Here is a 72089-nt window from a genome sequence, read left to right on the forward strand (position 1 = left end):
AGGAGCTTCCTTCGGCCTCATCCTAGTTGCCGGATTATACCACCACACTCGACTAACCTTGAACTAGCCTTCTAGCCTCCTCCATCAGCCTTGCGTCCCTCGGATATCTCTCATCCATCACGTCTTGCCTTCAAGAGCTTCCTTCAGCCTCATCCTAGTTATCGAGTTCTCCTTGCCAAGTCACACTAGGACTTATCTTGCCAAGACCACATGCTTGGACTTACAACCTTTGCCAAGATCACACTTGGACTTTCCAATTGCCTGGCTCCTCACCAGGACTTTCTCCTTTGCTAAGATCACATTTGGACTTACCTTGTCAAGACCACATGCTTAGACTTACAACCTGTGCCAAGATCACACTTGGACTTCCCAATTGCCTGGCTCCTCACCAAGACTTTCCCCCTTACCAAGATCACACTTGGACTTTCCAAATGCCCGGCTCCTCACCAGGACTTTCTCCTTTGCCTAACCTCCAGTTAGGACTTCCACCACTGCCTAAACTCTAGTTAGGACTTCACCACTGCCTAACCTCCAGTTAGGACTTCCAGACGCCTAACCTCTAGTTAGGACTTACATACGCCTAACCTCCAGTTAGGACTTACCCAGTCAAGTCACATGTCATCCCTGACCTACTTGACTTGTATTCTCATCAACCTGGTCAACCCTTTGACCATCTCCATAACTGGACGATTGCTTCAGCAATCTCCTTATATTGTCAATCTCCTTCTATTGTCAAACATCAAACTCAAATCCTGACTCGACTCAAACTTGACTCAACTCAAGCTTAGTCAAACTGGTCAAACTTGACCAAAGGAAATTGCCCCAATAATTATCTGTTCTGGTATATTAGTAGGCAATTTGTATACTCTAAATCCAATAACTCCCATAAAGCAACAAATGGAAATTAATAGCACATTTTCTAATTCTAATAAGAGAAAGGAACCTTCGGAAATGAATTAAACATATCTTTGGCATCTAAGGCTTAGTCATATTAACTTGAGTATGATTCAAAGGCTTATAGCCGATGGACTCTTGGGTTCATTAGTGTTGAAAAACTTTCCAACTTGTGAATCTTGCTTGGAAGGTAAAATGACCAAGAGACATTTTAAGGCCACGGGGTATAGAGCCAAAGATGTGTTAGAACTGGTTCATTCTGATTTGTGTGATCCTATATCTATCTAGGCAAGAGGTGGTTTCGAATATTTTATCTCTTTTATAGATGACTATTCGAGATATGGGTACATTTACTTGATGCACCGCAAGTCCGAATGCTTTGATAAGTTCAAAGAGTACAAGGCTGATATGGAGAAACGTTATGGTAAAAGTATCAAGACACTATGGTCTGATCGTGGTGGTGAATACCTCTTTGGAGAGTTTAGGAATTACTTATTAGAGGCTGAGATTCAATCCCAATTGTCTACACCTGGTACACCCCAACAGAATGGTGTGGCAGAATGAAGAAATAGAACTCTTATGGAAATGGTTAGGTTGATGATGAGTTATTCTGAATTACCAAATTCATTTTGGGGATATGCTCTAGAAACTAGAAACAGCAGTGTACATTCTGAATATGATACCTTCTAAATCAGTATCGTTTACTCCCATGGAATTATGGAATGAGCATAAGCCTAGTCTGAGTCATATTCGGATATGGGGTAGTCCAGCACATGTGCTGAAGGGAGATACTAACAAATTCGAATCACGTACAGAAGTTTGTCTGTTTGTAGGATATCCTAAGCGAACGAAAGGTGGTTTGTTTTATAATCCTAAAAATTAGAAGATCATTATTAGCACCAATGCTCGATTTTTAGAGGAAGATTATGTAATAAATCATAAGCCCATGAGTGAGATTATTCTAGAAGAAATGTGAGAGGACACGCCTACTTTAGTACCAACAGTGCAAGATGAAATATCACAAGAAACTGCAACACGTATCACAAATGATACACAACAACAGACAGTGTCTTGTCGTAGTGGGAGGGTTGTTAGGTAACCTGAAAGATTCATGCTTTTGGGAGAGTCGTCGGATTTGGTCCCAGGTAAACATGAACCTGATCCCAGAACATATGACGAAGCACTCCAAGATATAGATGCAGCATCTTGGAAAAGAGCGATGAATTCTGAAATAAATCTATGTATTCTAATAAGGTCTGGGAGCTTGTAGAACCACTAAATGGTGTAAAAACCGTTGGATATAAGTGGATCTATAAAAGAAAAAGAGGGACAGATGGGAAGGTGGAAACCTTCAAAGCAAGGCTTGTTGCGAAAGGGTACACTCAGAAAGAGGGAATTGATTATGAGAAAACTTTTTCGCCGATGGCCATGTTTAAGTCTATCTGGATACTCTTATCCATTGCCGCTCATATGGATTATGAGGTTTGGCAAATGGATGTTAAGATAGCTTTCCTTAACTGAAGTCTTGAAGAAAACATCTATATGAAGCAACCAGAGGGGTTCATTGAAAAAGGTAAAGAGCATCTAGTGTGTAAGCTCAATCGGTATATTTATAGACTAAAGCAAGCTTCAAGATCTTGGAACATCCGGTTTAATGAAGTAATTCAATCATATGGATTTATTCAGTGTCCGGATGAGTCTTGTATATACAAGAAGTGTGATAGAAACGTGGTGATATTTCTTGTACTATATGTAGATGACATTTTATTAGTTGGAAATAATATCAAAGTGTTGTCAGAAGTAAGGATATGGTTGTCTAAATAATTCGATGTGAAGGACTTAAGAGAATGTGCATATATTCTTGGGATCAAAGTAATAAGGGATCGCAAGAAAAGGATGTTGTGCTTGTCCCAAGCTTCATATATCGATACAATCCTTGCTCATTTTAGCATGCAAGACTCCAAGAAAGGTTCTCTACCTTTTAGACATGGAGTAGATTATCTAAAGAGATGTCTTCGAAGACATCAAAGGAGATAGAGGGCATGAAGACAGTTCCTTATGCTTCGGCTGTCAGAAGCCTAATGTATGTTATGTTGTGCACGAAACCAGATATCTGTTTTACCATGGGCATGGTTATCAGATATCAAAGTAACCCTGGACAATGACATTGGACTGTTGTAAAGCATATATTAAAGTACCTGAGAAAGACTAGAGATTATATGCTAATTTACCAAGCAGATGATTTGCTCCCTGTGGGATACATGGATTTTGACTTCTAATCAGATAGGGACAATAGTAAATCTACATCAGGCTATGTGTTTACTTTAGGAGGTGGAGTCATTGCATGGAGGAGTGTTAAGCAGAAATGCGTTTCAAACTCAACCATGGAAGCTGAGTATGTGGCAGCCTTTGAGGCAGCCAAAGAAGCTGTATAGCTTAGGAATTTCCTAATGGACTTAGATGTGATTTTTGATTTACCCAAAATCATCACAATTTATTGTGATAATAGTGGTGCAGTAGCAAACTCGAAGGAACCATGAGCCCATAAGGTGAGTAAACACATAGAACGCAAGTACCACCTGATACAAGACATCGTAAAGCGAGGAGAAGTTGTTATTGCCAAGATTGCATCAGCAGATAACCTGGCATATCCTTTCACTAAGGTCCTTCCGGCAAAAGCTTTTGATTGACATGTTGAAGGAATGGGAATCAGATGTATGGCAGCATTTATGACAGCATAGTCTTTTAGTATAAGTGGGAGATTATTAGAGTGTATACTAAAAGTCTAGCTTTTTGTAAATATTTATTTTGAAATAAAGAATCACATTGGTCAAATGTCTACATTTATATGCTAAGTGTAGTTGTTCAATTAATTTATATTGTAGATAACATGCTGTGTGGTATCACATACAGAAGATCATGTTATCAATTCTTTATAAATTATAAACAGTAGTTCACGACTAAGACGAAAAAGAACAAACCATTGGAATAGTCGTAGTGTAATTTGGTATTAGTTTATCTTAACTATAAAATTACACTAGTATACTCTGAGTGTATTGAGTAGGACCATTTAAGGTAAGTTCTTTTTATACTGACTACATAAAAGAACAAGACTTTGTTATTATGGAGATGTGTGCTCTTAATCATGATATGATAACAAACACATATACTCAATATTTATTTCTTTAATTTATCAAAGGGTGTGATTTAGTTCGATAAATCAATAGGTCCCATAAGTTGAGAAATGATATTATTTGTATAGTGTGTTGTTGATTATAGAATGAAACTGTATCCTAGTAATCTAGGTTGATGATGTCCCCAAGAGGAGCTCATAAGGATTGTCATGTAAACCCTGTAGGTGGACTTAGTCCGACATGACGATGAAGTTGAGTGGTACTACTCTTGGAGCTAGATATTAATTAAGTGAGTTATCAGTAACTCATTTAATTAGTGGGCATTCTATATATTAAACACAGGGAGACTAACACACTCATGATAAGAAGGAGCACATATAGTAATATGGGATTGGTGCGATAGTTCAATAATAACTCTTTAGTGGAATGAGATATTATTGATAAACTCGAGTTGGGTGTTCGGGGTGAACATGAGAAGCTCAAGTTCATCAGGAGATCAAAATCAATTCCTCCTCCCGGTCCCTGTCGTAGCCTCTTATTTATAAAATCTTATACCCACCCATACCCACCTTCTTACCCACCTTAAGGTGGTCGGCCAAGCCTAGCTTGGAGCCCAAGCTAGGGCCGACCAAACCAAGGTGAGTTGGTGGTCGGCCCTAGCTTGAACCCAAGCTTAGGTGGCCGGCCAAAATAAATTAAAAGGATTTTATTTTAAAAATCTTTTCTTATGTGGAAGCCATGGTTTTAAAAGAGAGTTTAAAATTTAAATCTTTCCTTTTATAGTTTTCTATAAAAGATTAAGAGAAAGGTTTTATATCTTTCCTTATTTATAGCTAAAAGGAAGATTTTAATTTTTGATAAAACTTTCCTTTTTGGTAACCATCATGATGATTTTAAAAGAGAGTTTTAAAATTTAAATCTTTTCTTTTATAGTTTCTACAAAAGATTAAAAAAAGATTTGATATCTTTCCTTATTTGTAGATTTGAAAGGAAGATTTTAATTTTAGAGAAAACTTTCTCTTTTGTAAATTATCCACATGTTTTAATAGAGAGGTTTTAATTTATAAAAGTTTCCTTTTATGACCAACCATGAAGGCAATTTTTAAAAGAGAAATTTTTATTTAAAAGTTTCCAGAAACAAATTAGGAAGTTTTAATTTTGTGTTTAAAACTTTCCTTCCTAGGAGGATTAGATATGGCCTGCCACATTAATAGAGAAAAGGACTTTTAATTAGTTAAATTTTTCTTTTCAATGGCAAGGAAAATAAGGAAGTTTTTATTAAAACTTTCCTTATTTTCCAAAACCAAGGAATATAAAAAAGAGGATAGAGGTGCCTCACCTCATGATAAGAACATACATCTAATATTCCTCTCTTCTCTTCCTTGTGGTGGTCGGCCCTCCCTCTCTTCTTCCTCTTCCCCTTTTCTTCTTCCTTTGCCGGCGGCATCGACTCTCTAGGAGACCCTTGGTGGTCGGATTTTGCTTGGAGAAGAAGTAGAGAAAGGAGGCTTTGTTTCTTTGCATGCCTTGGAGCTTAGTTGGTGGCCGAAGTTCTTCAACTCAAGAAGTTTGTTGTTGGCCGAAACTTGCTTGGAGAAGAAGGAGGCTTGGGTGGATTCTCGTCTCGGTAGATTGTCACCCACACGACGTCCGAGATAAGAAGAGGAATATGGCAGAAGATCGTAAGGTCTATAAGCTATAAAAGGTATAACTAGTTATTAGTTTCCGCATCATAACTAGTTCATCCTTTTATTTAGATCTTGAAATACCAAACACAAGAGGCTAATGAATCTAGGTAATCGAATTTATGTTTTCGATTTTGTGTTTCTTTTGTTTTTCGAGCTTGTGATTCGATTGTTCTTTTTGGTTAAACCTAGGGTTACTATAAGGAAATTAAATATTAAATTTCGTTGAAAGGCTTTGTCTAGGAAGTGGTGGATGCTCCTATACCCATGAAGGCCTAGTGCCTCGCCATGTTTAATCTGGAAGCCAATCTCTGAAATTAATATTTAATTGAATTTGTAACATAGGTGGATTTGGATCAATAATGTTAAGTATCGTTTGCGATCCAAGTCTAAACCACTAAGAATAGATAAGTTGAATTTGGAATCAATAATGTTAAGTTCCATTTGCGATTCCAAATTTAATTTCTAAAGAACACAATAGGTTGTTAGGAATGGTTTAGGACTTGTACAAAATTTTTGTACAGGGAAACCGATACGATATTCCCAGTAGCAACCAACAGCTCCTCGATCCATCTCTTCTTTTTGAGGATCTTCCATTTTCCATCAATTGGAGTTTGAAATCCCTCCATTAGAGTAAACAATTACTCTATCTCCATTATGAGAAAATTTTCAACCTTTGATTTCCAAAGGTCGAAGCTTCCAATTCCGAACGGTGGAGGTGCTCGGATATCATATCTGAATTTGTTTCTAAACTTTATCTTTGAACTTGAGCTCCTTGACTATGAATCTTTGACTTTGAAATTAGAACTTCAAGTTTCATTGTCTTCTTCTTTCTCTAGCTCGTTGCTCTCTCGGTGATTAGTTCAATAAAAAGCGTCTCGCTCTGATACCATTTGTTAGGACACACTGACGAGCTAGAGGGGGTGATTAGCTCCAATTGCTTCTTTAATGATGAGTTATAGCAGAAAACACTTGAAGCAATGCTATTTATTTGGTATCCACCTCAACGAGGTGACTAATCCAAGGATCCACATATGCTACACTCTCTACTATGAAAATACTCCGGAGGTGGAGAAACCTCGTACAAGCTCTCAACAAGAAAATACAATAAGGAAATGAATGAACAGTACAATGAACACCTTGCTTGATCTCTTGTAACTTGTAGATGTCTCTTGTAGACTCGTAAATGCAGCAACACTTTGCCTTTAATCTTCCAAGAACAGGCGATGAAGAGTGGAGAAGAAGAGTTGCGTTTGAATCTTGCCAAATGCCTTTATATGTCGCGATTTAGGGTTCCCAATCGATTGACCTTACCCCCAATGGATTGCCACGTCAGATTCGAGTGATCCCGACAGTCTAAACCTTCCAACGACTCTTTTTTGCTTCTTCCAATCGATTTCTTGATCGATTAAGTGCTTCTTGATCGATTATCCAATCGATCAAGAATGCCTTTGTGCTCTCATGAAAACTCTTCTCAATCGATTGCCCAATCGATTACTTGACTTCAATCAATCACCTGATCGATTCATAAGCCTATTATTTGCTTCATGAACTTCTCTTAATCAATTGAGCACTTTCACAATCGATTCAGCACAGAAAATACTATGCTTCCTAAAATCCCCCTTTAATCGATTACCTAATCAATTGACTTCAGGGTGAATCAATCACCTGATTGATTCACCACACACGCATTGTGTAGAGATGCACTTGATGCAACTCTCAATCGATTACTTGATCGATTACTCAACCCTAACTTGCTCAACCTAAGTCTAAGGTTTCCTTGTCCAATCTCCAGTCAACAGTGACCTATTAGGATTTTTCCACCAAGTGTCTAGTCAACCTTTTAACCTACTTGAACTTTGTCAACTTTTCGTTGGACTTTCGATCACCCCTTGTAGTCCTCCTTGACCAACTTGGATTTTTCCTCTTGTCTAACTAGGGATGTAAATGAACCAAACGGTTCGCGAGCTATTCGGAGCTCGATTCGGTAAAAAACTCGTTCGAGTTCGTTCGTTTATCTTATCGAACCGAGCTCGAGCTCGATTTCGAGCTCGACAGTTTTATCGAGCCGAGCTCGAGCTTAAGGATATTCGGCTCGTGAGCTCGCGAACATGTTCGTTTATAGGCTCGCGAGCCAAAAAAATGAGTCTTAAACCGAGCCTTAAACGAGCAAAAAAACGAACTCTAAAACGAGCCAAAAAAATGAGCTCTAAAATGAGCCTTAAAATGAGCCAAAAAACGAGCTCTAAAACGAGCATTAAAATGAGCCAAAAAACGAGCTCTAAAATGAGCCAAAAACGAGCCCAAAAACGAGCCCAAAAACGAGCCCGAGCTCGCTTAACGAGTTAGGATCGTTAACTTTGATAATCGAGCTAATAACGAGCCGAGCTCGAGCCTTGTGATAAAAGCTCGATTCGAGCTCGAGCCGAGCTCGAGTCCGAATATAACTTAAACGAGCCGAGCTCGAGCCTAATACTGTTCGACTCGGTTCGGCTCGTTTACATCCCTATGTCTAACCGCAGTTAGGACTTAACCTTACCAACGTGTGGTCCCCCTTGACTCATTTGGACTTTCCTTTGCCTAACCACATTTAGGACTTTCCTTTGCCAACGTCTGATCCTCCCTGATCCATTTGGACTTGCTTGCCTAACCACAGTTAGGACTTTCCTTGCCAACCTGCAGTTCTCCTTGACCTACTTGGATTTTCTTTTGCCTAACCGCAGTTAAGATTTTTCTTGCCAACGTGAGATCCTCCTTGACCCACTTGGACATTCCTTTTCCTAACCGCAGTTAAGACTTTCCTTGCTAACGTACGGTCCTCCTTAACCCACTTGAACTTTCCTTACTAATGTGTCATCTTTTCTGACTCACTTGGACTTTTTTTTTCCAACGTGTGGTCCTTTTTGACCCACTTGAACTTTCCTTTGTCTAATCGCAGTTAAGATTTTCTTTTGCCAACGTGTGATTCTTCTTAACCCACTTAGACTTTCCCTTTGCCTAATTCTCGAGTTAGGACTTGCCTTACCTAACCTCCGAGTTAGGAGTACTTTACCATTATCTAACCCTTAATTAGGACTTTACCAGTTAAGTACCGATCCTCCATGACTTACTTAACTTCTCTCTCATATGTCCCATACCATATTGTCTAAAAATATTGTCCACAACATATTATGCAAACATCAAAACTCAAATTTGACTCCACTTGAACTTAGTCAAACTGATCAACTTTGATCTAGAGATCGATTGCACTAACAATCTCTCGATATTGATTAGTGAATATTTTTATCCTATGCTTTAGAATGAACTTATAATAATTTTGAATAATTTCAAATTAAAATTAATCTACTCTTGTAAACTTTTTTTAATGTATTTATATTTTTAATCTGAATTCCATAATCAAAACTGAAAGAGAGTTTTTAAAAACTTATAAAAATTTGTGTAAAAATTTAATGCTGCGGACACACAAATTCACATGATTAATAATGGAAATATATTATATATTTTTAGAATTATAAAAAATAAGACACGTGAAGTGGATAAAAGTTATCGTCTGTATTTCAACAAACATAGGGGAGTAAAAGTGAAAATCTTGGATTTTGTGTTTCCGCTAGGGAAGCATTGTTCACGGTCCAAATCAATTGAATCTGATCAATCATCGATTTTGACCACCAGCTTCACATGCACTGGGCCCTAATTCCACTTCAGCGCCTCAACTTTTGCAGCGTTTGGCAGGTCCTCCATTTCGGAACCATGTCGGCTACGACTCAGCCACAAATTTCCATCAATCAAACCATCCATCTGGGATGGGCTCCCAGACATATTACACTTATCTTAAAGGAGTTTTAAAATCTTTTATAGAAAATTATAAGGAAAAATTCCATGTAATTCAAAAACATCGCAATTTCAAAACTTTCAGGGTGTTTTTAGAAACAGTGTCATCGTCTTTTCGACTCCAAAACGACTATTTTGCAGTAATTAGTTTAAATAATTATGGGTAATTGGAAACAAAATGAAGAGGTATATAATTCAACAACAAAAATATATGTATATATATATATATATAAAAAAAAAGAATTCCTGACTTCCCGCTATAGACGCTACAGCCACCAAATCCACGATTCCATGTTTTTCTCTAATAACTTTTTTATCAGAATAAAATTTAATTGTGGGTCTATTTTTTCCATTCCTTTTATTAAATAAATCGTACACTATCTAATTTTTTAAATATTTTATTTCCCCTTATTTAGCCTGAAAGATGATCCTTCGTACCTTTGTCCCTTCGAGACCTAACTTTTTATCTTTTCATAAAATATTATTATCTTAAAATACTTTACACTTTTGTCAATAATGTTAAATAATTTTAATTAAATTTAAAATTTTTAAATTAATTATAGTGCTTATTATTGAAAGACGTCAAAACGATAATTTTTTATTTTTTTGCCCATATATGTAAATACTTATTGCTTATTCTTAAAATAATAAAAAAGGAAACAAATTAACTATTTGTGTTTTTTTTCTCTCTCTCGGCCCGTATAATTAAGTCTCCTTCCTGCGTTCTCTGCTTGCTCTGCCTCCTATAAATAGAGCAAGAGCTTCATTGCTCCCTTCCACCTTCACTCCATCGGAGGACCTCAAGCGATCGCCAGATTCACACTTCCCCTCGTTTCGATCATCCGCTTCACCGTTGATTCCATCTCTCCTCCGTCGACCAAGGAAGCTCGGTGATTTCGATAAGATGTGGAGAAGAGGCGAGTACGGATCGGCGGCGGCGGCGGCGGAGGCAATGCCAGGATGGCTGGGAAGGCTGATGGAGGAGAGTTTTTTCGTCGGATGCGACGCCCATGGAAGCCGCAAGAAGAGCGAGAAGAACATCTTCTGCCTCGATTGCTGCACCAGCATCTGTCACCACTGCGCCACGGCTCACCCTTCCCACCCTCTCCTCCAGGTCCCTAACCCTAAACCCCCTCTCGATTTTCCATTTCTTGTAGGCTTCCTCGGCATTTGCGATTTAATTGATTAGCGGAGGTGGATTTGCGAAATTTGCTCATGTTCCTAATTCGGAGGCAGGATCTCCAGTGGGCTTTTGTCTCTTTCTCAAGGATTTTGTTCTGGTTGCGTTGCTTTTTCCCTTCACCTTTTCTTTCTATTTCAATCAATCCACGTCGAGATTCATCCGATTTCTGGTTTCTTCACCCTAACCCGATATAGGTTTTTCTCCCCTTTTTTACCATGTCTTTTTCACTCCTTTTCCTACTGTGATATAATCTTGGTTATTTTTGTTCTAGTTTTACAACTTGTTCTCAGTTTTGTTTCACCTTGGTTGTTTTAATTTTCCACACTGCTGCTATGGGTCTAATTGCTGCAATGAAAATTCTGGACTCATCTCATTCTGTTTTCTGTTCCCCTTCAATTCCTTTTTTCCCCCCTCCTCCATCCCTCAATCAGAACGATGGTTCACTGTTTAGCCCTCAAATGTCAGAGTGACTTTTCCCCTATACCAGCAGTGCTGTCAGCTGAGTGGCCTCCTCAGCATGATAACACATGTCCCATTATAATTCTTGGTCAATGATTCAGATTGACGGCAGATTCGGATTGATCCATACCTAAAATATTTAATTGTAGACTAATTAGTTCTCTCCGACCAGTATTTTTGAAATTGCACCAATCCTAGAATCAAGGAAGAATTCAGATCAATAAGGGAAAAAAAACCAATTTGTATATCCTCTGTTTTATTCTCCAACTCACTGGGATTTTTAATAAATCAGGTGAGACGATATGTGTACAACGACGTGGCTCGCCTGGAGGATCTGGAGAGGCTTATAGATTGCTCCTACGTTCAGGTAATTAATCACTCAATTACCTATTGATTTAGTTACAAGAGAGTTAGATCTGAATGATTTTTGTCAAAAGTTGGAAGTTTAATCAAATAAGAGTTTACAATTGGTGAAATGATGAACGACCGAAAAAAATTTAAATTTTTGTAACGAAGTTCTTGTGCTAATCGAGAATGTAACTAATTTTCATTTACCATGACTTTCATTTCATTTGTGGCCGCAGCCCTACACTATCAACAGTGCCAAAGTGATTTTCCTTAAGCCAAGGCCTCAATCGAGGCCTTTCAAGGGCTCCGGGAACCTCTGCTTAACGTGTGACAGAATTCTCCAAGATCCATTCCACTTCTGTTCCCTCTCATGCAAGGTGCTTAATCCAATCCAATCAATTTTGTTAAATCAATATGATTGATACTTATGCATGGGAGCAGGTGGATCATGTCTTGTTTAAAGGGGAGGACCTATCCAGCATACTGTTAAGGTTCAATGAGTTGGATTTCGCCTTCTCTCGCTTTGAGAATCTTCGCATGGACGGAGCAGAACTTGCCCAGGAGGACGAGGACGAGGACGACGCAGGCAATTTCATCGGCTGCTCGAGCACCCCCGGCGAGAAGAGGAAGAAAAAGGGCGGCTTCTTCCCACAAATAGTCCTGTCCTTGAGCAGCAGGAGGAAGGGGGCGCCTCAGAGGTCTCCCCTCTCCTGATCCCGCATTAACTCTGCTACTGCCTCACTGTTGCTTGCATAAGATATATAGATAGTTTTCATGATCTCTGTGGAGTTTATATGGATAATTACGGACGCAGTTCCTGCCTGCTGACTGTGAAATTATTAATTAATGTGGGCAAACTTGTGGTGCTTTGAGCCACTGAGCTTATTATAAGCCCACAGTGCTTGCCAATTTTGTTTGTGTAATGGACTCTCTAATGCATATTTATTTTATATTAGAATTTAAATTTTAAAAGATTAGAAGAATAAATTGGAGAAAATTTCCTAAATATAATTTTAATTTTACATGAAATCTCCATCTCTACAAAAATTTTATTATCATACTTGTATGTAAAATTTTATTTACTTTAACTCCCTCATGTAAATATCGTTATATATGTATTTTTTATATTTTTTTAAGTACAAAAAGTCTAAAACTTATATGTTTTTTAAAATTTTGCCTTTTAAATTATAATCGAGTATATTTTCTATCAAAATGAGTATAATTTTTTTCGCTTAATATAATTTCTCCTAAATTTAGCATCATTTAAAGAGAATTTAGTATATTTTTTTTATCTAATTAAGCATTATTTAAAGAGAATTTAGTATATTTTTCATTTAATTGAGGTGTAAAAAGAGTCTTGCTTAATTTGATAAAAAAAATATATTAGATTCTAGTTTAATGTGCTGAATTTAAGATAAATTATATTTATTTTTATATTTTTTTTACTTAAAAAATATGAGAGACAATTAGGTAAATTGGTATCCATTATGTTGGGTTAGGGAGTGAAAAATTAAGTATGATTTTTTTCACTTAATATAATTCTTTCTAAATTTAGTATAATTTTAAAAGAATCTAATATATTTTTCATCTAATTAGTATAATTTTAAAAGAATCTAATATATTTTTCATCTAATTGAGTAACCTTTAAAGAGAATCTAATATATTTTTAATCCAATTGAAATAAAAAAAATGTGATGTTCAATTTGATAAAAAAAAATATTAGATTTTACTTTAATATGCTAAATTTAAAAGAAATTATATTTATTTTTAGATTTTTTTTTATTTTAGAAATATAAGAAGTAATTAGATAAATTGATATTCATTATGTTTAGCGTTAGGGAGTGATTTTTTTTTTTTTGTTTTTACAATAGAGATTATATGTAAAATTTAAATTATTATTAAAGGGTGCATGTAAATTTTTCCTTATAATATTGGATATAAACTCATGATGCACTATAATGATATAATAAATTAGTAGTGATTAGCACATGAGATGTTGTCACTATTAAATCCAGGATTCGATAAAATCAAGATAAATATCTCCCTTATATATTAGTCAATATTTGAAAGACTAATAAATATCCGTTTATATTAATCGACTAATTACAAACATAATCATCTCATTACTATCATGATATAATAAACTAGTACATGAGATAAAAAGGGATAGAGACCTGCATGGAGGGCTCCCACGAATTTCTATTCTTTTGATGCCCTGACACGTTACAAATCCTTTCGCCAGCCCTTCCAAATTCCATTGGCTTCCCTTCTGCAAATTCACATGAATTCACATGGCGCGGAGAGCCAGACGCAAATCTTGACTGCTGCTGCTACTTATTCCAGCCATCAATGTTTCTACAGAGGCCAATCCATCTTCTCTCCCATAATTTAGTATCTTTTTTTCAAAACACCCTTTGAACGTTTAAAATTATTTTGGAGTCATAAACCCATGCCAATCCTGAAAGTATGAAAATCTAATGATTTCTGTTACATGATAAAAGTTAAGGGGCGCAAAATGCCATTGACAGAACTAACAGGCTAATAATAATTCACCTAATTGACGAAGAACAGTTAGCGGCGACGAGAACTCCGGAAGGGGGCGCATGCGACGCGACGGTCGCATGGAACGCAACATTCCCACGGCGGCCTTGCTTGCAAACTGCCGTGTCGGTCGGTAGAGCGCAGCGCAAGGCGACGCCGAAGCCTGTCCCCAAACTTTGTTTATTCTCTGCGACCTTGTTATTATATTTGATTGTGGGGTGCGCATAGCATTTTATTTAAGAGTAAAATTCAAAGGACGCCATGTCCCTTTTTTATTTATTATAAAAAAAAATATCCTATTTTACCACTATTCATTTAATCATTTGTATAGTAATTATTTTTTAGCCAGAGCATAAAATCTCTTTGATTTATTCACTTATATTTTATTGTGGACAGACGATACTAAACCGTTAAAAAAAAGATCGATCCGTTATTTTAGCGGCCCCTAGTGCCGGTCCCATGGATATGGAGGGAGGTTCGACCCTTGACCATTACGCCAGAAATACCATGCGCTCACCGTCTGCGCTACGCCCTGGGGGCAATACTAAACCGTTAAAGATGGACGAAATCTTCTCCTTCTAATAAAATCATATTTACTATAATAACTACACAATTATAGCAGCATAATTACACAATTATAATCGCTATAGTTGAACTTTATAAAACAAAAATAACTCTTAATAACAACTGAATATTCCATCAGTATTTCATCAGTATTTGAGATTACCGACGAAAGTTATGACATCAGCAGTCATTTAGTCGGCAATGTAATTTACCGATAGAAATACAATTCCGTCGGTAATTACCGACGAAATTACATTTTCCGTCGGTAAATTTAACGACTGAAAACTTATCTCGTCGATAAAAAGGTAAACGACAGGTTAACAGAAATCTCCGACTGAAATTTGTTCAGTCAAAATATTTTCGACGGAATGTGTGTTCCGTAGGGAAATCCCGACGAAAAAAATAATTCCGTCGGGAATTCCCGACGGAAAACACAATTCCATTAGGAATTCCCGACGGGAAAACACATTCCGTCGGAAATATATCGTAAAATTTACTGTGCTACCGATACTTTACCGACGGAAACCAAATTCCGTCGGTAAAAAATTGAAAAAAATTAAAAACCTACTCTAATTTTACTCATTTCCCATATACAATTTTAATATAAACATAAACCATCACAAGCGATAGCATCATAATCCACACAATATGCTCACAACATACAACAAGATCACAATAAAAAATAATCCCAAATCTCCAAAACACAACATACAATACATAAATAAGTGAATGACAAATACAAAATCTCCTAAATACAATACAATCCAACTGTCAAGTGCTCACAATCATAAGTATCTAAAAGTAAATAAGTGAACGACAAATACAAAATATCCAAAATATTTACCACGATACATCACCTGTACATATATCCAAATATAATCCTATAAAAGTCAAATACAAGAGATTATTATCAAACTGAATCGATGCAAATGTAATATAACTCAAACATTGTAATATATAACTAATTTTATATGTAAAAAATACATGGATTATATTTTGGATATCCAATAATAGTGGTGATGATGAATGTATCAATATGAACTCCTGAAAAATGTAAAACACTTTAAGATAAAACATCTAATAATATCCTAATAGAATAAATATATTTGACTTAATTAATTTCTAATAAACTCTAAAAAAAATCAAGTTATAGTTGAACGTACATTAAAAAAATGTAATCATCAACAGAGTCTGATGGGTCTCGGGTCTCCTCTGACTGGGGCTGCTGTGATGGGTCCTATCTAGCAATAATTGTTTGTATCTGGGTCAATACCTTCTCCTGAGCAGCCCACCTCTCCTCCCACCTCTGATCCATCGTAGTCATTTGAGTCTTCAATTCTTGATTTTCTTTTCTTAATGACTCCACCTCAGAAGAAGAAGAAGAAGAGAAACTTGCACAACCCCTAGGAGTCCTCAAGCGATCAAATACCACCTTGGCCTGGGAACCAAGGCCGTAGAGGGAGGAGTTTGTTGTTCTTCCACCCACAACATCATAATAAATTTTATTTATTTGTTGGGTGGATAGATCCTGACTCCCCTCCCTCTACCGGTGGCTGAGATGCCTGAGCAACCCTACTTTTCATTTCCTCCTGTGTAGAAAAAATATACAATTTATATCTTATACACAATTATTAAAGCTAGCTAATTTATCATTATTAAAGATTAAATATAAATTGCAAGCTAATAATTCAAACCCCAATGTTCTTGGATCGAAGATCAACATATGCGTCATCCTTTTTCTAGTGAGTCTTGAGAAAGATCTCCAGGCAAGTGGGTTATCTTTCTAAAGAACGCTCCTGCATGCACAAATAAGTTTGACTAAAATTATACAAGTTTATTAATAAATAAAAATTTGATTTATATAACTTTAAATTAAAATCACCATATCCATAGCGTGCTCAATGATGGATCCAGATCCTGATGTATGCCGAGCAGATCCGGTACTCGGCCCACCTGACTCTGTATTCCTATTCGCTCGAGCTTTTAGGGCCTTTGTCTGCCATCTATATGCAGACTAAGTGGTCGTCCATGCACCCCAGATCTCGTCAGATACATAAGTGGGCATGTGTCATCCTTTCTCACATAGTATAATAGGTACTTGTACAACTTGGCACAATAAATATTCCAAGTTGTTGCAAATTCTAGCTCGTGCCCATCCTCCCACGTATATTTTTTCTACAATTAAAAATTAAAATTTTAGTATATTAAAGGATAAATATATTGTAAATATTCAATTTACTTATCACAAATTCTTGATAATCAAAATCCTTAGTTTCAACATCTACATGTCTCCATGTAGTACCAGATATGCAGACTCTTTCCTTAAATTCCCGTGTAATATATGTCGATACTCGATGACCGTCAGGAGTAAACCTGCATATAAACAATATTAAGACATAAGATATATGTTATAAATAAAGAATTTTAATTATTAGTAATAAAAAAAAATACATACGACTCTCCAACAACTCTAAAGACGGTGGATCCACGGAGTGGTGCTGGAAGATCTGCCATGATATCTGATATCTACAAAAAAATATTACAGCATATCATAATAAAATTTAATAACATGATAAATAAACAACAAAACATGATTGAAACATAATTTACTAGATGAAATAATGCTAAAATTTAATCAATGCTAGACTCTAGAAGTATTTCTACTCAACAATAACAGTTTGTAAATCATCGTTACTAGACTCTGTTAGTTCAGCAAAATCCTCACTGCTGGATATCTCTCCATCATCTATTTTCTTGTCAGTGACATTACCATCTACAAGTAATTGTGATGTAAATTAGAATTGAGAATCAACTGAATGTCTCTCTACTTCATCATTCTGAAATGTATCATGGTTTTAAACAATAATAATATTCGGTATTTCTATGATCGAATGAAGATTCATTCGACAGACAGACAATCATTCAACTCATTAGTTATTACAATAAATATTATGAGTGTTGACTACTGTTTATAATATAATGTTGACCAGACGAAATATAAACTATTCAAATTATAACAATTATGAATTATAATTGCTATGTTTATGTTGTCGTGACAATTTATTCGAGTCGAGTAAAATTGAAATATCCATATTTATAGCAATTATGAATTTGCACTGAAACAATACCAAAAATAAAAATATAATATTTGAAAAAACAGTACAAATCTTTTTTATAATAATTTATTTAACAGTTGACTACGTGAAAACTCAAGCGAGCTCTTCGACTTACCGTCAACCGACTGACCAAGTCCGGTCGCTGCCCTGTTACAAGGACACCGGCTTCCACACCACGTGTGGCGTCGAGCTCGCCATGCCATGCATGTGCCCACGCGTCCTCTCGCATCGCTTTCCTCGCCGCCTTCATCGTCGCCCTGCGCTTGTGTGCTCTCTCTATATATATACGGCCAAGGTTCCGAGTTTCAGAGACATATCACCGATCGATGGCAGCAGGATCAGGCGCCATGTATGGAGGACGAATGTTCCATAACATCTCCAAGTCTTTCCCCAATTACCTGCCCGTCGATTCTGTCCGTTCGGGTTCCATCAAGCCCACCGGCCTTCGCCTCCAGGCCTCACGGCGGTCGTCTTCGGAGGCCAATGATCAGAAGGATTTCGGTGACACAAGGGAAATTAGTGGCCGGAAGGAGTCGATGAAGGAGTACGTGGAGAAGGCCAAGGATCAGGCGGCCGCTGCGTCAGAGAAGGCGAAGCAGAAGGCGGGAGAGGCCGCCGGGAAGGCGAAGGAGACAGCCGGCGCGGCGAGCGAGAAGGCGGCGGAGACGGCCGAGAAGACGAGGGAGACTGCGGCATGGGCGAAAGATAAGGCGAAGGAGATAGCCGGCGCGGCGCGAGAGAAGGCGGCGGAGACTGCCGAGAAGACTAGGGAGGTTGCGGCGGCGGCGAAAGATAAGGCGAAGGAGACTGCGGGAGAAGGTGCGGAGAAGGCGAAGGAGGGGGCGGGCAAGGTGGCGGACGCGGCGCAGAGCATAGGGGAGAAGGCGAAGCAGACGGTGCAGGGGGCCTGGGAGGTGGCCAAGGAGACGACGCACAAGATCAAGGAGACGGTGGTGGGGAAGGACGAGAAGACCGCGCCGGGAGATGTTGGCCGGAAGCACGGAAGGGAGAAGCTTTAGATCGAGTCGCCATGGTTCGTCTTGAATAACGATCGAATATAATTAAGAAAGCTTGTTTTGATGTTCTTCGTTATGTTGTAAAAAAAAAAATTGCTTATTTATTATTCTTAAATTATTAAATAATAGTTCGGATCGGATCACCTGAACTCTAAATCCTGATCCCTTCAAAATGACCTTTTAGATGTCATTTTATTTGTACTCAACCGTCTAAATTGCTTACATTAAACTTAAAACAATATCAATTTATATAAAAAATATAAATTCAATTAAAGCTTATAAACTTTGATGAAAAAAGTCAAAAGCAGCCTTTTATAAAATGTCTATATTTTATAAAAACAAGTTCAATTTCATAACAGCACGAATTTATCATTTTTGGTACTATAAACATAAATGAACCCACATTCGGATCAGTGAGTCCGGATCAGATAAATAGTGAGTTCGACTTCAATATTTATCAATAAAGTTCATAAATTTAATTATTACTTTTTAAACATGGTTTGTTTCTTTATTAATTTTTTTGTTTTTGCTTAAATTTGTCTCTTAAATTTAAATTAATTTTATCAAGTTTAATGTCTTTATAAATTAAAATTTGTTTTTAATTTTAAGGTTCTAAAAATTTGTAAACTCTATAATTAAATTTTATCTAGTTTAATAATTTAATATTATTTATAAATGGTCTGTTCAATATTTTTATTATTAAATGAATATAAAAATATATTTTTTAAAAATAATTATTTGTATTTTTTAAAATTAGATTTTAAATTTTTGCACGCAAAGGGAGTTCCCATTTCGTGCCGCCTACGCCGGGGGCGAGATCCCAAGCTTTGCCCCCGAGAATCCGGATCCATCAGATCTGCTTTGTCCGATGTATTCCGGCGGCGGCAACGGAGGAACTTAGATAGGGTTTCTACTGTCCGGGACCGTGGATCTGGCCATCTCCTACACGGACGTTTCGTGCTGTTTCTGCTGCTTTTGGCAGGTCGGCCAACGATCCTATGATTCATGATTCTTGCCTTTCTGTTTCGGGATTAAATGCAGGTTGCGTCGCTATTGGTTTTCCGCGAACCTCTATTTGTCTTTTTGTGTCTTCTTGGACTGCAGAAGTTTCGCATTCTTTGCTTGCTCCTGATTCGGTTAGTTCCTTTTCCATCTGAGGATCTACATATGTTTTTGTTTGTTCTTGTGATTGCCTTTTTTTCAAGAGGGGTGTCAAAAAAAGAGCTTGCAGCTTTTTTGTTTTCCCCCGGTGATGGATGCGTTTCTATCTAGTTTTTGGACTTCGCTTCTGTGAGGTTTGGTTCCACTTGATGCTTAACAAATAGATCACTTTTGTATGTCTGCTATTGTGTTAGCTGCGCTTAGGTTCAATATCTGTTCTTTCAGTTGATTTCCTCTACCATCTCTAAGGCTCTGCCTTGTTTTTTTTCCCCTTCTTATTTAGCTCCTGTCTTGCTTGACTAGTTTAAAGTTTAGCTTTTTTTTTCCCTTGTAATGAAAAATTATTTCATGTTACTATGTAGTGTATTATTGGAAATCATATAAAATAAATCGATGTAACTCTTCTATATTGCCGACGTGGAACTACGGATCATAGTTCCTCTGCTTGAGAAATATCATGTGCTTGTGCGATTATATTCTTTTGGAATATTACAAATAGTAAATTTGCTTACAAAATATACCTGCTGCCTCACGTTTGGATTGATTACTTTGTTGCCGTTTTTCTAATGTGATCTTGCACATCTCTTTTCCTTTCACATGATTCAGAAGTAGGGGTGAGATGGTTTAGTTTATTAATAATTTCGATGAGAAATATTGAAACCAAACTGGTATATTTTGGTTTGAAAGCTCCAAATTGAAATCAAATCAAAATTGTTCGGTTGGATTGGAGCATATCTTTTTAAACCGCCCATCATATTCATATCCTGAGGTTTATTTGTCAAATATCAAACAACATGTTCCATTGGATCAATAAACCCAACCCAAATTTTCATTTTGAGTTTTGTTTGGCTTGGTTCGATTTAGGTTTGAAACCATATATATTATTATCAAAAACTATTTTCCAAGCAAGATTTCTATCGCGTATAAGAATAAAATTTATTGTACTTGAAGGATTTTGTTGATTAGTGAGTAAAACTGAGTATAACAAACAAATAAAATAGAAAAACATACTAGTCTACATATTGTAAAAACTTGGTCAGTTTGGTTTGTGTATGCGCAAACCCAAAACTGAATCAAAACCAATGATTTTATCTAGTTTACCAACTGAAATCAATTGAAAATCTGTTAAACTGAATTTTTTAGTTGGAATTTGTTTGGTTCAATTTGGGTTTTGAAAAAAGATGCCTTCTTCTATTTCGAAGTATGGCTTTCTTGTAGCTTACATGTCCTATTATTCTTATCTTTCTACTTTCTAGCTCACTAAAATTATTAGCTAGAATGGAATTTTGATACAATTTCCCTTTTGGAGTTTGGCTGTGATTTATACTATCATGCATAAAGTTTACTAAATTCTTCCCGTTTCCTTAATCAATCTTTTGGATTCTAATCATTCTTATCTAAATGCCACAGGAAATTAAGAGATGGAAAATAACCAGATTTATTCCCAAGATTTTTTTCCTTTATCGTTTGTTATATGTTCTGTAATTTTATGAATGCTTCATTGGTGTTTCTCGTTCTCAAACAAGTTCCTCAAATTCACCAATCAACTGAAGAAAGTGAATGTAATCGCTGGAGTACTTTCCCCTTATGAAGCAAAAAACTTAAATTTTTGTTCCAGTAAACAGGACTAGTTGCTAACATTTTGCAAAATGATTTTTTATTTAGAATAGTGACTTTGTCTATGTTTAGCTTTTGTAGTTCAACAATATTTTTTTATATCATCGAGAAGTTTCTTTGAAGTGATAACTCATTTTGGTTTACATTTGCGTCTTCCAGCCCCCAATGGTAAAATTTCAATTGTCTGAGTTGTATAATCATAGTTGTAATGAATGCCACATGTGGAACTTTGTTCCTACATTGTTTCAAGCTGTTTGACTGCTAGTTGATCAAGTTATTGTTGTTGAGTCTTTGAGGTTACTTGAGTGAACATAACTGAGGTGTACATTTGAAGGAACAACTCCTCAACTATTGCCATAATGTCAATGTTGTCAAAGCTGCGGTGTATAACTGTGGATGTGACTGGCACTCTAATAGCATATAAAGGAGAACTTGGAGATTACTACTGCATGGCAGCTAAAGCAGTAGGATTGCCCTGTCCGGATTACAAACGCATGCATGAAAGCTTCAAGGCTGCATATACAGACATGGCAAAACGGCATCCATGTTTTGGACATGCAGCCAAAATGCCAAATCCTGATTGGTGGAGGTTATGTGTTAAAGATTCATTTATCAGGGTAAGTAGATTGTAGTTTATGTGAAGCCAACTTTCTTAAATTGTTATTTATCAGGTATTTCTGTTAGTTTTTGGTGTAACTTGATTAAAATAAAAGTATTCGGAACATATACACAAGTGAATGCTTTGTTCAGGCATGTAAACAAAATTTCTTAAATTGTTGCTGTGTTATTAAACATTAATTCTAACTTTTCCCTCTATTGACCTTGTTGCAGCTTTCATGCTTTAGAATCTATGATACACTAGTACATCCTAGTAAGATTTGTTCATTGGCTTGCTAATACTTATGGTCATTTACTTGACTGTTAATTGTTAAGATTAACAGTGTTTACAAATGTTAATGAAATCAAATTCATTAAATATATTGGAAATTGATGTTGCAGGCAGGTTATGAATACGATGATAAGACATTTGAGAAGGTGTTCAAACGAATATATTCAACCTTTGGATCTTCTGCACCTTATTCTGCATTTCCTGATTCTCATCCCTTCCTTAGATGGGCACGTCAAAAGGGTTTCAAAGTTGGAATTGTCAGCAATGCAGAATATCGATATCAAGATGCAATTCTTCCTGCCTTGGGACTCAATCAGGTATCAGATTCTCTCATTGTGTGTACTCCTCATATCATACCTTGCTATCAAAATGCCCACATGTTGTTGATCTCCGACCGAATGAGGGCAACATTATTAGACTAAGTTACACTGGCAGGGGTCAGAGTGGGACTTTGGTGTATTCTCAGGCATAGTGGGTATTGAGAAACCAGACCCAAGGATCTACGAGATTGCACTCGAGATGGCAGGAAATATTGCCCCGGAGGAAGCACTGCACATCGGAGACAGCATGCACAAGGATTACATCCCTTCTAGAAGTGTGGGTATGAGTGCGATGCTGTTGGACAGATTTAAGACATCAGATGCTGAGAGCTGGAGGGATGCTGGTGCAGTTGTGCTTCCTGATCTAGTTGCTGTTCAAGAATTGCTCACCAAGGAAGTCTAAATTCTGCAACTACAAGTGCAAGATGTGTCTTTATTCATTTCTATCTGATCGAAATTCTTGAAACTCTACTGTGTATATCATTGATAGGGAAAAACACAAGTGAAGGAAGACTGGAACCTGAATTTCATCATATCAAGGTCGAGAAATTAAATTTACCTTGTGATTGACGCTATAGCAATACTGGCAAACCTTAATTTCACTTTTGTTGTAAACTTAAAACTTGCAACAAGATATGATATCAGGACTTACATTCTAAGTTTTTTTTTGTCGACCTTGTATATTCATCGTGTACGTCTAACATTAATAAGAAACAAAGGCAACTTAATAGTGATTTGACTTGGGAATGCTTAAAATTTGATACAACCATCTATAGCTAAAGATTACTTATTCAAAAGGTGGAAACTAAATTACTAAAAATACGGCTCTTAAAAACCGTATGCACCTGGATCTTACGACCCTATGAATTCTGAGATACCTGATCCAGTTCCACATTTCGTCCCTCGAATAAATCTAGAAATTACAATAACTCCTGACGTGGCATCCGAACCCTGTCAAATCTCTCGCCACCACATCATGCTATGGGGTAGACGAGAGTTCTTCATGGACCATTAGGAGGAAACACCTGTAGGAGGAATATTCTCCTTCTCCACCTCAAAATCCAAGAACGGTCTAGGGATTTGTCTAAGCGGACGACCGCATGAAGAACGTTGCCTTTATCCGACCGTTGCAGTCTTTTTCCAACGTCTAGTAACATACTGACCTTTGAATTCACTCCCATAAAAAAGTAATAGACTGGCCATCGTATTGTTAACGGGTGCGTGGATGGGTGAGTTGTCTTCGGGCGGTAAAGCTTGTATATTATTTCTTCCCCAACGACGCTCCGCTCCCTGCGGACTATTTTAGCGAGTAGGAAGTGTCTCATCCGGCCGCGAAGCCAGATCCCAAATCTTGTCCAAGAATCCGATTCTTCCCGTTCTGATCCCCAAGCGCGATTGCTTTCACTGGAAGTCGCCGATGTATCGCGCCCACGGCAGTGGAGGAACTTGAGATAGCGTTTTCCGCCTCCCAGGACTGCTGATCTGGCCGTCTCGTGAGACCGATGCCGGGTTTTCTTGGTAGCTTCGTGCTGCCTCTGCTGCTGTTGGCAGGTTGGTCATCGAGCCCTTCCCTCCTCGTTTGATAGGGCAGATATCTATATTCATGATTCTTTTCCTTTTCTTTACCTGGTGACTAGTTGAAGTCTATGTTTGATTGGGTTTGTCAGATAGAAACTTGTTGGAGTAGGTCCATGTGTTTGTTTTTACCTAGATTCCATGCCTGCAGTTGGTTGAGAATTGAAGAAAAGTAGTACTCTCATATTCAAAGTTAATGTTATTCTCGACAAAATCCATATCTAGATACTTCTTCCTTGACTTCATGAAATTTACATGGTCCCCCGTGGCTTTCACTATTTTATGAATTTTACATAGTGCATTTGAGTTTATTCCATAACTTTAGTGTTGTAAATGAACCGAACGTTCGTGAATAAGTTTAGTGTTCAGCTTGGTAAAAGTTTGTTAATATTCATTCAATACATGTAAAATCAATTAAATAAACAAACTTGAACAACTCGTTAAATTAAACAAGCAAGTTTGAACATATATGTATTCAGTTCGTTAATGTTTATGAACAATGTTCATGAAAAATATTCGTGAATAATGTTTGTAAATATGTTCATGAACAACATTTGTGAATAATATTCTTGAACCATGTTCATTATTAAAACTTTTATCAACATGCTAAATAAACAAAAAAAAAACTTTTAAAATGAACAAGCAAGCTTAAATTATCAAGCTCAATAACCAATCAAACAAGTAAAAGTTTCAAATAATTAAACAAGTTTAAATTGAGAACTCTATAACTTCTAAACAAACTAAGCTTAAGCCAATCTTGAATTGAGAGCTCAATAACATTTAAACGAGCAAGCTCAAGCCAAGCTTGAATTGAGAGCTCGATAACATCTAAACGAACAAGCTTAAGCCAAGCTTGAATCAAGCTCATAAAAAATAAACCAAGCCAAGCTTGAACAATCATTTCAAAAGCTTGACTTATTTTAGGCTTGACTTGGCTTAGCTTAGCTTGTTTACCTTATCAAACAAGTTTGAACACTCTAAAGCTTAGATCAGTTTGGCTTGTTTACAACCCTACATAACTAACACAATTTACTCTTTTGTATGGCAATATTCCTTATTTGATGGCCAAAATAATTTTTGTCTAGCTAGAAGAACAGTGTTTAAATAGAAAATTTATTCGAGGATGTTCTAGCACCATTCCCGCAGAATTAGATTAGCTTTGGTCCTCTTGCAATGTATCCTCAAATCTATGTTCATGTCACTTTTATAGACAAGCATTTCTATCTTGGACATATTGGCCATCCACATCAAGAGTGTGAAAACCACTGTCACCAGTTCCAATGCCTTAAACAACTTAGGTTGGGTGATCCACCATAATCAACTTGGTCTATTGAGGCATAGACAATTACTTCTTTATTAAATTTGTCAGCTGTGTAAGTCGAATCAATCTTCTTCACATAAGGAAACTAGATGCTTCTGATGTGGACGCCGAGGTGGACGCCCTTGTTGAACATCACTATAGTTGGAAGCAAATTAATTACTACCTAATTATCTATTAGAAATAAATTAGCTATTGCTTAATTAGTAGAAAATAAATAATGACCTAATTTAACTACTGCTATAGTAGAAAACAAATAATGACCTAATTAGCTTTTCTATTTTTGATTCCTTGTTTTCCTTTATGGTTGATCTTTCCTAATCTTGTCATGTTTGACTCCTTATATAAGGAGTGTCATTATTAATAAAGAGGGAAGAAAAATTGAGTAATTGGGACTCTGTCTAGGACGAATCTTCCCCCTTGAGTGATTTGGACTCTGTCTAGGACGAGTCTTTTTCCTCCTCCCTTCCCCCCTTACGTGTTGCATGACCAAATACGGATCCGGATCTCGACCTGTGACTCGATCCTATACTCGGGACCATATCAACTTGGTATCAGAGTCGGTCATGGGTGACACAAATCCTATCACATCTAAACTCGAGGCCTTCATGGAAAGATTGATTTCACAACAACAAGTTTTCATGGAGCAGATCACTTCCCTCCAGCAAGGACTAGAGGAGCAGATTGCCGAGATTTCCCGAACTGTTCAAGATGCTAGACGACGACCTTTGCACATTGCAGACAACCCTACCAGCGCAGAGTATGACCCTTCTAGAGGCGCAGAGGTCAGACCTGAACTGCCAACCAGAGGCACCATGGCTCCGCGATACTCAAAGATGGAGTTCCCCACCTATTCTGGGGAAGGGGATCCGCTAAGCTGGGTTAAAAGGTGCGAAAAATTCTTTACCAACCAAAGGACCACAAAGGCTAACAAGGTTAGCCTTGCTGCCTTCCACTTGGTAGAGGAAGCCCAACTTTGGTTTGATCAGGTATAGCAAGAAGAGCCAGAGATGACTTAGAAGCAGTTCAGAGACCACTGTCATATCCGCTTTGGCTCGCCCCTAAGCAACAACCCTTTGGGAGAGCTAGCAAATCTGAAGGAGACAGGCTCTGTAGAAGACTACCAACACTAATTTCAATCTCACCTCGCTCAGACCTCGGACCTCCGACCACAACAACAAGTTGACTTATTCACTAGGGCTAGTCGAAGATCTCTGTATCGACATCGAACTGCAGAAGCCTGAAAACCTAGGCATTGCAATGAATATGGCCAGGGCACTAGAACGGAAGCAATGCTTCCATCAAGGTGGGGGGTTGCTGCGCACGAATTGGGGTGGGACTACAACCAAGCTCAACACTAGTAGTGGAGGCCCTCCTTTGGCGAAAATCAGGACCCCGGACATCAGCAAGGAACTCCACCTGTTTCATTTTTCAAGCGTCTGACTCGCGCCTAGATGGCAGAACGGAGAGCCAAGGACCTTTGTTTTAACTGTGATGAATCTTACTCCACGGGTCGCAAGTGTAAACGCCTGTTTTGGATTGAAGTGTCTGATGATGACAAGGAAGGTGAGGAAGAGGGGGAAGTGAATTCAGAAATTTTCCTTCATGCTATTAGTGGCGTTATACCCCGCTTTCGAGCTTGAGGACAAGCTTAGTATCGAGGAGGGGAGTGATGATGTGGACGCCGAGGTAGACGCCTTTGTTGAACATCGCTATAGTTGGAAGCAAATTAACTACTACCTAATTAGCTATTAGAAATAAATTAGCTATTGCCTAATTAGTAGAAAATAAATAATGGCCTAATTTAACTACTACTATAGTAGAAAACAAAACAAATAATGGCCTAATTAGCTTTTCTATTTTTGATTCCTTGTTTTTCTTTATGGTTGGTCTTTCCTAATCTTGTCATGTTTGACTCCTTATATAAGGAGTGTCATTATTAATAAAGAGGGAAGAAAAATTGAGTAATTGGGTCTCTGTCTAGGACGAGTCTTCCCCCTTATGTGATTTGGATTCTATCTAGGATGAGCCTTTTTCCTCCTCCCTTCCCCCCTTGCGTGTTGCATGACCAAGTACGGATCTGGATCTCGACCTGTGACTCGATCCTATACTCGGGACCATATCAGCTTCTTAGAGGATGCATGATGTACTTCTTCATGTCCATTTTTAAGGACCAAGTTTTTGGTTTTGGAAGATTTCTCTATCATACAATCATTGAGTCCCTAATGGTATATGCTACATGTCCATATTAACAACTCTTGTAGCTCCTACAGGTTGGCATAGTTGGTACCTAGATGCTTCTTAGAGGATGCATGATGTATTTCTTCATGTCCATTTTTAAGGACCAAGTTTTTGGTTATGGAAGATATCTCTATCAGACAATCATTGCATCCCTAATGGTATATGCTACATGTCCATATTAACAACTCTTGTAGCTCCCACAGGTTGGCGTAGTTGGTACCTGCATAAGTGTTTGCTATCAATTCCCAATGGGTGTTAAAATACGTTGTTGGGTGCCTGCCTCTCCTGTGTGAAGAGCCGCTAAGGTGACGACTTCACCTTTTTGCTATAATATTAACAACTCATGCAATGCCAATTGTAAATTCCATCAATTGCCATGACCTGAAGGACCCTTATCAATGACAATCCTCGATCCACTAAATCTACTCAATTTACACTAGCAATTCCATCCCATAAAGGATTATTCAGAAGCACAATTAATTTTTATTGTAGAATGCTTTGGAAGAAAACACAACTTTGATTAGATTGACAAAAGTTTCCATGTAGAATACTTTCAATAAAACCAAGAACACTTATTTCAAAATTCATAGTATGAAAGAAGATCTACGTAAAGAAATGAAATACACATGACTAAATTTTATTATAAAGCTAATTTTTAGAATGGTATTTAGATATCTCTAAGCAATTCTAGAAATTGGCAAATAAAAAATCATACCTTAATAACTGATATTTCTATGTCTAATTTTGAAGGCTATGGAAAGCAAAGTGAGCACACATGTTCACAGTGGGATTCAAAATGGATTTGCACATATTGTATTTAAATAAAATTTCATTAAATTTTATCTTCTCATTAACCCTCTTTAAAATGTTATGTTTGTCATAATTTTCATTTGACCAACTTTAAGGTATCACAATTTCATAATAAGAAAATGAAAATGAGCCAAAGCCCCCACCAAAAGTATAAGGGCTGAAGTCCTTCTAAGATCACATGGGTTGGCTATTACCATTTCCAGTTTATTTCCTCTTTACAAATCTCTTGTCTTTAAATCACCATTTGGTTCAGTTTATAATTTAGTAATCCTAAAAAAGATTTAAGTGTTTTGATGTCTTCCATTTTATATGGGAATCCTAAAATTTTGCTGGTGATATGAGATTGAAGTGTTATTTTACCTTGGCCTATAAGACTGCCTAAGAATTCAATGTAAGGAACAACTAATTTCATTTTTCTTCTGGAGACAATTAAATCATGTTTTTCAAAGAGGTTGAATATCATGTGTAAATGAGCATAATATTCTTCTTTTGTTTGAGAAACTACGAAAATATCATCAATATATACGCAAGTGAAAGCAGTAACAAGTTTGAATATGTCATCCATTTTTTTTTGAAAGATTTGAGGGGCTACCTGGGTATTACTAACCATTCAAAGTGTCCTTCATGGCATGAAAAAGCTGTCCGGGGACTGATTCTGGATGCATTTTTACTTGCCAAAACCCTGATTTTATGTCAAATTTAGAGTACCATTTTGATTTTTGGATTTTATTGATTAATTGCTCTTTATCTGGTATTTTATATCCGTCATCATGACAATTATCATTTAGTCTTTTGTAGTTAAACACCATTCTAGACTGTCCTCTTTTCTGCTCAACTCCTTTGTTTACTATGAAAGCAGGACTTCTATGTCTAGAATTTGATCTCTGTATAGCTTTTTAGGCCAAAAGTTGAGTAATATGCATTTTACATTCTTCTATTTCGCAATTTGAGTATTTTAAGTCTTGCGATTAATGGTTAGGTCAAAATTATATCCAGTTTACAATAGACTTTATCTTTTTCCCAGTATTTAGTTGGGTTTTCTCTAAAAATTTCTATTTTCTCTAGTCTAGAAATGACAGCGCCTAATGTCTCTTTGGTACTAAAGAATGACTTTCACCAAAGCCTATAGCAGAACAATTAAAACATTGAAGAGCTTCTCTTCAAGGAAGCTCTTGGTTATGGGATCCATACCAAGATCCAATTGACTACAGTTTGGTCGGAGAAACGATCATAGAAAAAATATATTAGCCAAAACGATGCGGGACAGTACATTTCCCTTTCTCCTATACAACTCAACATCAAAACTTGTGTCAATTTTATCACAAGAAAAATTTGGCTTGGTTAGACAAACAGAAAACTACTCCTTCTGCAGCCTATACTTCGACTATGCCTTCAATGGGCTCAGTAGAAGAAGCAAACTTAATCAATATAATGGAAATTTGACACCTGACGGAAGCACTGATGTCAGCAACCACTTACTGACCTTCATGACAGATGCAATGATGTCAGCAGTATAATAACGTAAGCCCTTAGCTCATACAATACCAGAAGGACAGACCTTATCTGCCACGTCTCTCTTCTAGCTTCTTCTCTTCTCTCCTATAAATATAGAGCCTCTCTGCACAACAAGAGGCATCGACTAAGAGCTTGTAAACACATCCCTCTTCTCCTCTCTCTCCTCTTCTGGTTTGAAAGCTTGTAATCCCTACATAAACTTTGTAAGTACAATTTGTAAGTTTGTACGTTTGTAAGTTTGTATTAAAAGTATTTTGTAATCTGTCTATATAACTAAATAAATCTTTAGCTCTAAGCCTCAGGGTTTGTAAACACATCCCTCTTCTCCTCTCTCTCCTCTCCTGGTTTGAAAGCTTGTAAGCCCTACATAAACTTTGTAAGTACAATTTGTAAGTTTGTACGTTTGTAAGTTTGTATTAAAAGTATTTTGTAATCTGTCTATATAACTGAATAAATCTTTAGCTCTAAGCCTCAGGGTTTGTTTAATTTCTCTAGCTCAATAGTCCTCAGTCCTTATCGGAATCAAAAACCCGTAACTAGCTAAGAGAGAAGACCGAACTATAGACTTTTGATTTTGTAAATCCTGTGCGGGCTAAGTAAGACAAAAAAACTTGAGGCTATAGTAAGACCTGAAGAAGTCGGGGTAAGAAATCAAAGACTATGCAAAGGTTCTAGAGGCTCTCTACTAGGGAGGCTCACTGGTACGATCTAGGGAGACTAAACAAATACCTAAAGGCTTAGACCCATCTGTCAACCTAAAGAACAACCTAAACAACCACGAAGGTTCTACACTGCCTGCTTTGAATTGTTCTTTAGGTTGTTCTTAGTTGTTTTGACAAATGGGTCTAAGTCTTTAGGTATTTGTTTAGTCTCCCTAGATCGCACCAGTGAGCCTCACCTAGTAGAGAGCCTCTAGAACCTTTGCATAGTCTTTGATTTCTTACCCCGACTTCTTCAGGTCTTATTATAGCCTCAAGTTGTTTTGTCTTACTTAGCCCGCACAGGATTTACAGAATCAAAGGTCTATAGTTTAGTCTTCTCTCTTAGCTAGTTACAAGTTTTTGATTCCGATAAGGACTATTGAGCTAGAAAAATTAAACAAACCCTGAGGCTTTGAGCCAAAGATTTATTCAGTCATATAGACAGATTACAAAATACTTTTAATACAAACTTACAAACTGTACTTATAGAGTTTATGTAGGGCTTACAAGCTTTCAAACCAGGAGAGGAGCGAGAGGAGAAGAGGGATGTGTTTACAAGCTCTTAGTCGATGCCTCTTGTTGTGCAGAGAGGCTCTATATTTATAGGAGAGAAGAGAGACGTGGCAGATAAGGTCTGTCCTTCTGGTGTTGTATGAGCTAAGGGCTTACGTTATTATGCTGCTGACATCATTGCATCTGTCATGAAGGTCAGTAAGTGGTTGCTGACATCAGTGCTTCCGTCAGGTGTCAAATTTCCATTATATTGATTAAGTTTGTTTCTTCTACTGAGCCCATTGAAGGTATAGTCGAAGTAGAGATTGCAGAAGGAGTAGTTTTCTGTTTGTCTAATCAAGCCAAATTTTTCTTGAGATAAAATTGGCACAAGTTTTGATGTTGAGTCGTATAGGAGAAAGGGAAATGTACTGTCCCACATTATTTTGGCTAGTATATTTTTTCTGTGAACGTTTCTCCGACCAAACTGTAGTTAATTGGATCTTGGTATGGATCTCATAACCAAGAGCTTCCTTGGAGAGAAGCTCTCCAATATTTTAATTATTCTACTATAGGCTTTGGTGAAGGCCATTCTTTATTTGGATGAGAGGGATAGTCTTAAAAGGGAAGTAATTGTACATTAAGTCCTTGCACATCAAGTTTAATTAAATGTCTGGCTGGTTCAGTTTGAGTAGAGAGCCATTCAGGAGGAGTACTGTCGAAAGTGGCTAAAATCACAGTTTCTTTTTCTTCAAGTAAATGTTGGAGGAGTCTGCCAAGTATGGTTGGTAATAATCGTATGGAATCCAACTCCTGGATCCATAGTTGATGCAAAAGACCATAAGTCATAAGTGATTTTGGAGTAACAAGTCTTCTTCTATAATTTTTTAGTTAGAATTTCTCCATATGTATATTAGCTTGATGGATAGAATATAAAAGTTGGCATCTACAACCCAAATCCGTAGGCTCAATTTCGGAGCATTAAGGAAAAGTTTTTGTACATTTAATTTTTTTAGAGTATTCTTCTTTGTAAGTAATCATCATTCCTGGAGTAGGATTTTAATGAAACCAGTTTAAAGCATCTAAGAGTTCTAAGAAAGTTTTATGTGAAGAAGTATCTCCTAAAGTACGTAAGTACAAAGTGATGTATTCTGGAAGGACTTTAAGTGAGAAGAGATTATCTTTCTTCTTTTGGCCCTGTTCTAATGACTGGTAATGTAAGGGTCTAAGTGATACAGAAAGAAGATCTGTATCTTGTCTTCTTGGGCTAGTATTGCTGGAAGAAGTTGCTGCCATTAAATAAGTTTTATCCACTTGTACTGTTTTTTCTAAATGAAGTGCTGGGCTTATGATGAAGTTGGGGCCAATTTATCCGGTAGTAAGTCATAAGCTTCATTAAGTGAATAAAACCCCTTATAAGGTGGTTTATCTTCTGCTGGAAGTAAGACTTTAACTTCATCCCAAGTAGCATAAAGGCCTGCATAAGGTCCAAAAAAGATAGCATAACAAGAGAATTTCTTCCCAAGTGGTTTTTGAATAGTTATAAGGAAGTAATTAGAGATAACATTGATGATGACTATCTTTTGACTGGCTATCCCAGGAGAAGTAGGAATATTCCAAATATTATCAATTAAGCACTGTTGTATGCTGTCAAGTTGTATACGTAGAGGAAAGTCAAAAGTGTCTCCTTTGCGAGAGAATTGAGGAAGTTCTTGGTTGCCAAATTTCATTGTCTTTTGGTAGCCATAAGTTCTAACTCTCTTTCGTAGATCCATGGCTGCAGAGATAGCTAAGTTAATAAACATGATAAAGTATCTGCTAAAGAATTAACACTGCCTTTAATATGTTTCCACTGAATCCTAAGTCCTCTGTTAAGAAAGACATCTGTAAATTTTATCCATCTTTTAGAGCCTAATCTTTTTCTTACTTCTTTTGTCTGCTGGCTATATTTCACTATCGCCTCACAGTCAGTCCTAATAGTAATTTCCGACTTATTACAAATAAATAACATAAAAGCTTCTAGACAGTAAATGACTTCTAGGAGTTCGAAATCTAACGAAGTAAGTCTGTCTTTTTCTTTATATTTACATGAGGCATATCTACACATATGTTCATAGGTTTTTGGGTCATACTTAGACCTTTTACTGAATAAAGCTCCTCCCTATCCTGTTTCACATCCATCTGTTTCAATGACTAAGTAATCGTAGTCTAACGGTAAGGCTAACTGGGGTAATTGTTGGACCATTAATTTAATTTGTTTTACTAAGTCAATATCTTGTTGGTTAAAATATCTTTATCCTGTTTGAGAAGTATTGTTATACAAAGCACCACTAATTTTTCCAATATCTTTCGGATACGGTCTGGCATAATTTAATAATCCTAAAAAGGATCTAAGTGTTTTGATGTCTTCCATTTTATCTGGAAATCCTAAAATTTTGCTGGTGATATGAGATTGAGGTGTTATTTTACCTTGGCCTATAAGACTGCCTAAGAATTCAATGTAAGGAGCAACTAATTTCATTTTTCTTCTGGAGACAATTAAATCATGTTTTTCAAAGAGGTTGAATATCATGTGTAAATGAGCATAATGTTTTTCTTTTGTTTGAGAAAATATCAAAATATCATTAATATATACGCAAGTGAAAGCAGTAACAAGTTTGAATATGTCATCCATTTTTCTTTGAAAGATTTAATGGGCTACCTTTAACCCAAAGGGCATTACTAACCATTCAAAGTATCCTTCAGGGCATGAAAAAGCTATCCAGGGGACTGATTCTGGATGCATTTTTACTTGCCAAAACCTTGATTTTATGTCAAATTTGGAGTACCATTTTGATTTATATACATCTTGGCCTTATTGTCTTTGGCTTAAGAGGATTAACTCGAGCCAAATTGGGAGGAAAAGTTTTATTAGTTTTACATGATACTCGCTTCTCAAATACTGAGAAAGCCATCATAGGACTTATTGAGGTTGATATGAAAGCTAATTTAGGCATCACCTACTTATGCCCCAATTTTAATATGACTATACGTGATTTTGTAAAACACATCCAAATTCACATCCAAGCAAAAGGGTACAGACAATTTCAGGGGGATAACCTTCAATTAGATATTATCTTCTTAGGAAAAACAATGAATCATATGCATAATCACTTTGAAATTTGTGTTACAAATATGATTAAAGCCTTAACCACAAAAGGCATAGACTTTTTAAACCCCAGAGAATACACTTCGGAAACCTTAGCAGGATTAGAATGGAATATTGTTCTAAGTCTCTCATGGCTTCTTTTTGTCTAATATCAATCCAGTATTTGCATCTTTGGCTATTAATAATCTATGTATAGTATAGCAGAAATTAAGTATATTATTCACCTGTGAAGCAATACGAGCTTCTTCTTCAAGAAAATGGGTTTTAAAGTCTTCCCAGACTGCTCTGGCTATGTCTCCTATGTAGTTTTCTCCTACTCTAATCATGGCTTCGCCTGATTCTATGTCCATTTCGTTCTTGGCTTGATAGTCTCTTTTAACATACACTGTTCATTGTTCTAAATAAGTGTCATATAACTGCGGATTACATTCAGTGATATTAAGTAAGACAACATCTTTTTCAAAAAAAAGTCATTTCTATTGGTCTATGTTTCCCTATAGTTCTTACTAAAGGGTTGTTATTTGTATATGATACTATTCTGGTTCGAGAAAGAAGTTGTCACAGGGGTAATTAAATAGAGAAATTGGATCTAAAGAATATACTCTAACCAACCTTGGTGACCTCTTATAATTTAAGAAAACTTAGATTAAGTGCAAATTGATCCTAGTCATAAACACTCACATATAAACCCAAATTGGTTAGTAGCTAGTTTGAAAGGATGATCAGCCACACCGGGATTGAGACATGACCTAAACTCCTATAGGAGGCATAAGCCTGACACCAATATTGTTTAGATATAGAAAAACCACATGTCATGAACTTTTTTTACTAAAGAAGAAACAATATGGATGTATGAGGATTAAGCATCAGGTAACTATAAGCATTAGGCACCAAAATTTTGATTCAATTGAAATAACTGAACTGACTGAACAAAAAATTTGATTTAGTTTATTTGCAAGTTTATTATTATTTTTAGATATCTGTTAAATCAGTTTTGGATTTTGTTTTGAATTTTGAAAATCAATTAAATAGATTAAATTATTTTTTATTAAAGAATAAATAAATTTAAAAATATTAAGATTTTATATTTTTTATTAAATCGAGTAAGTTTTTACTAAAAAGTTTTAATATATTTTTTTATATATTTTAAAAAAAAAATCAGTCGATTCAATTATTGACTAAATTAACCAATTTTTTATGATTTAGTTTGTTTAATTTTAATAATAAGAATTAGTTGATTTGGTTGGTTGAATAAAAATTTGGTTAGTTTGGTTTTAACTAATTTGGTTTTGTCGGTTTGGTTTAAATCGATGTTTACCCCTTACTAAGAAAGAGAATACAAATGTTATTCGGAATGCTTGTAAGACAATTTGTAGTTGACTTTTCAACTCTGTCATCAAATCCCAAGGCTCAACCTTGTACAAACGATGAAAAATAAAACTTCAATATGGTAGGGGTGGAGGAAAATTTTGGTGGGGCAGTGAAATTTGTAGAGATTGAAAATAATACCAACTACGCAAGCACTGTGCTAGGCCTTCAAGGCCGACATTGACACTAAGAGATGTAGGAGAGAAAATGGTTAACCAATATTAATTTAACTTCTAATCATATCAATGTAAGGTATATAATACTGTTTGTATGCTTGACTAAGCACTAGTACCTGATTTACTGCAAACAATTCCTCATCCTCCTTCTTATGCATTCAACCGAAGTCCAAGTAGGGGTGTCAAAAATGAACCCGACCCGACGACCCAACCCGAGTCGACCCGAAAAAAATCAGGTTCGGGTTGGGCATTTTCGGGTTCGGGTCGGGTTCGGGTTGGAGGGTTGGAGAGTAAAAAATTTTCGGGTTGGGTCGGGTTCGGGTTGACCCGGGTTGGCTTAAATATAGGGTTTTGTGGGTTTTTTTGGGGTTAAATCAAATTTTATTTTAAAAATTTAGATATTTTTATGTATATTTGTATGATAATGATGGAGTATTGAGATAAAAGTGAAGAATTATAGGGAAAATAGCCCAAAAAAATCGTTTTGAATCGGATTTTCGGGTTATATGGGTCGGGTTGATCGGGTTGATCGGGTTGGTCGGGTTCGGGTTCGGGTTTAGGTCTTTTGGGTTGAACTCGGGTTCGGGTCGGGTTCGGGTTGGGTTTAAAAAAAAAAAAAAAAAATTCAACCCGACCCAACCCGACCCGACCCACCCGAATTGACACCCCTAAGTCCAAGCTTCTAAATCCTCCAAGATGCCTTGGTAACAATCCCAAAACCCTCTCTCGCTTTCAATTTTAGCTTTACTTATTGAATTCATTTCTTAGCCAAAATCATCGTGTTAACTAAGGTCTGTCCGGTCCCTCACACCCTAGGAATCCTAGGTTTTCTACTGAGGAGCTTAGGTTCTCCTTTGCCTTTGAGACCCACACAGTTATGGGAACTTGCTACTTATATAGTGGTTTCTTTAATGTGTACTTCCCCGACGTAGTTGAGATTATCAACTACTATGCTCTTGCACAACTAGTCTATTGCAACCATTATATTAACATTGACTTGTGTGCAAAGTTCTATCACAACCTGACTCCCATCGATGACCTACACTATAGGACTAGGGTTGTCACCCAAGACATCTACTTTAATATCGATATGGTTAGAACCTTAGGTTATCCATCAGCCTATTCTACCCCTTCCCAAACTACCCTGAAATTGTGCCTGACATTCTCTGACATCACCCTAGTCCTCGTGCATCAAGATTTTTTTCATACCCCTTATCATCTTCCTGTGCATGCCGCTAACCTTAACATTCATGCATCTTACCACTAGCGACTAGGGATAAGGTAGTGATCCAACCCTATTATCTTTTTCTCATGCATGCATTTAGGCATAGGTTAGACATAGACATGCTAGTCTTTAAGGACATCATTTACTATTTAGGTTTTAGCTCCTCCAGAAAAGTTATAGGACATACTGTCATATCATCATTAGCATGATTGCATCTTTTGACATTGACACCATTAGAGGTAAAGTCAAACAACTATCCGACCATTTTGATCATATTAACTATACACATATCCCTAGGTGGTATAGAAAAGAGGGGCAAGAGAGGTGTATAGTGTTGTAGCCTTCTTGATGGGCCATTTTCTTGCACGACAAAGTTTAAGATATGTTCCAAGACTTGGTCTTGGGTAAGTAGTGTGATTTAAAAAAAACAGTCCGACATGATTAAGCTCTTCTTTGGTCAGGCCACATTGTAGTGTTTTGAGTCCTTTACGTCAACTTCGATTTGCCTCTTTACTCTGGGTCCAACTCTCGTATCTGAGCTTCTCTCCACTTTCATTGATTGATAGGGTGCACTAGATCTGACCACGGTTTTAAACCGTCAGTTTGGAATTGCCGGTTAAACGATTCCAATGACCTTTAAGGGTTCACGATTTACGCCAGTTCAAGATTATTACTATTATTTTTAAAAAAATATTTAAAAACTATAAATTTATTTTAAAAATCAATGGTCGAAATCACCATGTTGACCAAGTTATGAATCCGTGTGTGTGTGTATATATATATATATATATATATATATATATATATATATATATATATATATATATATATCACATAAATTATATTTTTTAATTAATTTTATATGTTTAATGATAGCTTGTAATATAATTTTATTGTTAAATAAATTATATTTATTTTTCATAAAAATTATTATTTAAGTTAAATAATTGTTATAAAAAGTTATTATTTTTTTTTATAAATTCAATATTAAATAAATAAAATAAAATCAGATAGTTAAATAAGATTAATAAATTTAATAAGTTAAATATAGAATAATCCTACATCAAATAATTCAAGATAAATAGGTTGTGAATTAGCTTTAATACAAAGATAGAATAGTCACACATCAAAGACTTCAAGGCAATAAGTTAAAAAATTAATTTAAATAGATAGGTAGAATAGTTCTACATTAAAGAATTCAAGACAAATATATTAAAAAATTAATTTAAATAAAAGGATAGAATATGTTAATTGAACCACACCATTAATACAACTTAAGTATTATAAATATATTTTAAAAAATTATCGAACCGTCAGTTTTTATTGGGTTGGAACTGTAACCGACCCCTGAGCTACCCCTGAGTTATGGGGTTTAGGGAAGTTTAAGTGAATTAAATGAGGATCCTATGGAGTTATGGGGTTTTACTAGTTATGGGTTTCATTGTAGCCTATGGAGTTATGGGGTTTCACTAGTTTTCCACGGTTTTTGTCAAATCCATTCTTTGTTTTTGATGGTTTTAGAGATGTGAATGACTCTAGGCACTTAGGATGCCTTCGTCAGATTTGCTTCTCATAAGTGAACCTCACCTATTAGGGAGTAACAAGGATCATATGTCTGATTTTTCATACTCTATCTCAGCTTTTTTCATACTCTATCTCAGCTTCTTCAGTCTTACTATGAGCTTTCAATAGCTCTTGCTACCTTGCTTAGTCGGCATAGGTTTTAAGAGCGTGAAAGATTTGATGATTTCATCCGTTCTACAGAGAGTATAATTAGACAAGGACTGAGGATTCTTAAGACATTAGAAAAAAAAAAGAGTCTGCCTAGAGATTAGATTAAGCTTCCACGGTTTTTGTCAAAACCAGTCTTTGATACTTTTAGAGATGTGAATGACTCTAGGCACTTAAGATGCCTTCGTCAGATTTGCTTCTCATAAGTGAACCTCACCTATTAGGGAGTAACAAGGATCATATGTCTGATTTTTCATACTCTATCTTGGCTTCTTCAGGTCTTACTATGAGCTTTCAGTAGCTCTTGCTACCTTAGCTGGCACAGGTTTTAAGAGCATGAAAGATTTTACGATTTCATCCGTTCTACAGAGTGTATACTTAGACAAGGACTGAGGATTCTTAAGACATTAGAAAAAAAAGAGTGCCTAGAGATTAGATTAAGCTTCCACGATTTTTGTCAAAACCCATCTTTGTTTTTGATGGTTTTAGAGATGTGAATGACTCTAGGAACTTAGGATGCCTTCGTCAGATTTGCTCATAAGTGAACCTCACCTATTAGGGAGTAACAAGGATCATATGTCTGATTTTTTATACTCTATCTCAGCTTCTTCAGGTCTTACTATAAGCTTTCAATAGCTCTTGCTACCTTAGTCGGCACAGGTTTTAAGAGCGTGAAAGATTTGACAATTTCATTCATTCTACGGAGTGTATACTTAGACAGAGGATTCTTATGACATTAGAAAAAAAAAGAGTTTGCCTAGAGATTAGATTAAGCTTCCATATGATCTTTTTACAAACTAGGAAATTGCAAACTAGGAAATTATAAACTAGAAAATTACTTACAGGGATTATAAGCTTTCAGGTTACAAGCAGAGGTGTTGCTACTTGGAAGCTACTAGAGGGTTGATGAGGCACGTAGGCTTCTGGTAGTTTATATAGAAGGGAAGCACACCCTCTTTAGAAAAGAATGCAATCCAACTAAGTGATGAGTCATTTAGATAGGAAGGAATCTTTTCATTGGGGTTGCTGAGTCAGGATAAGGGAACATCTTTTGAGTGGGTGTTGAGTCATAAGATGAGAACGAACTCAAAAGTAGGGGTCTTAATTAAAGCTCCATCATGTTGATTAAATTTGCTTCTTTGATGGAACCTACCGAGAGAGGCAGAGGTGTGGTTATTTGTCTTTGTGAGGTGACTTTATTTTTATTTAGCCCTTCATCATTTTTCTATTGATAGAGGTGGCAGAGAGTGGAATGTTGAGTGGAGAATTTATATGGGAAGAAAATAGTTCTCATATCCTTTGGCCAGTCAGTTTTTTAGTATGCGTTTCTCATGCAATATGAATTTAAATGGATCTTGGTATTTATTCCATAATCAAGAACTACCTTGAATGGATGTTTTTCATGGTCTTCAATAGATCTATTTGTTGACCAATCTTTATCAAGATTTAAAGGGTAGTCTTCAAAAGTAAGAACTTGAATATTGACTCCTTGTATGTCTATCTTGATCACATGCTTGCTTGTTCAATTTTCAAATTTATTCATTTGGGAGGAGAACTGTCAAAGGAGCATAAGGCAAAGGATATGAATATCTTCTTTTACCTGTGTATATATAGATGATGTTCTAGTTTTCTCCAAAACCAAGGAAGAATACTATGCTCATCTACATATGACTTTTAACTTATGCTCCTTTGACCGTTCTCGGATAAATTTGAAAATTGAAGCAAGGCATGTGATTAAGATTGACATATATAGAGTTAATAGAAGACTATCCCTTCAAATCCTTATAAAGATTGGTCAACAAATAGATCTATTGAAGACCAACTTAAATACGAGAGAGCATCCATTCAAAGTAGTTTCTAGTTATGGGATGAATACCAAGATCCATTTAAATTCATACTACAAGAGAAATGTATACTAAAAAAATTTACTTGCCAAAGGATATGAGAACTATTTCCTTCATATATAAATTCTCCACTCAACATTCCACTCCCTGCTACCTCATGAAAAATGATGAATGAGTAAATACAAATAAAGCCACTCACAAGGATAAACAACCACACTTCTACTTCTCTCAGTAGGCTCCATCGAAGAAGTAAATTTAATCAACATGATGGAGGAGCTTTAATTCAGACCCCTACTTTTGAGAGCACAACTCTCACTCATGAAAACTATTTTGTTCTTATCTTATGACTCAACACCCATTTAGAAGATGCTTTCTTATCCTAACTCAGCACCTCACTAAAAAGATTCCTCCTTATCTAAATGACTCAGCACTTAGTTGAATTGCTTTTCTTTTCTAAAGCACTCAAACTACCAAAAGCCTGCGTGCTTCATCAACCCACTAGTAGCAGCACCTCTGAAGCCTATTATCCTATAAGTAATTTTTGAGTTTGCAATTTCTTAGTTTGTAAAAAGATCATATGGAAGCTTAAAACCTGTAAGGCTGGTGTGGTTGTTTGTTTTCAAGAATCCTCAATCATTGTCTAAGTATATACCATGTAGAACGGTAACTATCTAAGGGAGAGGATGAAATCGTCAAGTTTTTCACGCTCTTAAAACTTGTACGACAGCAAGAGCTACTAAAGGCTCATAGTAAGCCCTGAAGAATCTATGATAGAGTATGGAAAATCATATATATGATTCTTATTGCTCCCTAATAGGTGAGACTCACTAGTGAGACGCATATTTGACAAAGCATCCTAAGTGCCTAGAGTCATTCGCATCCCTAAAAACCATAAAAAAGAGAGGCCGGTTTTGGCAAAAATCTTAGAAAACTATGAAACGCTATAACTCCAGTGAAACCCCAACTCCATAGGATCCCCGTTTAATTCGTTTGAGAAATCAATTAAATCTCTGTCTATGTCAATTATTTCTTCTAGTCTATGACTAGAAACATCCGATCTTCTAGCTAATAATATATTGTCTAACTAAGAAGTAGTGTTTGATTCTGGTTGTCTTTCTCGTTTGTTTGAGACAGCCCAATAAAGGGTTCAGTCTGAGTTCATTTGATTGTTCTGAAGTGTAAGTTAAGAAAGAGTAAGTTTTTGGAGATCGTCTGGTTACAAAATTCCCAGTAGATAGCTTAGTTAAGTCTTTGTTGATATGTCAAGGGCTTCTTTCCAATCAGGAGTTTGGTTAGATCTTTGAACTAGTTTCTCTATCCTATTTTCTAACGGGGTTGGTCTATGATGAAGTGAAGTTACAAGGCTATTATTTTGCTAGACTAGAATTTGATCTCCTCTTCCAGTTAACTCAGTACTACAATATCCATCTTCTTTAGTCTTAGAATATTGTTGTGCATATTCTAAAGCTTCTTCATATTGAGTATTTTCAAATTTAAGTTTGTTCATTTATACTTTGATTTCCTCAAGTATCTTATGTAGAGTAATAAGTTCTTTAATTTTGTCCTTGAGTTGTAGTAAGATTGTCCTAAATTGATCTTCTAGGTTTCTGGGGTTATTTTCCTCAATTAATTTTGGATAAGACAAGTATGTCCTATTTTGTCGGAATACTATCTAATCGCAAAGTTCGTCATAAGAATTCTTGAGCTTCCTTAAGATAGTCTAGATTTCTTAAGACTTCTGCTAATATCTGATTTTTTTGTGCCAAACTATTAGTTATGTTGTCTAGAATTTTGAAGATGTTCCGTCGTTGTATTTCTAGCGAACTTCCTAGACTAGTAGGTTAGTAATTGAGTTTAAGTGAGAATTGTAGTAACCGGCCCGACAACCGAGTCAACGGGCAACCAAGTTTATGTGAGAATAGCGCGCGTAAAATCTTTTTTTTTAGAACTTTTCTTTTGGAGATGTAGAGTAAGAACACAAGAAAAACAATTATAAGTATAGGCTTCGACTCTAAGTCCCCTCATATCCTAATCTGATCAAAATGGTTTGACTTTATCTCCATAGTGTCAATGCCAAAAAGATGCAGTTGGTAGTAATGATATGACAGTATGCCTTATGTACTTTTTTTGGAGGAGATAAAATTAGAATAGTAAATGCATGCTCTAGGTCATTTTCTGAAGCCATTTTAATGAGCCATTTTCTTGCACGATAATTTAAGATATATTCCAAGACTTGGTCTTGTGTAAGTAGTAAGGGTGAGTATTCGGTTGAAAATTGAACCGATCGAACAAAAATCGAATTTTTTTTGAATCAATCAAATCGATCGAATTTTCCGACAAAAATTGAAGAAATCGAACCAATAAAATATCGAACCAACTGAACAAAAATCGAAATTTTTGTGAATCAATCAAATCGATCGAACTTTCTGACAAAAACCGAAGAAACCGAACCAATAAAATATCGATTAATTCGGTCTTCGACTGAATTAATTGAACTTTTCTAAAAAAAAGGAAGTGGATAAGGTACCAAATGGAGACAACGCTTTTGGGTTATTGGTAGCCACCATTCCCACCTCCTACAATCCAATGTGTCCTCGGCAACCTCCAAGTCTCGTCAGCTGGTATTTCCACGTGATTCCTTGCGACTAATCCAACTCTTCAGAACCCTACAAATCAAGCAAGCATAAGCCCAGGAGTAGTCCATCGTGTCCTCAGCAACCTCCAAGTCTCCTTCTGAGCTAGCATTTCCTCATGATCCCTTCCGACGGATTCTAACTCTTTGAAACCCTAGAAATCCATTTTCCAAATGGAGACAATGCTTTTGGGTCATTGGTAGCCACCATTCCCACCTCCTGCAGTCCTTGCGCGTAAAATTTTTTTTAAGAACTTTTCTTTTGGAGATGTAGAGTAAGAGCACAATGGAAGAAAAACAATCACAAGTACACAATTTATTTTTTACTTGGTTTATGACCTTCGACTGCTATTCCAAGGCTCCTCGGTTCCTAATCTAATCAAAATGGTCTGACAGTTGTTTGACTTTAACTCTAGTAGTGCCAATGCCAAAAAGATGCAATTGCTATTAATGATATGACAGTATGCCACCCTTCCTAGTGTCAATGCCAAAAAGATGCAATTGCTAGTGATAATTGCTAGTGCAATTATCTTTTACCGTAGAAGGAATTGATGGAGGCTGAGTGGATGAAGCTTTGATGTCCTGGGCAGATTTGTGCTTTTCCATTCTGTGATTTTATGCGAGCTAAAATATAGACTCGGATACATACGTTGCATTGAAAACAAATGGTGATATTAACATCATGTTGATGATATTATCTTCTACTATAGAAGGAATTGATGGAGGCTGAGTGAATAAAGCTTTTGATGTGCGGGCCAGATTCGTGTTTATCCATTCTCTGATTTTACGTGAGCTAAAATATAGACTTAGATATATACATTGCATTGAGAACAAATGGTAATAATACATTTCAACGTTGTTTTTGGGCTTTTGGTGCATGTGGAAGAATTTTTCGAACATATTTTTTAAACTAATTGGAATTGATACAATGTAAGTGATAAGTATCCTGATGTTTCATTAATGACCACAATAGTAGATAATGAAAATCTTATTCAGTTGGCTTTGCAGTTGCTGAGGTTGAGTGTGACCCAGCTTGGGAGTGATTTCTAAATCATCTAAATCCATCAACTATAACAATTATATTTGATAGACATCATGGATATTATATACAATGAGTAAAGTTTATCCTATTGCTTTCTATGGATTACGTTGCTATCACATGTCTTGTAATACAATTATAAATACTCATGATAAACTTGCATTATGATTATTTTGGGTTACAACTAGAGCAAATATAATTTTACAATATGATCGAGTCATGTAGACTATGCCCAAGAGACATGCAGATGCTTATAGATGACTATATATAACTTGCCGTCAATGCACATTTCCCTAGTAGAAGATATTTAACGTTGATCACTAATTGTTCTGAAAGCATGAATACATTGTTCAAGGAGAGTCGAGAATTCTAAATTACAAGACTAATAAACAACATACGAAGGAAGGTTTTATAATCGTTGGGAGGAAATGCCTGATTGTATAGGAGTATTGACGCTATTAGTTATGAGGGAGATTGACGCTAGGAAATTAAAAAACGAGGTCCTATACAATATTTCTATATAGCAAAACAGAAATGGAAGTACAAATTACAACATCCTCCTATATAGTTGATATAGAGAGTTGTAAATGTGATTGCGGTGAATTCCAGATTTAAGAGCTTCCTTGCTCACACGCTGTTGTAGTGTGGCCATTCAGGAACATGAATCCATATCAGTATTACCAGCATTTCTCATTTGAAACTTGGAAAAGTACTTACTCAAGGTGAGTACTATCACAAAAGAACACATTAATACATGTATTAACATGCTAGAGTTATTCTATATAATCTTCTATTGTGACCTAATTGTTTGCACCTACTATACTTTTTTTTACCTTTCTCGTGTACTTGGACTCGATCCTCGCCTTCTTCCATCTTCCTTCTTCAAGATTGCACAAGGTTATGAGGTGATAAAATAATATAATCGTGTCCACTTATTGGCCAAAATTGTTTACTTCTACAAAGATAAATACGATCCATGTAAGTACTTTTCAAAGTTTCAAATGAGAAATATGGATCCATATTTCTAAATGAACACATTGCAGTAGAGTGTGAGCAAGGAAACCTTAAAATCTGGAATTCATTGCAATTACATTTACAACTCCATATCAACTATATAGAAGGATGTTGAAGTTTGTACTTTCATTTCTATTATGAAATGTGGAAATATTGCATAGGGCCCAATTTTTTTATCATAGAGTGTCCATTTCCTTCATAGCTAATGGCGCCAATACTCCTACAGAATCAAATACTTCCTCCAACGATTATAAAATCATTGTGCAACCTTCCTTTGTGTTGTTTATTAGTCTTGTAATTCAGAGTTCTCGAGTGCCCTTGAACAATGCATTCATGTTTCAAGAATAATTCGTGGTCAACATTGAGTATCTTCTATTAGGTAAATGTGTATTGCCCATTTTGTAGGCTCTATATTTCGCATCCATCTATAAACATTTGCATATCTCTCTGACATAGTCTGCATGACTCGATCATATTGTAAAATTATATTTGCTCTAGTTACAGCTCAAAACAATCATAATGCATGTCTATCACGAGTATCTGTAATCATATTACAAGACAAGTGATAGCAATATAATCCATGGTTAGTAATAGGATAAACTTTAGTCATTGCAGATAATATTCTACGATGTCTATTAGATATAATTGTTATATTTGATGGATTAACTGTAAGAAATATCTTTAGATGATTTAGAAATCACTCCCAAGTTAGGCCACACTCAACCTCAGCAATTCCGAATAAGTTTTCCATTACCATCTACTATTATGGTCATCTAGTTTTGTGGCCATCAATAAAACACTAGGATACTTGCCACTCAGGTGTGTTGCATCAATGCCAATTAGTTTACAAATATATGTTCAAAAAACTCTTTCACATGCACCAAAAGCCCAAAAACAACGTTGAAATTTATTATCACCATTTGTTTTCAAACACCTCTACGATCCCGACTATATTAGCAATTTGAGAGAACATTTTGTCGTGACACGTTTACAAACAATAATACCAAAACCCCACTACACTAATATAGTATAGGAAATTACCTATATTGTCTCTTACAAGGAATGTAATGGGTGAATTCTAATCTTAAGATCAATTTAGCTAAGAATAAAGACGGGAATTTAAATGCAACCGGCATAAATATAAATTCACTAAACTATGAACATGAAGGAAATAATGGAAACATGAAGTAATGCAGCTAATGAAACTGAAAACTCGCTAATCTACATCACAACACAATTCATGAAAGAACAATACAACTAATAGAGAGTGCGTAAACTAAACTATGATCAGGAAGCGATTCATAAAAATATAAAGCAAGGAACTAAAGAACATCCAATTGATAGGAAGTCAAAACAAATCAACTAAGAATGCAAACCAACTCATGAAATCACAAAAACAAGTCATCTAAACTAACCTACTAAACTAAATGAAATCAAGCATGAACAATTTGGAACAAATGCAAATTAACAAAACTACCAAAGATCAAATGCATAAGGAATTAAATCAACATTTTTCCAACAATTCAATCACACGAATAATTGACGCAGGGGAAGAAATCTCCAAGTGCGACGTTTGAATAGAGGTTGCAGACAAAGTGTAGGAAGAGGGAGGATTCGCCAACGAAGAGGAGTTGCCTCTAGATTTAAATGGAAATAATTTTTTTATTCAAATTAAAATCAAACTCAACATGTTTTTACAAGAGCACTAAGCCTTGTTTAAATAACCTAAGAAATAAGAAAAAGTTACAACAGATAAAAGAAAAATAAAAGGAAACTTATCCTAAAAAAGGAGATAAAATCTAAACTAATTTTTAGAAAATAAAAATAATCCTAAAAATTTAAAATAAATAAAAAAAGAAGTTAAAAGACCAAATCTAGAGTTCATCAAAAAAACATAGCATAACATGCTCATGCTAGGGTCATGGGATGACCGTGTCGGCCACTAGAAAGACAATTCTATCTTGTCCAGACTTTGAATAGAGCGCAATCAAGTTAAGAGACCACGGACTGGTCATCTTCCTTGTCGGTAATCTCGCATCCTTCTCTAATACCCAAAAGGGAGGCTGGTAGCCTCATTTTCTTTTCATGACAACTCGAAGGGGAGCATAACCGTATCGAAGGAAATAATTGGTCATGCTACTAGATGCTCCTGCATCAAATGCTCGGGGTTGAAAAGAACTCATTCTCAAGTTCAAGCTAGTGTCTTCAAGATCAAAAGTTTTCGAGTGATGGTAAATCAAAAGTCATCTTGTAAGTGGTAAAACGGGAAGAAGATCCTCTAACATTACCTCGGTCAAATTTATGGGCGGCTCTAATGGAACATGCACTGCATGAATCTCAAGAATGACCAAAATCTCACAATCATCACTATAAAGCAATGTTTAAAATTTCGACCCGTGTCGAGTTTTCGATCCTGAACCGAAACGATACAGTTTCGGTACTGTATCGTGTCATGCCGATATAATTTCGGTATTTTTTAAGTATAAAATATATTAATTAAAAAATAAAATATTTAACATAAATATTTAAAAAATAAACAAAATAGACAATATAAAAAATAATCTTTAAAATAGGAAAATATATGAAAATAGATAAATAAATAAATAAACATTTTATTATAATTTTTAAATTAAAATAAATGAAATATAAAATTAATTAGATAGTTTTATTAGTGTTTAATAAAGTCACTTTAGATTATCTCCATCATAGCTAGGAGTTGATTAAAATAATTAACCTAAATTTAATTAAAAAAATCTGAAATCCGACACCACTCGTGAGCTCCCGCGACTTCGGCGCTGCTGCGAGGTTGCGCGACCCCTCAACCATGGTTGTGGGGATCACGTGACTCCTCCAGTACGATCGTGGTGGTCGTGCGGTCTCTCTGCAGCGGTCGCAGAGTCACATAACGCCTCCGTGGCAGCATCAGAACGGTTATGCGACCCCTCCACTGCTGTTGTGGGGCCAAGCGACCCCTTCACTGCGGCCATGGGGTGCAACACGTTAAAGCTATCGTGGGTCTAGTGCCAAGGTCATACCGGTGCCGGTCGACGAGCGGAACGAGATGTTTTGTCCGTTTCGACCTTCTCGGCACGACACTTTAAACCATTCCATAAAGTACCTCGCCATATACTGGCTCGTTAGTTGACTCAGTCTCGTCTTCATCATAAATTAGGTGACCGACTATTTTAATCTTATCTTCTAGATCTTTCTCAAGATAAGTTTTATCCAAATTAAAATAAAAAAACTTATGGCCTTTAAGGTCTTGAGTACTATGATCACAGTGTGAGACTTTCTCGGCCAGAACTTGTCTGTCACGACTTCGACCACGTACCTCATGATCTTCAAGATTTTGCGTCGTGCTCCCAGGGCGTAGCGCAGACGGTGGGCGCATGGTATCTCGGCCAGAACTTGTCTGTCACGACTTCGACCACGTACCTCATGATCTTCAAGATCTTGCGTCGTGCCCCCAGGGCGTAGCGCAGACGGTGGGCGCATGGTATCTCTGGCGTAACGGTCAGGGGTCGATTCTCAGGAACTGACGACCTGGGGTTTACCCCGCCATGCGCCTATGGCCTGTGTACCTGCATGAACCTCCCTCCATATCCGTGGGGCCGGCACTAGGGGGGCCGCTAAGGTAGCGGATCTACCTTTCAAGATCTTGCGTCGCTAGATGCTGGGATAATCTGTGACTTATTTCTGTAAATTTTCAAGTATCTCATCTCTAGGGCTATGATCACGGTGCGAGGTTTCCTCGGTCAGAACCTGTATATCATGACCTTGATCACGATCACGACGACCATTCATGGGATCTAAGGATCTAATACCAACTGACGGAATTTCCTAGTGCGACGTTTGAATAGAGGTTGCAGAGAAAGCGTAGGAAGGGGGGATTTGCCAATGAAGAGGAGCTGTCTCTAGGTTTAAACGAAAATAAATTTTTATTCAAATTAAAATCAAACTCAATATGTGTTGGTCCCCGTGGTTGTTTTGATGTGATCAACCAACTTAGGTTAGGTCCTGTTTGGTTTTGATCCCTGTGTTTAAGTGTGCAGAAGCTTAGGAGCCCAGGAAGTCGAGCGAAAGATGCAACTAACGAGAAGGACGGCACGGGAAGGGAGCCGATGGGCTCGGTGCATCCGAAGGGCGAAAGAGCTGCAGAAGAGTACATCGGTGGACGAGAAGAACATGCGCGAAGTTCGAGGGACGAGAAGCCGGGGCGGAAGCCTGCTCGAGGAGAAGGTCAGAAATTGGGTTCGGGTGAGCCCTATTTCGGTTGGCCGGAATCACCCAGTCAAACAGAACTTTGGAAGCTGAAAAGGAAAGGAAGAAGTGCTGGAAAAACAGTTGGAGGCGCCCTCAACAGTCGTTGGAGGCGCCTCCGACTTCAACATGTTGAAGGCGCCCTCAATGGCATTGAGGGCGCCCCCAACAGCCTTGGAGGCTCCCTCAATGCCTTTGAGGGTGCCCTCGACCTGGCCAACTTGGCCGTTGACGAGCGGATAAAGTTTTATCCGCTCATCCCCTTGGAGGTGCCCTCAACTCCTTTGGAGGCGCCCTCAAGACTCGAGATAGGATTTTCAGGAGCTATATAAAGGTCCCTGGAGCTTGGAATTATTTATTCAACTCAGTATTCAATTCCTAGCAACTCTTAGAGTTTTCTTAGTGTGTAAAAGGCTTCTCCGCCTACAGTGAAGGAGACATTTCTGGTGGAGCTTTTCAACTGTCTTGGATTAACAACCATCTAAGTTGTAACCAAGTTAAATTTTTTGTCTCTTCTTTTCTGTTATTTCATTTTATTATTGTTGCTGTTTTAGAGTTGAAAGAACGAGGAGGGTATTTTCTTTTTGCAGGCAATTCACCCCTCCCCTTTTGCCGGCCCCGCTGCATCAACAATATGTTTTTACAAGAGTCATAACCCTTGTTTAAATAACCTAAGAAATAAGAAAAAGTCGCATACAAAAGAAAAAGTAAAAGAAAACTCATCCTAAAAAAAGGAGATAAAATCTAAATTAATTTTTAGAAAAGGAAAATAATCCTAAAAATTTAAAATAAATAAAAGACAAAGTTAAAAGACCAAATCTAGAGTTCATCAAAAGATATAGCATAACACATGCCAAGGGCCATGGGATGACTGTGTCGGACACTAGAAATACAATTCCGTCTCGTCCGAACTTTGAATAGAGCACAACTGAGTCAGGCAACCTCATTTTCTTTTCGTCACTGCTCGAAGGGGAACATTACCGTATCAGAGGAAATCGGACCTACACTTAAACAAATGAAGAATCTCTGGATCAGAATTATGCTTACAACTCAATGGTGCTGTCCAAATCTGATGTGGGTTGCGGCTGGAGGATGAAGATGGCTGGAAGAAGAGAATGGAGTTGGTTAGCATGAAGGAAGTTAGATCTTGGATGAAGATGGACAATGAACCGTTGAGGAAGGAAAATTCGTTAACATCGTTGGAATTGAGCGAACATGACCTGAAGAAGGGAATTCCCCTTTCAATGGGGCTTACGCTGTGGATCACCAATGGAGATGGATGAAGTAGGCCCTCGGATGATGGCATCGCGAGATGGAATGGAAGACGGATCGCTGAATCTTGAATGAAGTGGTTAGGAAAGGAAATCCCCTTAATCCCGATGGTGGGTGGAACTCTCGTGATTGGCGATGAAGGTGAAAGATGATCTCCTGTTTTGGCACACCCATTTTCTCCGTTATTGCTGATCAGGATTGAGATGGATGAGGTGGGATTGCAGATGAGGTAAGAAAGAACTCGTCAACTCCAATAAAGAAGGGAATCCCCTTAACCTCCGGTGGATCCGGTGGAGGTGGCTTGCAGTGTGGACAGGTTGGCAGAGATGGATAGAAGTGTGGGCGATGGAGATGATAACAGTTGGAGCTTCTGATGAAGGTGGAGATGAGGATGGACAAGGAAAATCCCTTGACCTCGGTGGATGAAGGCGAAGCTCCGGTGGCGATAGAGCTCTCTCCTCTTCTCTGTTGTCGCGTGCTCCCTTCTGTTGGTGATCTTTTCAGTTATTGTAGCTTCCCATTTGAATCGGATCAGATCTCCATCAACGACTGAGGTATTCTAGATCTGATCTAATGGTGGGAGTCAATCTAGATCTGAGCCCTTGGATCAAATCTAGATCAAGAGTGATGATCTACTCTCTCTTTGACTTAGATGAACCAGATCGTGATGGATGATCCAGATTCCTGCGGATCTTAGATGAATTGTCTATATCACTCTAGATTAATTCTCCTCTTTTAGCCTTAGCTTTAAGCTCAATTTGGATTGATCCGACTTGAGTCCATGGCCCTTTGATTGCCGACAAAGACCACATTCAAGCAATTATTTTAGACAACAAGCTGAGTGTTGTGAATGAACCAACTGTTCAATATGAAGAAAAAGATTGGAAAATAAACAAACATGAACATAAAGTCCGACAAGATATTATTATTATATCACAAAAGCAATTCACATCTTTGGGTGCAGACTGATAGCAATATGCGGGAACAGATACGCTGCTCGAGCAGATGACGAATTATAAGTGGAGGAGGTCCTTTATTGGACCTTAGTAAAGATCTATAGATCTCCACATATGCTTCTTGAGTACACCAAGTCAGTCCCCTCGGGATGGTCTAGTGGGCATGAGGTGTTGCTACCATGAGGTATGGGATTCGAATCTCAGCAAAGCGAGGTAAATACCTCCCTTATGTGCTAGTCACTATTCCAAAGGTTAGTAACCGCCCATGATTTACCTCCTCCGTGTTAGCCCTAGGACGGGTTGGCAGGGGTGCTGGGGCCGAGCGTATTCGCCTTTTGCCACCTTGAGTACACCAAGTCAGATTGAAAGTAAGCATCCATGTCAACAAAGAATGATCATTACATCACTCAGGCATCAGAATCAGATGCTGGTTTATTTCATCTGACATCAAAATTTACTTCAGAAGTTTTGAATTTAGCTCTTCTTAGTTTTATTCAATTTCTTATTTACTTGTTTGCAGATTAGTTTGTTTAAAATAGATAGCAATGGGTTGCCATTTACGTCAATGTTCTGTGAACAGATGCTGTTGAGTAATTAAGTTTGCAATGCAAGTCTTTTTCTTTCTTGTCGAACTCTATGGGCTGGATGTATCTTGTTCTTGGAACTCACATTCTAAAGTTGCATATTCTTCAAGGATACAATCTCACGGTGATATTTATTCACTGTCACTCGTGTGACTGATTTTCCTTGTATTTTGGCAGATTTTCAAAATTCAGAATTGGAACAGCTCTGAGGTTATTTCTTTTATCAATTGTTGAGCAAAACTATCTTTGAAACGTAATTTTTTGTTTCATGACTTAAAAGTTTCTACTTATCTCACATAAAACATATTAGTCTTGATATCGATCTCGTATTTGCAGGTGCAGTTCAGATGAACATATTAATCAACTATGGATTATGGAAAGGTGTGACGTAAGGATGGAGTGCTGCACCCGTGAGTTTTGTGAGTAACAGGATCCACCAAGTTCCTGTAATTCATACAAGAGAAACAAAAGAAAGCTCCTGTGACGAGAAAAAAAATGAGGAAAATATAGAAAGGAACATGAGAAAAATTGAGTCAAGAAAACCACACAAAAGATCTTGTAAAATGAGGTGACAGCTTGAAGATCCAAATCTATTTGTGATGCCAGCAGTGTCAAGCTGATGAAGAGACACATCTGTGGGGTGATACGATTCCAAATAGACAAATTCAAATAACTCTTTTAAAATATTATCCTTTAGAAAAAATTATTAGATTTATTATTAATTCGAGGACTTGAAAATATTAGAATGGGTTATTTGACTTATTAATAATTTATTATTGATTTGATAGTATTGTAGGACTATACTTTTGAAAGATGATTCAATTATTGGAGGCTGATTCTCTCGTGATCATCTCATCCCTTCTTTTATCCTTTTCTCTATGTCCCTACGAGATGGGGAGATAGGATGCGGATTCCTATCATAGAGTAGCCATACTTATGTCAAATATCTGAGATAGAAGGAAGGCCATAGTCGTTATAAGATGCTGTTTAAAACAAACCCCTCTGTTTCTTTGGTGTGTGTTCGCATGTGTTTTGTTGACAAAATGAAACTACAATCGTAGCCTTTGCTAGTTCTATTTGTGTTCAGCAAAAAGGTGCAGCAATGCAGCTTTAAGATGGGGGGACTGAGGGGCTGAGGCTTATTAAGAAAGAAGTACTTGAGAATCAGGTCTCACTCTGTGGTCCTCTTTGGCAAGAGATAACATGGCTGATCACACGGATGATCTCCTGTAAAAAGGGGTTGAATCTTTCTCAAAGTATAACATACGTCTGTGGTGTTTGTACAACTCGTGATACCAAATCATCCGCTAGTATTTATCTATGTTTTTTAAATTTATTTTAATGGTCGGTAGAAAGTTTTTATAGGATTAGATTGATTATGTTTAGGATTAATTGATTTGAAGAACGGAATATCTAGATTTTTTTAAAAAAACTTGAATCATTGCATTAGCGTAAGCATGATGAGCAAAGCAATTAGGGCTGTAAATGAATTAAGTATGATGTTCGTAAATAATATTCATGAACAATTTTTATGAATCATATTCATTAATAAAATTCTTTTCAATATGTTAAATAAATAATAAAATAAAATAAAATAAATAAATAAATTTAAATTATCAAACTCAATAACCAATCAAACAATTAAAAGTTTCAAATAATCAAACAAATTTGAATTGAGAACTTGGTAACATCTAAATAAATCAAGCTCGAACCAAGGTTAAGCCAAGCTTGAATTGAGAGTTTGATAACATCTAAATAAACCAAGTTCAAGCTAAGTTTCAAAAAAGCTCAAGCTCATAAAAAATAAACCAAGTCAAGCTTGAACACTCATTTCAAAAGCTTGGTTCATTTTAAGCTCGACTCGACTCGGCTTGGTTACCTTATCAAACAAGCTTGAACACCCCAAAACTCGGCTCAGCTCAGCTTATTTACAGCCCTAAAAGCAATCAATAGGGGCAATGGAATATGAATTATTATTATTTTTTTATTATTATTTTTAATCTATGTATTTAGTTCTTCGAATCGATAAATACTGAAAATGATCGGTCCAGTTTCACAAAAAATTTCCACTAGTCATCAGGAAAAATCAAGTAGCGTTAAGGGTATCCGTAGTCATAAACCTCTTAAAGAGATTTATGTTCTGTCATATCATTATCACATCAAAAGTTAAAAACTTTAGGGTGCGTTTGGTTTGTCTCATTTTCATTTTCTGAAAAACGCGTGTTTTTCGTTTTTTACAAAATGACTTTTCCGCGTTTTTCGTTTTCTTAGAAAGCGCTCTCTCATTTTCTTAAAAATAAACGTGGAAAACGCAAACCAAACGCGTTTTCCATTTTCTCAGAAAATGAAAATAGAAAATAGTGTGGAAAACGCAAACCAAACGCTCCCTTACTTTTTTAAAAAATCACTCTCTATTATCATAAAACCTCTCTCTTTTAAAAACTCCACTTCTTTTAAAATTCTCTCTCTATCCTCTCTCTACTATTTTTTTATAAACCTGGTCACAAGATTTTAAAAAAACTATAAACTCCACCTATGTAGTGGAGGAGGGATTTAGATTAAGAGATTTATAGTATAAATTGTATACTATAAACCTCCCACCGTAGATGTCCTAATGAAAGCTCATCCAAAAGATTATATCGTTCTTAGAATTGTCATTCCACTAGGAAAAAAAAATCTCTACGATGTTATATAGCTCAGATTCAACTGTTGGATGTTTGATTAACCACGATCTAACCGCTACACCGTTACCTGGAGCAAATGGTGCCAAAACGTGGTCCATGATTTACATGTCTGATAGCGGCACGGTTGTTCGCTGCATCACTATCACACTACCTACCGCAAGCGTGTCATCCACGCTTTAGGCCTTGAATCACGTCCACATATCGCTGCCTCTTGCAGATTTAGGTTATCCGCCTGTACGTGTGCAGGTAGGCCGTAGCACATGTGATGTCACTCTCCAAGAATTCTATTTCTAGGCACATCTTAACCAAATTAAGTCAACACTAAATTCAATTTCAAGTTCAAAGAAAATCTAAAACAAAATTCACCGAGGTTGTAAAATAAACAATATAGAAATTAAAAATGGGCTGAACTTTGGGTGAGGATAGAATGAGCTTTAATTGTACCGTTAAAGAAATACAATTGAACAGTCCTATTTAAGATCCGTCCTGATTATAACCGAAAAAACAATCTTGAATCAAGAACCGTTTGCACTTGATCATATTCATGTATACTGAATGATCTGATGTATAATAATAGGTTCGATGAAGTCGAGTAGTAAAAAATAAAAAAGACGTGATAGTCAAAAGTCAAGGAAATATGACAGTCAACAGATATGGAAAGAGAAAGTAAGACCGGATGACGATGTCAGCAACATGATTCCTGATCGGGTTCTTATAGACCAAGACTCCAGATCTGAGACACCTTGGTCTAAGACTTGACAGGCAGTCGGAGTGATACCTGACTTGGATCTGATTGGTTAGACCCTCATAGCCTAGTTGTATTTAGGCCTAGTTCTCTCAGTAAGCTAACTCCTGGACAGTCAACTCCCGGTCGGCTCTTGGACAATCTCTCCACAGCTCCCCCCCCCACACACACACACAGTTTAGGCCAGATGATATACCTAACTGATCATCCTGAGCTGCCCTATTTATATCCAGTCGGGACAGAAGACGCTACATGACAACAGGGTCAGGGAATCGTAACCGCCTGTCAAAGAATAACTGCTGCATGCCAGAGAATATTCCAACGGGCTGCGGTCATCTACAAATGAAAGCTTCCTTCAGTCTACAGGAGGATGCCACGTGTCTTCCATCACTCAATAGGGTCTGACACCCGACATTCTCTGACATCGGTCAACCTCTAGAGATACGCACTGTCATATAAAAAGGGAGATCCTCTCTTTTGCGCAGGTACGCTCTTTCGTACATTCGCACTTGTCTTCCACTTTCTTTATTCTTTGTACACTGTTCTTCTAAGGAAAAAGTACTTGACTTGAGCGTTGGAGGACCTGCTCCGGGGACTTTTTCCTTGGTTTCTGGCCTCTAACGTCCGTGTGCTTGTCTGAGTGTGTGCAGAGCTCAGGTACTACCGACTCAATCATCGTCGTCTGTCAGCACCACGTGGGAGTCCATCCTTGTACGCGCATACGAGAAGGGTATCTTAGCCCCCCTCCCTCCCCCCCTTTCAATGCTAGCAACAGCTCATCCGACCTTCATCTAACTCGGATTTCGGACATGATCAATTTGGCGCCGTCTGTGGGAACTTTCTTCACCTGTTCTAGATCGTGAAGATGGAGGACACCGGGCGAATCAACATAACCATGACGACAGGGGAGTACAAACTGTTCAAGGAAGCTAAGAGACGAGCGGCTTTCAAAAAACAGACCACTGCTTCGCGACCATACAAAATGTCTACCGTTTTCAAGGACCCGACTCATGTTATGGATAGAGGGTCTAAGAGGCAGCCAGAGGAATTCCTCCCGGCCTTCTATCGGGAACCAGTCCCGGATTACTATCATAAGGGCCCAGACTGCTATAACAAGAAAGAGCAACCGCAGACTTCTATGGCGGAAAGCTCCACGCCCAGGGACTCAAAGAAGGGAAAAGCTATAGTCCTCAGGGAGGAGCCCCGAGGGGAACCTGATGAGCAAGTGCCCTTCTCTCTAAGGGTACTCGAGGAGAAGCTACCGAAGGGATACAAGCCCCCGGCCATTGGAGAGTACGATGGTAGCAAGGATCCGGAGGATCATCTCCGCAAGTTCCGGAACGCTGTGCTATTGCATCAATACAACGACACTATTAAATGTCGAGTGTTCTTGAATACTCTACCTGGCTTGGTACAGAAATGGTTCGATGGATTACCGAACAGATCCATCACCTGCTTCTATGATTTCAAAACTGTCTTCCTACGCCAAATCGCCAGCAGCAGAAAGTATCAGAAGATAGACCACTGTCTCTTCACCCTCAAGCAAGGGTCGGCCGAGCCCTTGAGGAACTATATCAAGCGCTTCAACCAGGTGGCCCAGGATGTCCCATCCGCTACCTCAGAAATATTGATGAGCGCATTCCCTCATGGACTAGTAGAGGGCGAGTTCTTCCGAGATCTCATCCGAGATCCCGTGAAGAACTTCGATGAGATGCTCGGGAAGGCCGCTAGCTACATCAAGGTAGAAGAGGCTCAGGCAGCTTGCCGGAAGGTGGACAAAGCGCCTACTCCCGCCAACAAACCAGAGAAGAGGCCACTCCAACCACCAGCTCAACCTCTTCCACGTGCCTGGGATGTCCAACCACCCTTCCCTCCCGGTCAGGATCCTAGGTCGGCCCAACGTGTGGCCACGGTTCAAGGCCCAAGGCCTGGGCAGTAGGGGTCGCGTTATTGCACCTACCATAGGTCTCACACCCATGCCACAAATGATTGATTCCAGTTCGCCTGAGACTCTCGGTGCGCAACTGAGCTGGGCCTGCCTCCACCTGAGATTGTGCCCAGGATTCAGCAGAGGATACTAGCAAGCCAACAACCAGTGGCAGGTCAGTCTGGTAGACCCCTGGCCGACAATGAAGGATAAGGAAATCAGCAGTCTGGCCGCAACCAAGAGCCAAGGGAAGCCTAGGAAGAGGAGAACAGAGGGAACGTGACCATCCGCGAGATCGGTATGATCTTAGGAGGGCCCACAGATGGAGACTCTGCTAGGGCTCAGAAGTCTCACGAGCGACACCTAGATATACACTGTAGGATGCAATCGGGAGCAAGCTGCAGGGCCTGCCATTATCATTGGCCCACAAGACTTGGAAGGGTTGGAGCTTCCTCACGATGATGCCCTAATAATCAAGACGTCATCACCAATAGTCGCGTGGCCAGAGTTTTCGTTGACACCGGAAGCTCTGTCAACGTGTTGTTCAAGAGTGTATTCAAGGGCATGCAAATCAATGCAGTGAACTCCAGCCTGTGACTACTTCATTGTATGGTTTCACCGACAATGAAGTATGACCCATGGGCCAGATCAAGCTAGCCATATCTTTGGGTAGCGAGCCTTTGGTGTGGACACGGAGGAGCACCTTCATAATGTTGGATTCATCATCTTCATACAACGTTATCTTAGGGAGATCGACACTGCACGAGTTCTGGGCGCCATTCTCCACTTTTCATCAAAAGATCAAATTTCCTGTTGGATATCAGGTCGGGGAAGTTAGAGGTGAGCAATTGATCTCTCGCAGGTGTTACATTGACATGGTGAAGGTGGAGGCTCGTAAGGCTCAGTGAACCCAGGATGACAGGATCCACGTCATTCAAGAGGAGCCTTTGCCTATAGCAGAGGAGCTCATCCATTGGGAGGAGGTCCAGCTCTATCCTGATCACCAGAGAGCCTCACCCGCATATCAAGTGACCTGCCTATCAAAGTCAAGATGGACCTAGTCCAATGCTTGACTCATAATAGGGACGTCTTGCTTGGTCACCCGAAGAGCTACTTGGGGTCAAGCCTGAGGTGGCTAAGCACCAATTACACCTTCTGCCTGATACTCGACCGGTCAAGCAGAAGAAGAGGAACTTCTTAGTTGAGTAAAATAAGATCATTCGAGCTGACGTGGATCAGCTCAGGAAAGCAGGTCACATTAGAGAGGTACAATTTCCGTCTTGGCTCTCTAATGTGGTCCTAGTAGCTAAACCCAATAATAAGTGGAGAGTCTGCATCGACTTCTGGGACCTCAACCGCGCCAGCCCTAAGGACCGCTACCCACTGCCTAAGATTGATCATATGGTGGACTCGACCTCAGACTATGAAAAGATTTGCATGTTTGATGCTTATCAAAGATACCACCAGATCCCTCTGGCACAGAAAGACCAGGAGAAAGTTAGCTTCATTACGGTAGATGATACCTTCTGTTATACCGTCATGCCTTTTGGATTGAGGAATGCCAAAACTATCTACCAGAGGATGATGGATAAGATCTTCCGAGAGCAAATAGGGCAAAATGTGGAAATCTATGTGGATGACATCCTCATCAAATCCACTTTGGCCATAAATTTGATTGCCGACATAGAAGAAACCTACGGCAGTATAGGCTGAAGTTGAATCCCTTGAAATGCCTGTTTGGAGCTCGAGGGGGGAAATTCTTGGGATACCTCATCACTGAGTGAGGAATTGAAGCTAATTTGGAGAAGGTCCGGGCACTTTGAGATATGAAGGTGCCTCAGAATCTGAAGGAAGCTTAAAAGTTGGTGGGCCGAATAACTGCACTGTCTCGGTTCTTATCCTGGTTTGTGGATAAAGCCTTGCCCTTCTTCAAAGTATTCAGGAGAGCAGCCAAGTTTCAATGGGACTAAGAATGCAGCCAAGCCTTCGAGGAATTAAAGAAGCATATGGAGATCTTACCCTCGATGTTCAAGCCTATTGCTGGAGAGCTACTCTGGGTGTATCTGTCAGCCACCCCCGAGGTCATGGGGGCGGTGTTGGTAAAAGAGTAGGACAATGTACAGTGACCAGTGTACTTCTTCAACCACTTATTAAAAGGGGTCGAGTCCCGATACATGACCTTGGAAAAATTGATCTGCGGATTAGTACTCATGGCTTGCCGCTTAAGACCCTATTTCCTGGCACACCCCATCACAGTCCTGACTAACAGCACTATGGGGAAGACTCTTACTATTGTGGAAGTAGCAGGCCGCCTCATCAAATGAGTTACTGAGTTGGGAGAATATGACATACAGTATCAGCCCTGAACTGCAATTAAAGCACAGACTCTGGCAGATTTCCTGACGGAGATTCATCAACCTGACTCCGAAGAAAATTGGAAGATTTATGTAGACGGGTCATCTACTCAACAAGGAAGCGGAGTTGAGATTCTCCTGATATCCCCTCAGGAAGACATCTTGCAGCTGGCTGTCAGATTAAGTTTCAGAGCCACGAATAATGAAGCAGAGTACGAAGCATTATTGGCAGGACTACAAGTAGCTCGACATGTCGGAGCCGCTCGGATGCTTGTTTATTTAGACTTTCATCTTGTAACTTAGCAAATAGCAGGCAACTTCGAAGTTAACAGTGACAAGTTGTAGGTATATCGGGAAGCATATGAAAAGATGAAGAAGGATTTCAAAGAAGTCATGGTGACTAAGATTTCCCGAGTCGATAATCAAAAAGATGATGAATTAGCTAAAATGGCTAGCTCTTTGACCACTTGGGTACTGGATAAGTCAATAGCCCAGACCTACCTAATAGCTCAGATAGACCTACAGAATAATATGGAGGAGTCGATCGATTGGAGGGCCCCGATGATCATTTATCTTTAGCAGGGTGTCCTGCTAATCCAGAAGAGGCCTGGTTGACTAGGAAAAGAGCTCATATGTATACCCTGATCAGGGACCAGCTGTACAAGCGAGTATTCTCTAGACCACTACTCAAATGCTTAGGAATAGAAGAGGCGGAGTATGCTTTGCAGGAATTACATCAGGGATGTTGCGACAATCATGCAGGAGGAAGGACGTTGGCTCAAAAAGTATTACTGGTCGGGTATTTCTGGCCCACTCTGTAGAAAGACGCAAAGATTGGTGAACACTTGCTTATCCTGCCAAAAGCATCAGAACCTAACCCATCGGCCAATCGACATGCTGAAAACCTCAATAGTCTCATGCCCCTTTGACCAATGAGGCATGGATATTGTAGGATCATTCCCAATGGCGCCAAGTCAGAAGAGATTCTTGTTCATAGCAGTAGACTACTTTTCTAAATGGGTGGAAGCAGAAGCCCTAACCAGGATTACTGAAGGAGTTGTTATTCAATTCTTATGGAGGAACATCCTCTGCTAATTTGGAATACCGCACAAGTTAGTGTCAGATAATGGAAAGCAATTCCAAGGCCGCAAGATCCAGGCCTGGTGTCAAGGATTTGGCATAACTGAGGCTTTCACATCTGTAGCTTATCCTCAGAGCAATGGGTAGATCCATGTTACTAACAGGGACATAGTGCGAGGGTTGAAAGTCAAGCTGGATCATGTTGGAGGCGATTAGGTAGAGGAGTTGCCTAACATCCTCTGGACCTATCGCACGACTCCCCGAGAAAGCATAAGACTCACCCCATTTCACCTGGTCTACGACAGTGAGGCTGTGGAGCCCATAGAGGTCGGGGTGCCCTCAGTTAGAAGACTGCTATATGATGAAGAAAATGCTGAGCGACGGCTTTCAGAGCTGGATTTGATCAGTAAAATTCGCGAATGGACAACTGCTCACTTAACGGCATATTAGCAAACGATGCGTCAAAATATGATAGAAGGGTTGTTCCTCGGTTCTTTGGAGAAGATGACTTAGTATGGAAGAAGGCAAATCCCGTAGGGGAGGTAACCAAGTTGGCACCTCAGCGGGGCGACCCATATAAAGTTGTCAAAAGATTAGCATCGGGTGTCTATTATCTGTAGGGCATTCAGGGTAGGGAGCTAGACCGTCCCTGGAGCGGTAACTACCTCCAACCCTATCATATTTAAGTTAGTACTTTGTAAGACTTGAGATTAGGAAGATATGATCGGTCGGGCATGAAATGACAGGTCGGGATACCTGGTCCAGAACACTCATGAATTTTCTTTAAGACCTTATTAGACCCTCGTGCTCAGATTAACAACTCAGACCCCACTAAGTTAAAACTAAGGGAAAGGTAAAAGATCTTAAAAAGTAGCCACACAACAATAGTGAACATTAATAGAGTATAATAAAATATCCACACACAAGTCATTTGAATTCCACGAATACTTCATTGGGCATTTCTCTGAGGATGCGACGATTATCCAAAAAATCTTCAGGAGAAGCAAAGGATAGATACCCTTGTTCCTAGAGTTGCTGAAGTGCCCCCACTGCACCATAAACCACAGATGTGATGAAGCGATCCTTACCTGTGAGCCAAACTTTAAACAGTGTAAATATTCTTCTCGGCTCACTTGTAGTCGGTCGCTCTCCCTAGCCTTGTAGGTCTCTAAGGCAATGACAGAGCTCGATAAAGCAGATTAAGCTTGAGACAACTCTGCCTGCAAAGAACCCAGCTCTATTGCCTGAGACTCTAGATCGCGCCTCTGGTCCATGATCAGCAGGTCTCAGGAACTCAGCTCCTGAGCCATATGATCTATCTCCTGCTTATATGTAAGCTTGAAGTCCTCTAGAGCGGTACATCGTTGAGTTAGCTCTGATTGAGCCTCTTAACACTTAACCTCAGATGTTTGCAAGAGAGCTTCAAGCTTGCTCTTATCATCTCGGAGATGACTAATCTCTGCCTGGGCCTCTTCCAAGGTCTTCTCCCAGGAGACGCTTGCTTTCTTCAAGGTCACCACCTCCGCCCTAAGTCTGAACACGACTACATCAGGGTCAGAGATTTGAGACTCTAGGTCTGCAACTCGGTCTTTTAAGATCTTATTAAACCGGTATATGTGCAGGATTGTCTAGTTTAAGTGGAGTGACTAGGCAAACATATGTTCATAATCAGGTTGAAGTGAGAGCAGAAAGACATAGTAGGAGGAACATAACCGCAACAGAGAGCGGGAGCTTACCATAGTGGCCGTTTCAATGGCCAAGTCCACCAGGCCAGGTAAATTGCGGGTGTCCATCGCCTGCATGGTGTGCTCCCATTGAGATGCTAAGTAACCCCACAATATGATATTATGAGCAGGAGCAGTGAAAGAGCAACACAATCCCCACTCTGTGGGCAAAGTGGCGCGGTAGCGGAGATACCGAGGACGGGAAGAGTCTTGAGCAGTCCCACTCGTGCCAGGTTGGGTGGAAGCAGATCTTGGTTAAGGAGATGGACCAGTCAAGGTAAAAGCATACCCTGGTTGAACAAAAGGGTCAGACGAAGAAGGGGCAGGCCCAGGAGGAACAGAAGGGATAGGTTGAGTGGGCGTGGCCGGTCGAGGAGAAGGTATGGTCGGGGCGCGGGATTTATATTGCCGCCCTGGGTCAATTTCTTCTTTAATAGTCGGAGCCTTCCCTCGTTCAGCTTCAGCCCCGATTCAAGGCGACCTAATAGGGTCGCTCGGGGGTTGTGGATCTGGAATGGACATAGAGGCTAGTTGGGATGATGGAGGGGCAGTCGGGGCTCGGTGGCCAGGCCTGGTCCCGTAGGATGGCGTCTAGTCCGTCGTGAAAGCGGCTGCTCATCTAAATCCTCTGATGAAGTTCGAGGTCGATGAGCAGGAGGCACGGGGGGAGTGCGCCTTGAGGACTCAGGAGCAAAGCAAACGTGCGGGGTAGCTCGGGTTGCCGACTGAGGAGCAGTTGAGGCGGTTACCCCTAGGGGAAGGGGAGCAAGGTCCGATAGACCCCTCCTATCTAGTATTATGTGTCCTCGACATTGTATTTCCAAATCGCTCAGGGGAAGAGGCCTGATTGGGGATGCTTGGGCTAGAGTGTCGGCTACGAGAAGAGCATCAAAATCAAAATAGGGAAATGAAGGTCAGTCGAGGTAGGGTAAGCCATACCTAAGGAATGCAACAGCTTTGAAGAGATGCGGCTCAAACGGAACAAAAATAGTACATCCTCTGTTAGCAGTCTGAGCAGGTCTAAGCGCCAACATCCTAGTTGTATGGAGGCTTCTGTAAAGTCTGAGTCCGTCTAAAAGTTCCATAGATGTGGTGCTGGAGGAAGAGCTGAGCACCGCTGAGTAGGCCACTCCACGGCTTGGGGAAAGCTCAGGAAGAAATATTTTTCTTTCCACTCTGAGTCTGAGGACGGGAGGGGAACAAAAAAGGTGGTTCGAGTGCGGGCCTAGAGACAGAAAAGACCCTTACTATGCCGACGCGGGGTAAAGAAACAGAGGAATAAGCGGGGAGTCCAAGGTATGTCGCATACTTCGCAGAGGAGGACGAACCCAGACAAGATCCTTATGGAATTAGGGGTAAGTTGACAAAGGGGAATGTGAAAATAACGACTCACTTGGGAAAAGAAAGGATGAAGGGGACTGCGGAGGCCAGCAACAAACTGTTCTTTGAAGAAGGGTACGTACCCTGTCAGAGGTGAAGAGACCCGGTGGACCTCAGAAGGTATGATGATATGCATGACCTTGGGAATTTCATAGGTGAAGCAAAGATCATCCAGATTCACGGCAGTAAAGATTGAAACTCTGAGAGCGTAGGTAGGCACAGGGGAGTCCATGGGATGATGCAAATGTAAAACACAAGGGGATCACAACCAACATCGGAGACAAGAGGAAGGCTTACTCTTGAGACAAAAAGTTCAGTAAAGCGGAGGGGGAAGGATATTTATAGCTTCTAAGGGGGGCATAAAGGACCTCGTCATTAGCGCCCATCAAGCAGTTCGTATTTAAAGTAGCTGGCGTCAGCCATAAATATAGAAACAATGTCAGCCGTAGGATCATTCTAGAAAATTGTGCCACGGGAGAATGTTGGAGAAAGCAAGGATGATAGACATGCTGGGGATAGAGGTTTGTTTGGACCTTGGGAATATGCGATGCTACAGTAGCTCTCACTCCGAACTAGCGAGTACCGGGCGGGTAGCTCGATCATGCGTAACTAGGTCAGAGCCCTGGAGTAGACTGGTCAGACAAAGCAACTGATTGGGTCACCCAATCGATAATCTTGGTCAAGACATTAAACGGATTGGTCGGGTTAGATGCCCGATCGGGTAACAAAAACCCAACCAGTCGCGTGCCTTAACGCCTATACAGAGGTTAAGTTAGCAAAACCTCGGTAGAAGGGATAAGCACTTAACAAATTACACGGGCATATCCAGTGAGAAATAGTATAGACCATAAAAGAAAGCACTAAATGAACTATACAACGATACATTACAAAAAAAGTTTGCCCAAGCACAAGTCCTTCACAATGCTCAAATCAAAGTAAGAAGAAAGGAAGTGCAAACTAGTCGTTGAAAGAAGGAAAGACATCATTAGGAAGCTCCCGGAGAAGGCGACCCCTGTCCAAGAAATCTTCATAAGGGGCTGATCGGAGGTAGCCTTTTTTACAAAGCTATAGTAGGGCCCCCACACCACCGTAGCAGACCATCTGGTCGATGAGACTGCCTATCTTTGCTCCAAATACTTCAGAAGCATGGTAGGTGCCCTTATATCCTTCTAGACGGGCAGCCTCACCGACCTGATAATCCTTCAGCTCATCCTTGGCCTTGTCTGCATCAGCTAGGACTAGGGGCATCTCTTGGTGTGTGGTGGCGGCCTCATCCTTGGCCTTAGAAAGGTCCTCCTACAAAGACTTGAGGGTAGCCTTCGCTACTTCTTATTGTTTCTGAAGAGCAGCTTCTTGGTCAGTGCTAGCGGACAGGTCTGCCTTTTTTTGCCTCCAGATCTCTCATTAGAGCAGTGTGTGCTTCCTGCAATTTCTTCTGTCGTGAAGAAAGGGTAGCCACCTCAGCTTCCTTCTCCTCCAGATCAGCCAAAATTTGGGTGCGCCTCAGCCCTTCAGACTTGAGCTTGGACTCGCTCGTCTTCAGGGTTATTTGCAAGGTCTGCACTTTCTCTGGCTCTGCCTAGGCCAAGTCCTGAACAGTTTGGTCTTTTTCCCTGATAGTTTGAAGATATATAGGATTGCATCGGGTTATCGGAGGTGGTCAAATAAAAAACGTGGCCAGTAGGAGATTCGAACTCTCGAAGGCGAACCCTCAGGGACTTGTTCTCTCGTTGTAGGCCGACCACGTATTGTGATATGCTCAAACCCATGACGCAAGCCTGCCAAGAGTAGGGAAAGATTAGCCTTATCTTATGCATCTGAAAAAGAGGCAGAGACAACTCACCGATACTAGCCAATTAGAGAACAGGTCAGCTAGCTCCAGAGGGGGACCTTCTAAAATTTGGTCGCCAACCGTCTTCCATGACTCGGCCAGGGCCCCATGAAATTCCACTTGGCCACAATGAGGAGAGGCACTAGCCGATGGGATAGGGCCCTGCACCTGTAGAGAAGGCAGCTGGAAGGAAGAGGTGAAGGCATATTTTCCCTTGAGGTGCTCCTTTGGGCGCGAAGAAGAGGCAGGTGCCGAAGTAGGAGCGGGGAGTGGAAGAGACGAGGTCGCGGAATCCCCGGGCTGGTCTCCCGCTCGGGAGATGGTTTTCTCCGGGACTAAAATGAGGACAGGAGAGGTCGCAACCTCTGTTACTGGAGAAGGGGTTACCCGGGCAGGGGTTTTCACCTTGGCCTTGGAAGAAAGAGGAGGCCTCGATGGAGAAGATTGGATTGATGGGATGACTTGTTTCCTTTTGCACTAGAGTCACAGACACTTTTCTGGAGGAGGAGAGGGGGCCCTCTCACCTATGGTGGCTTCGATAGGGAGTGATTTGGTTCCAAGGGTCTCGAGGTCCCCGGATGGTTAAGAGGAGGCCTCTGCTGAGGCGCTGGTCTACGGGGCATGAGGAACCTCATGTTCCTCTAAAATCTTTGGGCCTAGTTTCTTTAAAATATCGCTGGGCAGCATGGAAGAATCAAGGGCGTAGGCGTAAAACATGACCTCTTTTGCAAAAAAAAAAAAGAAAAATACCTCAGTTAGCAAAAACCAGGAAGTGAGGGCATTGGATCTTACCAAAAGGAGCACCCAAAGGCGTCCAGATGGGGTTGCGCCCAAAAGTGTATAGCATGCTCTCTCGCTGCAGAAAGGGGAGTCGCAGTTGCACGCCCTCCAACTTTTCAGAAGTTGTGTGGCAGGGTCGTTGATGTTGGTGGTCGCGTAGCTCAAAGGGAGTGGGAAGAGTATAGTACCACTCAGCTGGCCAGGATGCTGGCTCAGGCAATTGGATATAAAAAAATCTAGACTTCTAACCTTTGTTAGAAGAAGACATCCTGTCAAAAAACTTGTACCCGACCTTGGAATGCACCATGAAAACACTCAGCTCCGAGCGTTTGAGGGTGCAACAATGTTGAAAAAGTTACGGGGGCAGGGGTATTTGATATAGGCGATGAAGGATCACCATTCCGAACATGGCGCGGAAGGCGTTGAGGGCGAATTGGGACAATGAAATGCCAAAGTACCTGCTCAAAGAGGAGAATAACGGATGGATAGGAAAGCGAAGACCGCCAAGGAGCTGGTCCTTAAAAAAGGTCACAAAATCGGTGGGAGGGGAGGAAGGATAGTCATCTGACCCCAGAGGACGGAGCTTGTAGACCTCAGAAAGTTCTAGACTCGGCCGAATTACCTTAAGATCACTATTATCCATGTCGGAAGGGAATATGCATACCATGACACCTCCATCTCACCGGCCATTACAGGATGAAAAGGAGTGGGAGATGAAGAAGGAAGAGTACTTACAGAGGACAAAGGAAATGCATGAAGAAGGAGGCGATCAAGCGAAAGCAAGAAGGAAAAGAAAGCTTGAAGGAAGTCGAAGCAATGAGGAATGATGGTGGATAACCTTTAGGATTTTAAAATCAAAATCCTTAGGAAGCATCGGGAAGTGAGCCGAACAACTGAAACGGCATAGCACACGTCAGCCGTCATATCGAGAAGCAGAAGCGATTTGGGGTCGCATGCAAAAAGCGTGCATCATATATTATGACGAGTTAAGTTTATGGGACACGTGTCATCTCCCTAGGAATGAGCATTTATGACGGAAGTGACAAGAAAATTATAGAGAGGGATATGCAGACAGGAATGCCTTATCTTGTGAAGACCATGCCTCGGAGATTGAAAATTTCATGCGGCTGCCTCGGGAAACAAAGAAGAAGGCGGCGGGAAGTGTCGCTCCAAATTTGGCGCCTTTATGCCTCCTTGAAATCAGAGTAAGGTTTAAATTTGACTAAAACCTTATGTATTATCCTTTGTGATCGCAAGAGCATTAAGTTAAGTCTTCGAGCACAATCCCTTCAAGTCACAGATGCAGCTCGCCAGATCCACTCCCAGTCCACCAGATCCACTCCTGGTCAGGTCTCCAGATTAAGTCATGGTCAGACCTCCAGATCCCTTCCTGGTTCGACCTCCAGATCCCTTCCTGGTTGGGTCTCCAGATCACGTCCTAGTCAAGTGTCCAGATCAAGTTATGGTCAGACATCCAAATCCCTTCCTGGTCAAGTCTCCAAAGCAAGTCCTAGTCAGACCTCTAGATCCATTCCTGGTTAGGTCTCCAAATCAAGTCCTGGTCAGATCCATTCCTAGTCAGGTCTCCAAATCCCTTCTTGGTCAGACCTCCAGATCCATTCCTGGTCAGACCTCCAGATCCATTCCTAGTCAGGTCTCCAGATCCCTTCCTAGTTAGACATCCAGATCCCTTCCTGGTAAGGTCTCCAGATCAAGTCATGGTCAGACCACCCAGATCCCTTCCTGGTCAGGTCTCTAGATCAAGTCCTGGTCAGACCTCCAGATCCATTCCTGGTCAGGTCTCTAGATCAAGTCTTGGGCAGACCCCCCGATCACTTCCTGGTTAGGCTCTCGGTTGGGACTCCAGACTCTCGCCCCAGTACGAGTTATAAGTGAGCTTGCTCTCATGACCAACGACCTCTCGATCGGGCTTCCAGACTCTCGCCCCAGTGCGAGTTATAAGTGAGCTTGCTCTCATGACCAACGACCTCTTGGTCGGGTTTCCAGACTCTTGCCACAGTGCAAATTATAAGTGAGCTTGCTCTCATGCCTCCAGACTCTCGCCCTAGTGCGAGTTATAAGTGAGCTTGCTCTCATGAACAACGACCTCTCGGTCGAGCTTCCAGACTCTCGTCCTAGTGCGAGTTATAAGTGAGCTTGCTCTCATGACCAATGATCTCTCGATTGGGCTTCCAGACTCTCGTCCTAGTGTGAGTTATAAGTGAGTTTGCTCTCACGACCAACACCTCTCGGTAGGGCTTCCAGACTCTCGCCCCAGTGCGAGTTATAAGTGAGCATGCTCTCAGGACCAATGACCTCTTTGTCGGGCTTCCAGACTCTTGCCCCAATGCGAGTTATAAGTGTTGGGACCGAAATGTAGCTAGGGGGGGGGTGAATAGCTCAGCGCGATCTCGTGCTCATTGTTGCTTGCTTCTTGTGATGAAATGCAGCGTAAAATACAAAGAAACAAATACACAACGCTAACACTAGGGATTTACTTGGTATCCACCTCAAGAAGAGGTGACTAATCCAAGGATCCACACACTCACACACCCTCCACTATAAAATCGCTCCTTTTCGGTAACTACTGAAGGAGGAGAAGCTCTACAAGCTCACAATACAAGAAGAAAGGGAAGGAAAATACAATACAAGCAAAAGCTTACAAGACACTACAAGAAAAAAGCCTAACAACAACGGTTTTTCACCGTTGTCGTAGCCCCTTTTGGACTGTTGTTAAAGACCGTGTTGTTAAAAGGGGTGCCAAAAGACAACAATTTTTAACCGTTGTCTTTGAAGGCAAAGACAACAGTTTTACAACGGTGAAAAATCGTTGTCTTTTCCTTCAAAGACAACATTTTTCACCGTTGTCTTTGAGCATCTACCTTTAATAACAGGGTCTTCAACAACAGTTTTAAACTATCTACGACAACGGTGAAAAACCGTTGTCTTTTTTAGATAAAAAATAAAAAAAATTAATACACAATTTTCCAATATTAAAAATCATTCAAAATACTAAATTTCAAAATAAAATTTAATATACAATTTTCTAACATTCAAAAATGATATCTATAACATTCTGAAGAAATTTCATAAGCAACCAACAAAATTTCATAAGCAACCAACAAAATGATAACACTATTAAAACAAAGGTAGAACAATATAACACGAGATTTTCTAATCTATTTTGACTGTTGAACTTTTGCTCCTAATATGTTTCAAGGACCGCAGCGCTTCTACGGTGCTCTTCATGTATAAGCTCTGCATATATTTAATCTCCTCCAACTCCGGAACCCTCCCACCTGATTGTGTCGGCTTTGGCACTCCATTTTGTCCGTCGCATTCTGCTGAAATTGACAGGTTGTTGCTCGGGAAGAGGTGGTCGAGCATAGCCACACACTCCTTCACGAGTTTGTATATATAGGAGATCAGTTGTAAAGAATGGCTACTGCAGCACCTTTTCGATGAAGGGCTGTCTGATAAGTGCTCCTGTTCTCTTGTCATACTTCTTCAGTATTTTCACTAGACCTGAATTCATCACAACAAGAATAATAAACCATCTAAATGAGTGCACAAATTTAAAAAAAAAAAGAACCAAAAGAAAGGACAGAATAGTTAATCAATAACACTCAGATAATTGTAAACTATAATTAGGCTCTGATCATGACTATGCTAACATGAGTTTCCTTGTTAACAAATTGAGAAATAACTGTTTGGAGAAATTAACAAACAAGACATGTAATATCTAAAACAAATGGGAGAGTTTGATACCTAAATAAAATCAACCTTGTTCAGTCAATGTAAAATCAGTTAAACTGCATTGGTAGTAGGCAAATAACATAAATTTTTCTATTGTGGAAGTTATAATGAGAGTGGATTGATTGTTTCACCAATGACGAGAAATATTACTATGTGATTTGAAGAAGAAATCCAAACATCTATTCTGCTGAATGCTAATTTATCATAACCTAGCAAAACAAATTTACCAAGCTACTCCAACGCCCTTCTTAATCAATCTGATCAATTAGTAAACATGATTGTAGAATAAAACCCATAAATTGCCTCTGAAGCGAAAGTGCTAAGTTTATACTGGACTGAATGTAATTCATACACCATATGGATTATTTGCAATGAAAATTACAAGCTCTAAAAAAAAAACAAAGGTTTGGAACATAAAGGGATATCAATCCATCACAACTTAGATTGTTTGGAGGATCCACAGAAGTGTATTAATTTACATGTTAGAATACTGAAAATAAGCTACAGTGAAATCTTTAATGTGTACCATGGACTACATAAGAATAGATCAAGAAAAAGTTGAATTCTTACGGAAACCTACCCGTGTAGTTAATTACGTGATCTTCTCCTTAGCCTTTACTTTCCTTTGAACATTCTTCCTTGGTAGTGATCTTAAAAATTATATTAATTGTCAAGATGCATGCTATAAAACTGTTCAAACAATCACTTAGATAAAGCACAAACAATCACTTTGTTTGTGCTTCAAGATCCTACAAAGATTGAATTGCACATGGCAAAGATGTCGTCTGCCTGCAAACTTCTCGCTTAAATCTATTTCCAAACATGAAATACTAGTAGCGATATTGAACTATTTTTCTAGTTGTCAGTCTTTCTTGCAAAGGATGCAGTTTAATTTTCATTGACAGATAACATGTTGCATAAATACTTGACTAGCTGTAATATGAGTATGAAGTACTCGGGGATTAACTGTTGGAGTTATCTTTCAAATGTCGAATTAATGGAGAAGGACCTAACCTATCATAGTTTTCAAATAAAACATCTCAACAACCTGGGAAATGATAGGATAAAATGATTATCACAGCAATTTATATTAAACAAAAAGAGATTCCTACTTACATTGCAGGATAAGCCTATGAGTTTTTTGAATTAGATGATGATGCAGATTGACT

The 72089-nt window shown here is 38.8% G+C and overlaps 4 protein-coding genes and 2 long non-coding RNA genes across 10 annotated transcripts in view; 4 read left to right on the forward strand and 2 right to left on the reverse strand.

Annotated features, from left to right (window-relative positions):
* The first annotated feature begins 10301 nt into the window (after window positions 1-10301).
* LOC122040003 (protein RGF1 INDUCIBLE TRANSCRIPTION FACTOR 1-like) lies at window positions 10302-12484 on the forward strand. The gene is made up of 4 exons (XM_042599392.1): window positions 10302-10658; window positions 11479-11553; window positions 11771-11911; window positions 11976-12484. The coding sequence occupies exons 1-4, from the start codon at window positions 10449-10451 to the stop codon at window positions 12246-12248; spliced, it is 699 nt and encodes a 232-aa protein (XP_042455326.1). The 5' UTR covers window positions 10302-10448; the 3' UTR covers window positions 12249-12484.
* A 5597-nt stretch (window positions 12485-18081) lies between these two features.
* LOC122043981 (uncharacterized protein ECU03_1610-like) lies at window positions 18082-18774 on the forward strand. Its single transcript, XM_042604534.1, has one exon. The coding sequence runs from the start codon at window positions 18082-18084 to the stop codon at window positions 18772-18774; it is 693 nt and encodes a 230-aa protein (XP_042460468.1).
* A 794-nt stretch (window positions 18775-19568) lies between these two features.
* On the forward strand, window positions 19569-23597 carry LOC122042289 (haloacid dehalogenase-like hydrolase domain-containing protein 3). 4 transcript variants are annotated; one of them, XM_042602324.1, is made up of 5 exons: window positions 19569-19907; window positions 21884-22166; window positions 22549-22584; window positions 22662-22755; window positions 22905-23597. In XM_042602324.1, the coding sequence occupies exons 1-5, from the start codon at window positions 19807-19809 to the stop codon at window positions 23159-23161; spliced, it is 771 nt and encodes a 256-aa protein (XP_042458258.1). In that variant the 5' UTR covers window positions 19569-19806; the 3' UTR covers window positions 23162-23597. The 4 variants fall into 4 exon arrangements, with proteins under 4 accessions (XP_042458258.1, XP_042458257.1, XP_042458259.1 ...); XM_042602323.1 differs by having other exon boundaries at window positions 22549-22755; window positions 22874-23591; XM_042602325.1 differs by having other exon boundaries at window positions 19569-20066; window positions 22549-22755; window positions 22874-23407.
* A 47-nt stretch (window positions 23598-23644) lies between these two features.
* On the forward strand, window positions 23645-53462 carry LOC122042290. Its single transcript, XR_006129193.1, has 2 exons — window positions 23645-24309; window positions 52996-53462. It is a non-coding gene; the product is annotated as an uncharacterized LOC122042290 (long non-coding RNA).
* Window positions 43573-51610, reverse strand: LOC122042292. Of its 2 annotated transcripts, none has more exons than XR_006129195.1 (3): window positions 51068-51610; window positions 50895-50949; window positions 43573-43754 (listed from the first exon to the last, which is right to left on the reverse strand). It is a non-coding gene; the product is annotated as an uncharacterized LOC122042292 (long non-coding RNA). The 2 variants fall into 2 exon arrangements; XR_006129194.1 differs by lacking the exon at window positions 43573-43754 and adding an exon at window positions 50465-50807.
* Window positions 53463-70231: 16769 nt separating the features above from the next.
* LOC122043982 overlaps window positions 70232-72089 on the reverse strand; it is a 4192-nt gene continuing 2334 nt past the window's right edge. The window contains exons 5-6 of the mRNA XM_042604535.1: window positions 72037-72089; window positions 70232-70689 (exon numbers count right to left, since the gene is read on the reverse strand). The exon at window positions 72037-72089 is cut by the window's right edge and continues 113 nt beyond it. The gene's annotated coding sequence lies outside the window, so the exon portion shown is untranslated. The remainder of the gene's footprint in view (window positions 70690-72036) is intronic.

The sequence above is a fragment of the Zingiber officinale genome, chromosome 2A (assembly GCF_018446385.1).
Source record: "Zingiber officinale cultivar Zhangliang chromosome 2A, Zo_v1.1, whole genome shotgun sequence".
NCBI classification, from domain to species: Eukaryota; Viridiplantae; Streptophyta; class Magnoliopsida; order Zingiberales; family Zingiberaceae; genus Zingiber; species Zingiber officinale.

Excerpts from the sequence above, each read along its gene's own strand:
- LOC122042289 (XM_042602323.1), top strand. The coding sequence starts at position 19,807 with ATGCAGGTTGCGTCGCTATTGGTTTTCCGCGAACCTCTATTTGTCTTT. Across the intron at positions 22,167-22,548 it reads TTAAAGATTCATTTATCAGG|GCAGGTTATGAATACGATGA; the intron begins GTAAGTAGATTG and ends TTGATGTTGCAG. Across the intron at positions 22,756-22,873 it reads CTGCCTTGGGACTCAATCAG|GGGTCAGAGTGGGACTTTGG; the intron begins GTATCAGATTCT and ends TTACACTGGCAG.
- LOC122040003 (XM_042599392.1), top strand. The coding sequence starts at position 10,449 with ATGTGGAGAAGAGGCGAGTACGGATCGGCGGCGGCGGCGGCGGAGGCA. Across the intron at positions 10,659-11,478 it reads CTTCCCACCCTCTCCTCCAG|GTGAGACGATATGTGTACAA; the intron begins GTCCCTAACCCT and ends TTAATAAATCAG. Across the intron at positions 11,554-11,770 it reads TAGATTGCTCCTACGTTCAG|CCCTACACTATCAACAGTGC; the intron begins GTAATTAATCAC and ends TTGTGGCCGCAG.
- LOC122043981 (XM_042604534.1), top strand. The coding sequence starts at position 18,082 with ATGGCAGCAGGATCAGGCGCCATGTATGGAGGACGAATGTTCCATAAC.